The 60,948-nt window shown below is 49.5% G+C and overlaps 1 protein-coding gene across 3 annotated transcripts; it reads left to right on the top strand.

Annotated features, from left to right (window-relative positions):
- The first annotated feature begins 8,640 nt into the window (after positions 1-8,640).
- Positions 8,641-48,404, top strand: IGF2BP1 (insulin like growth factor 2 mRNA binding protein 1). Of its 3 annotated transcripts, none has more exons than XM_032871771.1 (15): positions 8,641-8,870; positions 10,070-10,130; positions 33,410-33,458; positions 33,996-34,047; positions 36,684-36,747; positions 38,547-38,828; positions 39,910-40,044; positions 40,931-41,053; positions 41,804-41,939; positions 43,436-43,558; positions 43,913-44,032; positions 44,791-44,865; positions 46,127-46,258; positions 46,513-46,626; positions 48,111-48,404. In XM_032871771.1, the coding sequence occupies exons 1-15, from the start codon at positions 8,696-8,698 to the stop codon at positions 48,201-48,203; spliced, it is 1,734 nt and encodes a 577-aa protein (XP_032727662.1). In that variant the 5' UTR covers positions 8,641-8,695; the 3' UTR covers positions 48,204-48,404. The 3 variants fall into 3 exon arrangements, with proteins under 3 accessions (XP_032727662.1, XP_032727663.1, XP_032727664.1); XM_032871772.1 differs by having other exon boundaries at positions 8,641-8,876; positions 10,076-10,130; positions 43,916-44,032; XM_032871773.1 differs by lacking the exons at positions 38,547-38,828; positions 39,910-40,044.
- The last annotated feature ends 12,544 nt before the right edge of the window (positions 48,405-60,948 follow it).

Genomic DNA, 60,948 nt, shown 5'->3' with positions numbered 1-60,948 from the left:
TCTCTCTCAGATAAATAAATGTTTAAAAATACATACATAAAATTGTTAATTTTAGCCATTTTTAAGTGTCTTAAGATTCAGTAGCCTAACAGTGTAAATGTTGTGTAACCACCCCAGTACCATCTCCAGAACTTTCCTCATCTCAAGTTGAAACTCCATACACTAACTCCCCACCTCACACATTCCTCCCAAGCCCTGGTAACCATTATTCTACTTTCTGCCTTTATGAATCTGACTATTCTAGGTATCTCATACATATTTATCCTTTGTGCCTGGCTTATTTTACTTAGCCTCATGTTTTCAAGGTTCATCTATATTGTAGCAGGTATCAGAATTTCCTTCATTTTTAAGGCTGAATAAAATGTTCTATATACCCGATTTTAGTTAGAAAAATTACTCAAAAGTGCAACTTCTGAGTCAAACAATATGAATTTTTAAAGGGTTTTGTTGCCTTAAAATTGTTCTCCCACACAGGCATATGGAATGTTTTATTTCACTATATTCTTGCTAGTAATGAGTATTATAAAGGTTTTTTTTTTAAAGTTTTTTTTTGTTAAATAAAGATTTTATTTATTTGTCAGAGAGAGAGGGAGAGAGAGCAAGCACAGGCAGACAGAATGGCAGGCAGAGGCAGAGGGAGAAGCAGGCTCCTCGCCGAGCAAGGAGCCCGATGTGGGACTCGATCCCAGGATGCTCGGATCATGACCTGAGCCGAAGGCAGCTGCTTAACCAACTGAGCCACTCAGGCGTCCCTAGTAATTATAAATTCAATTATATTATATTATAAATTATAAATTATAAATATTATAAATTAAAAACAAAAAGCACTTTGCTATTTTCATGACCTGCTTAAATTTGGCTTTAATTTAGACTGCTATAAAAATTGGTTTGCCTTCTCCTTAGTGTTCACAGCGGTATTGATAGGTTAGGTGTCCAGTAAACATCTCATACGGGAAGCGGCGGTAGCAGACATCCTGGGAATCACTGAGATGGAGGGCTGTCTAGGGGTGACACTCGTGCTTTGGATGACATGCAAAATAATAAATTTTTACATGGTTAATGAGGTGCTGGCTATATTCCCAGAAAGAAGACCCTAAGAGACCTGTTGGCAGGAAACGCTTGTGGACTGTCCCTTGAGATTGTCATCCTGGTTGGATGGCATCAAGGGAGATAAGGATGGCAAAGTGTTGTGCCAACTAACACTCATGGTTGACTGAAGCCTTGAGTTGAGAACTCCAAGGCTACTTAACCAGACGCAAGGTGAAGAGATTGCTCATCCACAGACATCTGGAATAGGACAGTCATGGGTACAAGACTAGGGAGAGACAAGCTGAAAGATATCTTTTGGTTGCTGTTCTTGATGCAGACCTATCAGCCTTCAGAATGATGGAATTTATGTGTATTTAATCTGATGATTGTAGAGTATTATATTTACAAAAATAGAAATGGGGAAAAAAGAAGAAAGAGAAAGAAAAAGAAAGAGAGAGGAAGGAAAGAAGGAAGGAAGGAAGGAAGGAAGGAAGGAAGGAAGGAAGGAAGGAAGGAAGGAGAAAGGAAAAAAGAAAAAGCACCGCAGGCTGAACACAGCATTTTATTTGATCACACTGACCATGTCTTTCCAGATAGTATCAAAAGATACTTACTATATATTTTTGGACACCTGTCAGCACTGTGTTGGGACTCCTTGGGTGATAAACAGGCTGTGCCCTCAAGGATTTGATACACAAAATTCTAATAACACAATCTGTTATAAGCAATGTAAGACACAGAAAAATGATACAAAGAAGTAAAAGTGTCTAGTGAAATGTTCAGACAATAAATGCTGGGAGAACAGGGAGCTTTGTCCTCTGAATGACATGGATGTTCATCTAAAAAATGTAACAAGCTTTTTATTTTGGTGTACAAAATTACTCAAGCATCTCTGTAGCCTTCCACTTCACCAGAAATAACAGTCTGAATGATAGCAAGTTAGTGATAGAGGGACAGGAAAAAGGAAAAGGGAAGGAGTGAAGAAAAGTATAGAAAGTTGGGATAGGTTTATTGATTAAAAAGAGGAAAGACATGGGTTGAGGGGCAGAGGAGCCAAGGAATAATAAAAAGGGGAAGAGAAGTAACAAAGAAAAAAGAAAAATTAAAAAGAGTGTAAAGGTAAAGGGGGAGGAGGAGAGGAATTGACAGTGTCGGGAGCAGGAAGAAAAATGGAGGAACAAAGGGGGGGAGAGAGGGGAGGGGCGGGGAGAGGGGCGGGGAGGAAGAGGAAGATAGGGAAGGACTTCATGACCCTCATTTCAAAGCAGTTTAGCGATAACTCTAATATTTGTTTTCTACACACTTTGTGTAGAAACACATTTTAGAAGTGAAAAGAAAAACATAAAAATATATTCAACAATTTAGCATATAAATGCTTACCAAATATTTTCAGGTTATGTTTAAGAATGGAAGTTAAGTTGTGTTGATAATTCTTAAAAACTTGAGAGTGTTTCTGGGAGAGGTGTGTGGACCAAAACTCTTTCTAGATCCTTAACCCATGAATATCAGAAATCATTTTAAAACTATATCTCAATTTAGTCAACCAACCAAAATAACATACTATTAGGCTGGGTCCCTTTTCTTTGTAAAACTTGTTTGTTTCACAAAGACAGAGGAAGTGTTTTTAATGAGTATTTTGGTAATGAGATATTAGTGAAATAGTATGTGCATACAATTTTTAAACCTAAATATAAAAAATCATAGCAGCATTCTCTCTTAAGCACTTTGAAATATTTAAGAGAGCTCCTTGGGGGGGGGATCCTAACTAGCAACAGGAGTAACAGCAATTAATCTTATCATCAGGAATAAAATTTTAAACAAGCAAACAAAAACAACTTGCTTTCTAGATAGAAACATTCTTTTAGTCTTAAAAAGCATAGATGTTTTGTAGCTAAAACTGAATGAACTCCCTGCAGTTTGCTATTGTAACTGATGCATTTTGAATTAAAATCATTTGCATACTTAGAAGCTATGTGGATGTCAAGTATCAAATTGTCTTATTACTATTTCCACTTTAAATAATATTGAGGTGTGGGTTCTCTCTCTTTTGTTGCTTTTTACAATTTGTTTTATTTTGAAAAATAACATTTCCTTTTCTTGAATTCTACAGTCTTCCCCCAAATTAACCTGGGACTTATTTTGCATTTTGTGCCAAGTAGGGACTACACAAAATTGTTCACTATCTTTTAACCAAATGATTTTAGAGTCAAAAAAATGCAAAAAGACAGTAGTCGTGTAGTGTGAGGAATGTTACTGACCATTTCTTGTACATGTGTCCATAGGGCTACTATGGTGTAGTTTAATTTACTCAAACTGAATTTGGAAACATCCATTTTTTAAAAGTTAACAAAATAAACGATTCCCTTCCTTATCTAAAGGTTTCTACATTGCCAACCTGAGCCAAAACAAAACACTGAGCAGTTTTGTCACACAAGCTGTGTGACCCATAGAAAAACAGATGATTGTTCTTAAAGTTCTTTTTTTCTCTTTGAATCTTTTCTATCTCTGGAATAAACACATTTCTTTTTTAAGGTCTTAAACATGGAACACTTTTCCATAATAATCTGAACAAGGAAATTTTCCTCTTCTGCTTACAATTCCCTTACATTTTATGAGTTATCTTAAACACATAATTATCCTTATTTATTTGACAGGAGAAAATACTTCATGTGCTTTTAAATTGGGACTAATTTACACTTTTTCAAAGTTTATGGGCATTTAAAAGAACCACACCAAGACTTCAAGTTGCTAGAAGAAACAAAATATCCCAAAGGCAGTAACAAGGGAAAAACAAGCAAACAACAGCAAAATAAATAAAACCCAAGCAAACAAAAAACAAATTCCTCCAAGAACTGGGAATTCTCAGTAGTCCTGTCAGTAAATGTGAATTCTTTCTTTTTCTATATTTCATAGAAACTGTAATTCTACTTCAAAACTGAATAGGATTCATTAGAAAATAAAACACAGAAATGTTCTATTTTAATAGATTTCCCTCCTAAGTACTTTCCAATTTTTTGTGTCCTCTCTTTTGTAAAATGTGCTGAACTTTTAAAATAGAAAGTCATGGATAAATGTAAGATTAAACAAGAAGTATATATTCTGGGGATTTATTCAAATGAGCTAATTTAAGAGAAGAAAAAGTTATATATCCCCAAATATCTATTCAGCATTACTTACAAAAGTTTAAAAGAATTTTGATGTAACTTATATATCTAAAAATAACGATTAATGATTAACTCACATGTACTGGACTGAATGTTATATGTTGGTGAAAAATGATAGTTATGAAAAATTTGAGGCAGCAATGGGAACTACTTCTGGTAAACAACAAGTGAAAAATGGAGATATACAAATAAGATGACAAAATCTCGAACTATTATCAATGGACAAATATTGGGAAGAAATATTTAAAAATAAAATTAAAATTGTATGATAAGGGAATTGCTGATTTTCTCATGCCATATTTCCTTTTTGCTAAAAAAAAAAAAAAAAGTTTTCTTGCCTTTGGGGTTTTTTTCTCCTCTCTAAATTTGTATGTCCACACTGAAGGAAAATAGATCAGAATCCCATCTTTAAAATGGAGTCAAGTTTCAGTGTTCCTAGATTCAGAGAATTGAATCCTGTTAACTAAACCAAACACTTCTCCAGGAAAAATGAAGAGGAAGGAGGGAGAGGAAGAGAACAAACAAAACAAAACAACAACAACAAAATCCCACTGATAATAAATAAGTTGAATAAAATAATAAAAATAATGTTGTTAGAGAAAATAATTTATCCTTCAGCTATGTTTTTAATTCTTACAAACTAAGTTTGATACTACACTGATGATTAATCTTTCTCAAAGAAGCTGTGTAGGGGAAAAAAAAAAGGAAAACAAATACAATGTTTATTAGTTGTCTTTAATAACAAAAGAAAGAAAGGACAGAAAGGGGAAATGATAAAATTGTGGCATTCCAAGTTGGCCCATTCCTATCCCTACCCTAGGAATGTGAGTCTTGACAAGAAATAACCCTACTCTCAGGTTAATTTTAGTGCTGGGCTCACTCAGAGGGGAGATGAAGCACCAGTCAGCATCATTCAGTGCCCCCAACCCCAGCCTAAAATAGCCAGATCAGTGAGGCAAAACTGATTTGGGGGCTAAAAAGGTCTGCATCTCACCCCAGCTGTCTCCGCTCTCTTGTGTTCTTGCAGCCTCTGACTATACACAGAAGCCCTGGGTGGGGGCAGGGGGGAGGATTAGAATTCACTGAAACATCTGATTTCTAAAAAGAACTAATCAGTTTCAATTTAGCAATAGTTGGTAAATTTTTATTTTCACAAATGTGTATTTTCTCCCCTGCTGTCATTGTAAAACATGTAAAAGAAACTAATTTCAGCTAACATTTAGACTTCTATTGTATTTTTTAAATGGAAAACAAATCTAAAAGTGAACTGAATTCAATGATTACTTTTACAATTTTTGTTTCCCTTTGAATCTAGGATAGGAAAAGGTGGGCTGCATCTTACAGGAGTTTAGAGGTCTGCATGGAAATCTTTGTGGGGTGTAACTTGCTTTTGTTTTAGGAATAAAGAGATAGAGTAGTGGGCATGCTCCCCAGGGAGAAACCCTGAGAGGTGCTTCTATTAATTCTTAGAGATTTAAATTAAATGAAGGAAACAGCACTTAAAGTTTCTGGGAACTGCAGTGCCCTGCCCAGGACCCTCTTTCTTGTTCCCCAATATAAGAGAAAAGATTTCAGGAGATTGGGGCTCCTTTTTTAGGAAGAGGCCAAGGAATACAACAGCCTTTCTGAGACCATCTTTGAGCCCTTTCAAAAGTCCACACACATCACCAAGAAAAGTCCCCGGGCAACAGACACACATTCTGGCAAGATTTTTTTTTTTTTCTCCCCACCCCCCCCGGACTCTCAATTTTTCTCTGAATTCTCTTTGCCCTACAGTTTGTATTAGCTGGTTTTTCATTTTAAAAACGTTTATTGAATGCCTACTATGTGGCAGACACCGTTTCCAGCTCGTTGGTTTGTGTGAAAATTATGGTCAAAGAGCTGACTAAATATTGAGTCAGAAAGGGTGGGGGGGGAGGGCTGAAGGAGATGTGGGGAGGGGGTAGGGTACAGATGTCGCCCACTTCTTGCCTAGAAAACATTCTTTTTCTACTCAGCTACTAACAGCTCTTGGTATTTTCTGTCGCCCCATGCAAAGAAAAAAAAAATCACAACCCCCAAATCCGACAAACACGTGGCTGGCTAGAACAAAACGCGGATTTGGAGAGTGGGTTTTGAAGGTGGTGGAGATGGAGAAACCGAGTTGGAAGCCCTCCCCCCACGCCCAAGCCCCGTTTCTTTGCAGCGCGCGGGGAAAACCGGGAGGGGGACAAAGGTGCGGCGTGTGGTCTTTTAACTCCCGACTTTTTGAACGGCAATAAAATCGTCTGGCAGATGAGCGGGGCGCCCAAGTCGGGAGTCGCTCACTGACTCTGCAAACAAAAAATAATAACAAGAAAAAAAAAAATTCAAGGCATTCGTATCAGTGCAGCCAACACGTGTTGCGGAGTCGGCCCGGGCCGCAGGCGACTGAGACAATGGGGTCGGGGACGGGGAAAGGGAGAGTGACCCCCTTCCTCACCTGCCCTCGCAGCACGCGTGCCCCCGACAGAATTGTTTCTCCCACCCGCAGAACCCGGTGCAAAACACGAGCTTCCGCCCAGTTCAGGGAGAGTCTGGCATCAACTGGGGGTCCACCCCCTCTTTCCGCGGTCCCCGGGCGAGGGGGGGCTCCGGGGTCCCCGGGCCGCCCTCCCCGCCACCACCCCCCTCCCCGGGCGCTATCCCAGCCCCCTCCGCTGGAAACTCGATGCCCTCGCCCGCCACTCGGCGCGGGATCCCGGTTGCGCGTGGACCGCGCGTCCCGCTCTCCGCCGCCTATCCTGGACTCCGAAACGCGCGGCGAACTGCCCCCTCCCCCACCGCCGAGACGGGGTGCGACCGCCCACGTGTCGCCCCTTGCTCAGTCGGGTCCGTCCCTCGGGCTCCCGGGGCCGGAGGATCCGGAGCGAGTTGGTCAAAGGCGAGGAAAGGGACCAGGGCGGATCCGCTTCCCCCTCCCCAGGAACGGGCGGGGGAGGGGCCGCCGCCCCCTCCTCGAAGCTCCCGCCCCTCGCTTCCCTGAGCGCCGAGCGGAAATTACCCCCTCCCCCCCGCGGGTCTGACCTGGGGACGTGGGCGGGGCTTCAGCACTCAGCCCCCCGCCCCCGGCCCCTCTCCCGCCTTCCCGCCGGGATCCGAACGCCGCACCCCAAAGTTCCGAGACCCGAACCCGGCGCTGGGAAAGCTGCGGTCGCCGGCCTGGGTGGGGCGGCCGGAGGGGACTCCACCTGTCCGCCCCCGCGTCAGGGAGGGAGAAGGGGAGCGTTCGGATCCCCACCCAGTCACTCCCTCCCTGAGACCTCCCCCTTCGGTTCGCTCGGGTCTGCTCACGCTACCACTCCTCTTCCTCCTCTCCACCCCTCCCTTTCTCCTGGGGTCAGCTTGGGCTGGAGCCGGGCGTTCTACCCACCCCCCCAACCCAGGACCCCGAGAAGGTCTCGTTCGGCGGCCGCCGTGGGAATCCCGAAACATGATTTCCTGCGGACCCCTCGTTCCCAGCCGCGGTCCCCCGCGTTCCTAGCTTCCCGGTCCCGCGCTCGCAGGGTCCCCGGGTCTTGGATTGCCTTAGGCGGGGGAGTCTCCTAAGGCTGGGGCCGGAAAGGCCGAGACCCCTCACTTAAAAATCTAGAAGAAAAGCGCCTTTCTTTTAAAATCACCGGCTCGCGCGACCCCCGCCAGAAGACCCCAGAGTCCTCGGCTTCTCTTTGTCTATCTCGGCCGTCCCCCGCCTGTCAGTCGCTAGCAGTTAACCGGGGTAGGGTGGGCAAACTCTCCCCCCCACCCCCCGACACCGCACAAATAAAAAATAACCGTACGTTTTACCCATAAAGAGGTGGGAGATTCTGGGCCCGACCACCCTCCCCCAGCCGGGGCCGGGGTAGGGGGATGGGTGGGGGCGGGGCGCCTCCCTAGGGGCCAGATTCTTGCCAAGGGGGAGGGGGCAAGGAGAGCTTCGGGAACGCACCCCCCCCACCGCCCGGTCCCCCCCGGGGGTGAGTTGAATGTCTTTCCCCCCCCCACACCCCCAGGCTGGAGACTGGTGGGTTGGGCTGGGCCGGGCTGGAGGGCCGATGGGCCCAGAGGCGTCGGGGGTCTTCCCGAGCAGGGTGGGTGGGGGCTTTCACCACGTGGCTTCGCCTTTTTTTTTTTTTTTTTTTTTTCCGCTCCATTTTTTTTCAAGTCGATTTTATTTAGAGGCGGCGCCAGGGCGGCCGCGGAGAAACGTGACACACCAGCCCGCTCGGAGGGGTTTCGGACAGAAGGGAAGGAGCCGCGCCGCGTCGTCCGCCTCCCAGCGCGCCGCGGGCACTTCTCCCGGGCCTCCCCGAACTCTCCCGCGACCTCTGCGCGCCCTCACGCCGCCCTCCCCGCCGCGGGCTCCGGACAACTTCAGGGGTGGGGTGCGAAGAAAGTTTGCGGCTGCTGCCCCCGGCCTCCCGCCTCTCGGCCTAGGAGGCTCGCCGCCCGCGCCCGCCCGCTCGGCCTTGCCAGGGACCGCGTCCCGCCCCGAGACCGCCACCATGAACAAGCTGTACATCGGCAACCTCAACGAGAGCGTGACCCCCGCGGACTTGGAGAAAGTGTTTGCGGAGCACAAGATCTCCTACAGCGGCCAGTTCTTGGTCAAATCCGGCTATGCCTTCGTGGACTGCCCCGACGAGCACTGGGCGATGAAGGCCATCGAAACTTTCTCCGGTAAGAGTGCACCCACCTCCCCGGAAAAGCCACAACGAAATCCCCGAACAACGGAGACCCGCTCCTCTTCTCTCCTTGCCCGCCAACTCGTCGCGCTCCGGCCTGCCGGGCTTTTTGGCCTCGGCATAGACCCTCCGCCCACCTCCTTCGACGCCCCCTCCGTTTCCCCCCACTCGCCCCTCGCGCGGAAATATCCCGGACCCCCTCACCCTTCCTCCCAGCCCCAGAGCAGAAGCTGGAGGCTTTAGTGGCCGCCCCTACCCCCCACCGACGGGGCGGGGGCCCCATTGGCAGTGTGTGTGTGTGTGGGGGGGTCCCCACTCAGGCGGCCCCCAGTCTGGGGCCTTATTTCCACGCCCGCCCCTCCCTATCCGAGGCTGGACCCCCTCTTCCTCGGGCTCCCCCACCCCCAGCGTGAACACCCCCGGCTCCCCTTCCTCCGCCCTAGGCCTTTCCTGGCGGGGAAGAGGTCCCCCCGCTCCGTCCCCGATGTCCCGGGGCTTCGGGCAGGGCTGGAGAGGAAGGGGGTCCCGCCTCCCGCCCAGGGCCTGGGCTTGAGCCATTTTGATTTGAAAGTGGGGCGTGAGCGGGGTGGCGCGGCGGCGGCGGCGGCGCGGGGTCGCCATGCTGCTTCCCGAGACGCCCAGGCTGGGCCGAGAGGCGCGCGCCGCGGCCGCCGGGGACCCTCCCCGCGGGGCCCGGCTCCGCTCCCCCAGGGCCTCTGCTTGCCACGGGCCCCGACAGGTGAGCGCCCCGCCGCCCCGAGCCCTGCTCCGCGGCTCGGCAGAAAACTAAAGTTTCATCTTGCACCCCTCCCCCGCAACACACTTTAGGAGCAGCGGGGAGCCCTTTCTCTCCCGGCCCCAGCTCCCCACCTCTGGGAACCGAGTAGGCAGCCCACACACCAGACGCTCTGGTCGCCCCATTACCATTTCGGGCTCCCGGAGCGATCCACTACCTCACTAGCCTCAGTGAGAGAACGGAACAAAACGAAAATTAACAAAACACAATAACGAATTTATAGATTCCACCATTCCCAGAGCGACCGTTTCGCGTCTGGCCACGGAACCCACTGCCTGGATCCCTAGACAGATCTCCGATCCCAGTAACTCCTGAATTGCCCTCTTCGCCCTTTCCCACCCCACACTCATTCCAGTTCTTACATTGCCTCTTTTTTTCTCTTTTCTTTTAATCTTTAGGGAAAGTCGAATTGCAAGGAAAACGCCTAGAGATTGAACACTCGGTCCCCAAAAAACAAAGGTAGGAAAGGGCTCTTTGAGAAGGGAGGCAACCTGGGGGCGCTTAGAGGCTGTGTGAAGGGGTCCATAGTGTCTCCAGTGGAAGAAACCCATTACTGGCCTTCCCACCCCCAACTCCGGATGTTGGGGGCAGGGAGGGAAGATTGGCTAAGATCTTGTAATGGGTGGTTTACAGCTTGTAAAAAATAAGCCGGGGCTGGGGTGGGCTGAGAGATGGTATTTGGAGAAGGAAAAGGGAAAAATCAATAGAAGAGAAACCTTGTGGAGTTTGTTCAAGGTGTGTGTGGGGCCATTTTTGTGGGGAGGCTAAAATCTTTGAAGAGTTCCAACTCCTGGACGTTTCTGCAACTTCTAGCAGGGCTCCTTTTCTCCCATTCTTTAGCATAATTCTTAAGTGGATGGTGGGGGGTGTCCCCTTCGACTTCCTTGGGGAAGTGGAATGAGTTCCTGCCTCCAAAAGAATACCCTTAGGGTTGTGCTTTATGGATATTTCTGCAACAGGCAAGGGCATTTTTTCCCCCCCAGACCCCTACCTCTGGTCCCTTACATTACAATCTTCCCTTCCCAACTGGATTTTGCAAAGAATATGCTTTGCCTGTGCTATCCCCCCCCCCCCCCAACCCTCACTCCTTCGGTCCATTGTTACAAGGGGACCATCTGGGGTGAGAGCTTTGTGTTCAGGCTGTGAGCTGGGGCTCTTTGGAGGGTCTAGAACTCCCTGGATGAATAGTGAGAGAGAGAGAGAGAGAGTATGTGTGTGTGTGTGCGTGTGTGTGTCCCAATACTTTTCTATTCTTAATTAAGCAAAGTGGGGTACCTCTATCATGTTATCCCCAAATCTGATTCATGGTGGATTTCAGATCTTTCATTGAAGTATAGGGGCAGAGCCTTTCTGCTTTCTCAAATCTGACTTTAACCATATTGACAGTGTAGAATTTTCCCTCCTGTTGCAGCCCCCAGGAACTCTTTGATCTTCTTGTTCCTCCCTCCCCTCCCTAGATGTGTTCTCCCCCCCTCATCTCAACTGGAAACTTGCTGCATTTAGAATAATCCTGGCCTTTTCTGGGTAGGAAGGTGGAGGTGGGTGGCTCTGTATGGTTATTTTATTTTGTTGAGGCTGTGAAGTTTTAACTATAAAGTTTAAGTGAGATAAAAATCTGTTCAGTGGGTTCAGCTTAAGATATTTTAAGTTAACTTAGAACTATTGTATCTATAGATGATCAATATGGCTTGTAACTATGTTTATAGAGCCTGTGATTTAACGTCAAGTACTTCAAATACTCTTATTGGAAAGTCAATTAGAGTTAGGAGTAAAGAGGCAATAAAATCGGAGGGAAGAAAAAAAGTCTTATTTATTATTTGGAAACATTTCCTGGAGATGGGACTCAGCGAAACATACTGACACCAGTAAATTTATTGAGGAGATTGTGGATATTTGAACTGAAAGCTGAGTGTTTGAAACATGTTGCTGAGAAATGTCCAGAATAACTGGAATTCTGACATCTGTGGGATTTTTTTTTTTCCTTTTGCTCTTAAGGATGGTTTAAATTTTAAAGGGAATGAAGTGAAAGCAAGAGAAATAGCAAAATGTGATGAAATGGGATCCAAAACATTTATATTTTAATTTCCATGGTGTTCTGTATTTATGGATCTTTTCCCCTAAGCCATCTGCTTGCTTTCAGGTCATTTTCAGGCTCCTTCTTGTTCCCTCCAAAATGCATTACTTAGGGCACTTTTGAGTTGGGAAGGGGGTGGGATATGTGAGAAGAGGGGGGTACAAAATCTTCCTTTCCACATCCGTATTAAATTCCACCTTTTATGTGCGCTCCCCCTCCCTAAAATTTTTTTGCGCACTGAGTCAGTTGTGTGTGTTTGTGGGGTGGTTAAGAAGGCACTTCATTTTTCTAGACTGAATCAATTTTTGAAGTTTTAGGATTTAAAAAAAGAGTTTGTTTTCATGAAGTAAGTTTGCTCTATCATTTTGTGTTCTTTGAAGGAAGAATTTTGTGGTATGTGTTTTTAGTCTGTCTGAAAACTATTTTTTCACTTGGTCTGTTACTGGCTTTTTCAATCTCATGGATGTATAGAACAGGAACTAGTTAATTAACTATGACTGATATATTTTGAGCAAAATGAACGACTGCATATGTATTTTGTATGTATATACCCTTGTTTTCACTGTTTAAAAAAAATAGAAAAGAAGTAACTTCTTGATACACTCAGTTCCACATGAGTTACGACTTTAAACATTTCTAAGAGATGCATAAAAATCTAACAACCTAAATGTTCCTGTTTTTTGTTTGGTTGTATTTTAGAGGGGGGAGGCAAACAAAAGGTAATATTAACAGCGGTTACCTTAGCATCCTCTCATTTTGAAGTATTCATTTATTTTGTTCTAACTTTGTATCTTTTTGATATAATTTGTACCTTTTTAAGAATCCAAGAGACTGAGCAATATGCATTCAAGCTGAAAACATTAATTTGAAATTTTAAAATGTATGATACTAAATTTCTCCCACCTTCCCAAACCTTCTCTTAGACAGTGTTGGAATTTGGGCCAGTAGTTTTGGCTTTTTATTGAGAACTTGTATATATTCACTGTCAATATTAGGACAATGGAGAAAAGCCAAAGCATTTTTTAAAACAGTTGTGGAAGGGGTTAGTACTTGTGTTTTATTTTGAGAGGCACAAGAGTAGTTAAGGTAAGGGGGGGTGGTCCCATTTTAGACTTGTTTATTTTAAGAATTGACTTGCTTTTTAAAGGAATTAAACTTTTGTTTCATTTGCCACTGTGTGTGTACCTTTTTCTAGAGGAATGTGACCTAAAGATAGCATACCTACTGTCAACTGCTGTCATCAAAGTAAAAGGTGTTGCTGTTAAGAAAAAAATGCAAGAGATGTACTGCATTTCTGTGCATGAAATGTGTTCGGCTTAAAAGACTGATTTTCTTAGGCAGGTTAATGGTTGTTCTTTTCTCTAAGCTGACTTAAAATGAGGTGGACTAAACACTTTACCTTAAGTTTTCCAGGTATTAAAAAAAAAAAAAAGAAATTGGTATCAGAGCCATAGAAGAGTGAGAACTCTCAGAAAGGGCTTAAAGTTTATTCTGATTTTACAGTTTAATTTCCTAAAGTTAACAGCTTTGAAAATCTGTGTGAAGGGATGTCTTGTAAGTGGCAAAAATATTATTTTTAATTTTAAGTGATTTGCTCTTAAGTAACTGGATCACTAAGTGTTTTCAAAATAAGCCAAAAGATTCTGCCTTCGGAAATGGACTTGTCTTTAATGAAAACTGTTCTTAGGGGCTGAAAATGAATGATAAGAAGGGGGTTAAGAAGCAAGGGAATGCCTTAAAAAAACAACAAAGGAAGAAAAAGTACTAGAGTGGGAGAATTTTTAGGCACTTTTTCTTTAGTGGTTGTAGTTGAAAGATACATCTGACCTGTATTCAACCAATAAGCGTAAAGTAGAAATCGTTTGACACTTTGAGTAAAAGTTTTCGTATGAGGGTAGGTTTTTTTTTTTGCCTTTCAATAAATTTAAAAATAGTTGATTCTTCTATTTTTCTGCACTGTTTGGAAGGAAGGTGGAAATCAGTTCACTCATTTTCATTTCCACCTAGAAAGTAGATCTTACAAATTCATAAATTATGTTTTCTTCACTGCTAGAAGATCCCTTAACTTGTTGTCATTTAGTGCACATTTCAAGATGCTTTCCTAAAGGATAGTGGTATTTGACTGTCCATTGGAAGAGTGGTAGGTTTCTAGAACCCTTTATTTTCTAACCCAAAGTAGAAAGATGAAAATTTTACACTAATGCTTTCTCAGATGGAAAACTTTGGGGGAGAGAAGGGGAAGAAATTCATCTATCACTAATTCATTCAAAGTATAATTAACTTCCAAATGTAAAGTTTGAATGGTACAGCTTTTGGTGGAAAAGGAGCAAAACATAATTATGTTTTAGAGATGAAATACATGACATTAGCCATTGGAAGAATCTTGATTCAAGGGTTCTGAAGCTTCTCATCTTTTTAAATTACCTTAATGTATGTCATTTGAATCTATTTTATGGGTTTGGCTGCTTTTAAGGCTTATTTTTTTTAAGGGTTTCGTCTAAACTTCAGTGTGTAATAGCGAGTTGATACCACTGAGATAGGCGAGTAAATATACGACTTAAAAAAATATTTTTTAAGATTTCAGATCTGGTTTAGTTGAGTGAAAAGGGGGAAGACCAGCAAGTGCTGTGTGAGACTTGGGGATGTTTTTGCTGAAGATAGACATTGGTTATCTCTCTGTTGGTGGTGACGGCAGTGGTGGTGGTGTTGTCATTAGAGTAAATGTATGAACCAAAGGCGTTTGAAGAACAGACATTTTGCCAGCTGTTAGGGTTTGAATTCCGTCTTGTTCGCTCCCCATCCTCTTGAAAGATTCTTAAAATGTAGCTTTTAATGCTTTCCAGAAAGTGCAGTTTAGAATTTGGGATGGGAGTGTTAGGGAGAGAAAAAAGGAGGAAAAAAGCAGCAGGGGAGACGGGAGAGATCAGACGAGTTAGTCCTGGGTTGGAAATTCCAGACGGGGGAGAAAAGAGAGAGATGGGGGTTGGGGTTGAATTCCCGCTTCCCTTTTAAAGAGAAGCGGCTGGAGGCGCACTGCGACCCGCGGGAGAGGGGGTCGCAGACAGCAGCTTTGGAAGACTGGGTGGGAGACTGGGCGTAGGGCAAGGCTCCTGCTGCCTGTCGGAGTTGCCCGCCTTGCCTTCCCCTTTTCAAAAAGCAGAGAAAGTCGCGGCGGCCCTGGAGGCTCTTCCTGCAGAGCCCTCGCCCGCCCGGCTGCCCTGCCCCTTCCCGGCCCGCTGTGGCCCCCCGCGGCCCAGCAGTCTCGGCCGGCTCCGCGCGCGCCCCCGGGGTCCCCCGCAGGGCTGCCTTTCTCGGGGTCCCGGAGACCCCCGGCCGCGGCGCGTGGGCAGACAGCCTCGCCCGGGTCCCGGTCCCGAGAGCCCCAGATTCCCGACCTCGCCCAGGGACCCCCAGATTCCCGACCTCGCCCACGTGGAACGTTCCCCGGCTGCGAGCGCAGCCCCCTTGCAGCGCCCCGGCTGCCGAAAGACCTTTGCATTCGAAGGCAAAAGCTAAAGGCCAAGGCGGATTGGAGAGGTTTGGGGGGAAAGGAGAAAAGAGGGCGAGAGGTGGAGAGAAAATGGAGGTGGCATAGTGGTCGCCCTCTCTCTCTCCCCGGATCCGAGGCCCCTTGGCAATGGGGCACAGAGCTGCAAGAGTTAACAGGGTCCAGTAATCTTTAGAGAATGGCCTCTCTCCACGTCCCGAAGGCGGACTGAAACAATAACAGGGGAAATCATAACCAGAGGTTCTGAGGTGGGTTTCATTCGTGTTTTAAAAGAGACACAACAGGTCCTCCGGTGGGCCACTGACTGGGCTTGGAAGACTTCTCTCCGGGTCCCAGCCAGTGTTTGACTCCTTGTGAACATCAGATTGGCACACTAGTTACACCTGTCCCTAGCACATTTCCTCTCCTCACCCACACCTTTTAAGATGCCTGTCAAAACAAAAGAAAGGTCTCAAAAAACAGGCACTGGAGAGAGTGCATGCTTTTTGGTTACTGATAAAAGTTTGATATGGTTAGCAAAAGTTGGGGGGGGGGGCGCGGCTGTGATAAGGTGCCATTGCAGGGAAGGCTCTGTGGGCAGGAAGCTGCTCAGCCCCCAGTGTGCTAACTCCATTCCATAGAAGAGCACAGATGTCCTCTCAAATTTTGTTCAGAGGGGACTGTGGGGTTTCTTTCTTTCTTTTTTTTTTTTTTTTAAGTGAGTGGGAGGGGTCATCCTGGTATGGAACAGGCTGAGCCAGCTTTGTAAGGCTTGTTTGCAGCTAGTAGGTTTGCAATAAATAGTGGAAGAATGAAGGCAGAACAGGCTGACACAAGCTTTTACTCTAATCACAGACCACTGAAATACAATGTATGTGGATTACAGGAGAAAAGTGGGTCCTCATTTTAATACAGTTGGAGAAACCCTGATTGGAAAACACTGAAATGTGACAGTACACAGAACATTCCCTGCGGCTCCCCCCTGCCGCCCAGGAATGCAGTCCTATCACAGAAGTCCAGTCTTCCAGGATTTGATGTTCGGGTTGTACGGCAGGGAGCACAGGTCATGATGAACCACTGGTAAACTGCTTTTGAATGAAAGACGTAGCAAAAACCTGGCTGGTGAGATGGATTTTTGACTGGTAGGTCAAGGTGTTCGGAGGAACTTTTCAGACAGGTGCGATTATCAGACAAGTGGCTTTTGGTGGCTAAAGGCACATGAGAGACCTGTCGGGATGGATGGGTGTGAATTTTGCTCATAGTTTAGGGGAGGGGTGTGAAACCTCTTTTTTGAGATGAGACGGGAGAAGTGGAGGATCTCATTCCCACACCGTGTTCTCATCAGCCCTCTCAATAGTTGTGTAGGAAAAGAGGGTGAGGGAAATTCAGTTTTCATTCATTTTGAGTTAGTTTCAGTTGAAAAATTAGTCCTTCATCCAGATGTTTTGACCACTTGCAGTGGAAAATGTTAAGTCTGAGGGAAATTTGATTGGGTAGTTGAGTTGATTGGATGTAGTTAGAATCTCCCAAGAGGAGAAATCAGGATTCAGGGAAAAACTGTTCCGTGTAAAGGTCGTTTTGTGGGGTCTGGGTTCTTTGGCAGCAGGAGCTGGGTGGACAGGAATCATTCTAAACTTCTGAGGCTCAAGGAGAGAGGAAGCCCCATGCGATCAGGGTCTCCTGACCTACCCTCAGGTGCCGCCTCCTACCCTGTTCAGGACTACGGAGGAAGGGGCTCTCAGGATAGCTCAGTATTTAAAAATAGGAGCTTTGGAGCCAGGCAGTGACTGAACCTGTAGAAGTTAATCTTCCTGAGCCTTGATTTCTGTAACTGTGAACTGGCGTTATTACACATTAACTATTATTATTGCTATTATTTGTTGTAGATACGGACCTCGCTGCCTCCTGTCTTTGGACTGTGGCAGCTTGGGGCATGTATCTAAGGCAGTTGGCAGGCCGTTGATCTGTCTGTGCTTCTGGCATGTGTATGACATGGAACAGTGATGGACAGGCATACTGAAAGGGACTTATGTGTAGGGTCCTCGGGTAACCTGCATGCTCAAAGGAAGAGCCACCTTTTGGGAGAGGGAGATGAAGCTCACCAGGGCAGTGCCCCCAGGCCCCCTGCGCTATGGACCCCATCCCATCAGACAAGAGACTGCAAGCGTGCTGGAGAATGCTACTTCTGTTTCCTCGGGGAGGGGGCCGTATACTCCGTTGTCACTGCCATGAACCCAGGCCAGAGGAGATTTCGTAGCTGAGGGCTACTGCAAAGGTGCATGTAGGGTAGGGACATTGGTGAGAGAGGAACCATCTTAATTCTGCAGATGAGGTAAGTATGATAAAGATTCTGGATGAAGGGGACTCTGAGTCCTTGCGGGTCAGAGGAAGGAAGAAATGAGAGCAGCTTCCCCCACCTGGTGGGAGATGGGCATGTTTGCCTTGATGTTCAGCTCTTGGTAAGCTCACAAAGAAGCCTTTCAGGAGTTGGGGCTCCCTGGATGCCCAGGAAGCGACTGCATACATTGTTCCTTTTCCTGTGCCCTTGTAGAGGGCACAGTCCCAGTGGCGTCACTTTCCCTGGCCCCCTGCACTGGAAAGAGAGCCCATGTGGCAGTCCACTTCTTCTCTTTGGGCCTCTCTGCTGAAAGGGTGTGCATACCCCTACTGGCACAGACCGATTGCCCCCTTCGAAATCTCAGTCTAGGGACTGCGGATTGAACCTTCTCTCCATGGGGTGGGAAGAGAAAGGGCTTCCAATCCGGATGTGGCTTTTGGCCATTTAACAGGCTTGTGACTTTAATCAGTTACTATAAAGGGTTTTACAATTAGTTTATGGGGAATGATGTGTGTTGCCTCTCTTCTGGAGTGGCATCTGGGATTGCTTGGGGCTCCTCAGCTTCTCATGAGGTATTCTGGAGATGAAGAGGACAAAATGAGGGGCGACAGGAACTAACGTGGGGGCTGGTGGGTGGAGTAAACTTGGTGAGGATATCTGTTCCAGGCTAGAAATATTTATTCTCTACTTCCTCCTCCAGGTCTCTAAGTTTCTTGGGAGGAGAAGTCTGACTGTAATAGAGCAGTTGGCTTGGGCAGGATTTGGAGACGACCCTAAATTAAAGAGTAGAGATGCTCCTTTGCAGACCTGGCTGCAGGCAGTGTGCTCTGAGCAGGGAGTAGACAGAGGATGTTGGCTTGGAGGGGGGACAGCAGTGTTCAGAAGATCCTCCCTTGACTCCTTATGTCGAGTGTCCACAGCAGCAACTTTCTGTTGATGTAAAAGAAGGGAAAATCTGGCTCACTGGGGTTATTTTATCTAGAGGGTTTTCCTGCCTGTGGTCATTACCATTTGATTCAAAGCTGCTGCTGCTGGCTTTTTAGAATCGGATAGAGGGATACCTGTCCGGAATAAGCCGGGGGCAGGCAGGTGGGATACGATGGCCTTCACAAACCTCCTAGGTCTCTGTGAGATAATCTTCCTTTCGCTTTCATCCGCTTGTCCCTTGCTGACTACTATCTTGAATGAGTAGTTTGCTAAATTTAAACTTCTAACTAGAGGAAGAGTGGAGCCTGAGCCGAGACAGGCTCTCTTCAAAACATCCCATGGTCAGCAACTTTAACGTGTGTGTGTGTGTGTGTGTGTGTGTGTGTGTGTGTGTGGTGGGGGGGGTTTGCCAGTCAGACATTAGCCATTTTTGCGGAGGGGGAGAGATTTTAAAAATAACATTTACAACCAGTTTCCATGTAAGAAAATATTTAACAAGATGGTACAAATCGCTACAATCACTAGCATTTTGCTGTGAAGTTTGGTATCTCTCCGAGTGTGTCTGCTCACTTAACACACGTGGGCATTCATTCACCCGGTTGAACATGTCCAGAGTCTACGGCCTCTGCCAGGGTCAGAAATACAATGAGGGACAAGGGAAAGACTCGTCTTAGAGTGGAGATGGGAGGAAATACAACTTCTCGGTTCAGTTTCCTCTAGGAACTTTTAGATTTTTCACTTGCTTCTTAGTATTTTAAGAGAATTTTAAGTTAAAAAAAGCTATTTGTTTATCTGTCTGTTTACTTATTTATAAGATTTTTAAATTTTTATATTTTAAAAAAGATTTTTATTTATTACAGAGAGAGATCACAAGTAGGCAGAGAGGCAGGCAGAGAGAGAGAGAGAGAGAGAGGGAAGCAGGCTCCCCGCCGAGCAGGGAGCCTGATGTGGGGCTTGACCCCAGGACCCCAGGATCATGACCTGAGCTGAAGGCAGAGGCTTGACCCACTGAGCCACCCAGGCACCCCTATAAGATTTTATTTTTAAGTAATCGCTACGCCCAACCTGGGGCTCGAACGGAACCCCAAAGTAGAGCTGCGTGCTCTTCCCAGTGAGCCAGCCAGGCACCCCTAAGTTAAAAATTTTAAGGATTTTAAAATTTCAGTTAATCAACGACCTCTTAAATATCTAAATAATTTTACGTGGTGAGGCGTACATACCATGACATTGACTGCTGTAAGCGTGAAGCGCTCTGCTCCATTATGGAGAACATTCATTCTGTCAACCAGCCAGCACCTGCCTTCGTCTCTAGAACTCTCTCATCCTGCGGGACTGGAACTGTACCCAGTAAACTCTCCATCTCAAACCATTGCCAGTTTTGTTTTTTCCTCCATGGTGGTCACCTCTTCATCCTTCCATAAATAGGGGAGTTTTTGCCTGACCCCTCTCTTGCCATTAACACTAATTATTTGCACTGTTGGGTCTTTTTCAGAGTGGGGGAGAGAGACAAGGGTTGAGAGAGGGAGCTGCACCAGAGAGGTGCGAGATAAAAATCTGTGCCTTCGGGCATTTTCACTTTAGATCCAGGAAGAGCTCTGTGGGACAGCAGAGGCCAAGAGACCATGTATTACAATGGGAGGCACACAACCTCAGGGACTAAAATAAGAGGAGGGAGGCTTTGAGGGAGCTGGCTAAGCTGTGTTTTGGAGGATAGGCAGACAAAATAGGGGTGGATTAAGGAGAGCGTGATGGATTGACAGGGAGAGATGTTCATCTAGAAGAGTGGGGTGGCATTGTAGTGAGGCGGTCGGGCAGGTGGGGAGGATACCCCTGTTTATTTCCCTTATAGAGCGTCTTCTTGGCTCCAGAGCTCTGTTGGAGGTGACTCAGGTCTAAAGATGGGCACTTACTGAGCATCTCGTCCCATCTAAGCACTGTTCCCCCAGTCCTCATAGAGAGTCCTGTGCAAGGGACTTCCTTCTGCAGAAGAAGCTGAAACTGAGAGGGTTGAGTGACTTAGCTAGGGTCCGCACGTGATTCGTGATTCGGTGGTGGTGGTGGGATTCAAACCCACGCCTTTCCACTTCTAAGGCTGAGCTCTCTTTGGAGGTGGGAACAGGTGATCCTCTAACATTCAAAGGAATTGAATCTTATCTTGAGCTTTTCTCGGTGGAGAGCGTAAGTAAGGTTAGCAAATAAAAACACGCCCAACATGAATTTCAACCTGTTCTGAGCCGCCTCCTTTCCCAGGTGTTTCATACCTGCTTTAGCATTTTATTTTCCTCACACTGTTGGGATTTTCAGGCAATTTTCAGTGGTTAAAAAAAAACCCAGAAAATTCTCCTCTTGTCTGGGCAGCTAAGGTGGGAAATGGGGACGCTGCTTTTAGAATGAAAAAGACCTACAGAGAGCTGAGTGAAATGGAGAAGGACTTGAGTGGGGTTAAAGTTCGGGTATCAGCCTCAGCTTGCTGTTTCCCTGGATGGGTAAACTATGGGATCCAGGGTCCCTATCTTTTCCTGGGCCTCGTTTCCTCATCTGCAATATCCCCTTCTCCAGACACCCCATGAAATGAGCTAGGTATTTTGAGTTATAAGGGCCTCCTTCCTTTGGCATTCTGGTAGGCACCCGGGCTAGAGCCTTTGGCTGGTATCCCCCCCCACTCTGTTTGGGTCAACCCCATGAAACATGGGAGGCTGGGGGGAGGGGGTGAGATGCTTCTCCCCCCCCCACCTCCCAGCAGGAAGGGACAGAGAATTCACCTATGTTGCAAGCCTACGGAATCATAAAGCATAGCTTAGGTATGTTTTTGAGGATCAAGAACCCAGGTACCTTCTTCCCCCCCAGCCCCCCAAGCAGGAGGAGCAGGCAGGCTTCATGGTATAGCCACGTTTGCTGGCCAGTGTCACCTTGGGTTAGTCACTTAACTTCTCTGAGCCAGTTTTTGTTTTTGTTTTTGTTGTTGTTTGTTTTTGAACTGCAGAATGGAAATAAGTATTCTCATTCTTTGGCGATTCAGAGGCTCAAATCAACCGCTTGTCGCTGTTTTAGGTTCATGGAAGTTGGGGGTGTAAAGAACGACTTTGTAAACTCTAAATTCCGTGCAAAATAAGATTATCATTAACTGATGACACCCCGAGAGGGCAGACAAAGAAGGTCCTTCTCACCCCCAGACAAATGCCCTACTGCGCATGGGGAGTGGAGATGAGTCTTCGATTGTAACTTTTCTGAGGAGGCTCCCAGAGCGCCCCGGGAAGAGGGTCTTTTTTCTTCAGGCCCGGAAGGCCTTCGCAATCCGTGCCCCCAGCCCACTCCCGGGCCTCAGTTCCTGCCTTCTCAGTGGGAGGCCTCCCTGGCCCGGTCCTGCCTCCTCCCCGCAGCCCGGCCGAGGTCTCTAAGGAATGCCGCCTCCCGGGCCATTTTCTCCCCTCCAGCTTCTGCGGCCCCACTTCCAGCCCTCTCCTGGCCCCCTACCCCCAACCGGTTCCCACTTAAATGCTTGCAGGCCTGTTTGCAGGCGGGAAGCCCCCTCCCCCACAGGACCACCTCAGTCACAGCCCTGACCACAGGGAGGTCGGGTCTGGATTTACTAAAGGACCCCGGAGGGGGAGCCTGCCCCTCGCTGGCTGCCTGGCTCGCTCATGGGGTCGGGTTTCGGCCGGTGGCTCTGGAGAGAGAGACAAAGGGCAAAGTCCTGTCCCCACCCCCACCCGGCAGCCCGGGGGCGCTTCTCCCCTCCCCCTCTGGGCCCCGCGGGGGAGCCGAGGGCCCCCTGGGCCGGGCGGGACCGGCTCTCACCGAGCCGGGTACCGAGGGGGTTCTGGCGGCAGAACATTCTAGACTGCGGCGGGCGAGGGGGGTGGGGGGGGCATCGCATGCCCCCTCTCTGAGCTCTGCCAACGCGGCCCACCCAGCGGCTGGGGTGGGAGGCCGAGCGCTCAGCTTTCCCTGGGCGAGGTGAGGGGCTGGGGGAAGGGGCCGCCCGCGTGGGGCGCAGGCCCGGCGACGCCAGCGCGGCCGCTCAGCTGCTCAGGCCTTCTCAATTGCCCGTTCATGAGGGCTCCCCTCCTCCCCCCAGCTGCTGCCAGCCCTCCCCCACCCTCAGCTGCTGCCGCCCTTCCCAGGCACCTCTTTCTCCTCCGTTGCCCTGCCTGCCCCTGCTTTGGCGGCCCCCCGGGGCAGGGCCTGCCACCCTGGGGCTCCTGGCGGGTCTGAGACCTTGCTGGCTGCACCATCTTGGAAGGTGCCTGTGCAACTCCTGGCCGCCATCCCTGGGCTGGGGCGAGAGACCTCCCATAAGGGCATCTGCGCCTGCCTCAAGGCTGGGCACAACTCGGGTTGGGTGTTCACGTCGGAGGAGAGTTGTTCTGATAACTGCCCACCCCGGTAGGAAGAGTTAAACAGCAGCCTCCCAAAGTTTCTGACCCCCAGCAGGTCTGTGCCAGCAGCTCATGGGGAGACCTGCCTTGAGGAGGTTTAACCTCATGCGGGAGGCACACAGCCAGCACTCCTTCCTACTGGTAGGATGATCAGTTATTGTTTTTAATGTACACTGGGGTACGTTGGCGGCCCTTCACAGGGCCCTGCCCATTCCAAGAATTATGCTAAGTCCCATAGGGGCTTTTTCTCTGTGGGGAATGGAGTTGCTGAAGCCTGATTTCTCTTGAGGCTGGTCTAGTTTTCTTATCCTTGCTTCTGAGTGCTCCACCGTAAAATCCTGTCTTGAACTGGGCTCTCCAAGCTTGCCATTCCCTCCTGAGGGAGAGACTCGGCGTTTCTGTTTTTCAGATGTGCCCACGATGCTTTCCACTGAGCACCAGCTCTGCCTTTCAGCCAGGTCTGCGGGTCCCAGAGGGCCAGACCTTTTGGTTCTCAGCCTTTCTGGAGAAACGCTAATATCTCTATTGTTGGGGGAGGGGTGAGAGTTCAGCCAACATCTCTGAAGAGCTTTGGACAGGAATACTCTTTCTAGCCCACTTCTGCCTTTTCCTCTCAGAGTATTTTACCCCCATCCCCCACAAGTGAAGATGCTAGAAAGGCTTCTCACTGCCAGTCTGAGAAGGATGGCGAGTAATGTCTGCAAGGGTTCATTTCTGATCCCACATCGTTGCTGCCTCCACCGGGAAGGCTCTGCTGCTCACGCTGGGTCACCTCTTTATCACTTGTCTCCACAAATTAGGTTTATTCTGAAGGCTTTTCCACATGTCCCCATACTTAGATTCTCCTTCCTCCCACTTCACCCTGCAGAGCCCCCATGGCCAGGTCCCACTCTGAGGAGCCACTCAGGTGAAAGCACAGGTGGAGGGAGAGAGCAAGGTGGAGCGAGGGAGAGACGGTTGGCCCAGGCCAACTTGAGATTTGTCTGGAAAGAGCTGCACTGTCTCAGAGCTTCTGTTTTGGCTTCCTCCCTGGCGCTGCCCAGATGGGCAAGGAAGAAAAAAAAGCGTGGGCTGTCTTGTCAATCCATTCGTTTCCGAGGTGAGTGAACGGAACGAAGTATATACATCGTTGAGGTTTGCTTGCTCACACCCGTGACAGCCTTCCTGCTCCATGTCCCACCTTACCCTCCTTGCCTCTCCCGAAACTTACACGAAATCTTGCAAGAGTTGTTGGTGACTATCCTTTTACGCCGCTAACAGTTCTGACAATCATCCAGCCGTATTATAGTCTAGTTAGCTCTTGTGTGAGTTAAACCCTGTGCCCAAATTAGAGCCGCATGCAGTAAAAGCCAGTTGGCGCGCACTTAGCCGTACAGAATATGGGCATTTTTCCTGCTGCTGACATCGGGGCTCTACAAGCTTCTGCTGTGTTAACGCTTCTTGTCAGAGGGAAAGCAGGCTTTGGTGGAGAGATGAGCATGAGAGCTGGGTTCCGGTTGTACGTTAGCGTCGCCAAGGCTCTTTTCCTCTTTTCGGAGCCCTGTGTTTCTCCAGCCCTCAGACGAAGGTGACTGTTGGGGGACCTCTCAGGCTCGAGGGGCTTACCCCTTGCCAGCCTCAGTGTAGGAATCTGATTTCCTGCAACTGGAACTTGCTGGTGCTGGGTTCGCGTGTGTGGGCGTGCGCATGCGCGCCCGTGCATCCTTAGTCATAGAAGAAGCCGAGCGACTCCCCCTCCCCGCCCCCCAACTGCTTCCCCGATTCTAGGTAGGCTGGGAGTGTATTAAATACGATACAAAGCCTTCCAGAGGTGTGTGTGTCTGGGGGTGGGGTGGTTATATGCTTCATCCCGGAGTCTTTCCTGGAGATTTGATTTTCCTTTCTGCTTGTCCCCTGCATCAGCACAGGAGTCCAAGCACACGTGGGACAGTGCACGGGTGCTTCGTGCATTTAAAAGACCATGTTCACGGGACCACAGATGTTTCGCAGCGGTGTCGCTGCCTTCCAGTCGCCCCTCCTAACACCCTAGCGTTCACCTGGGCGGTGGCGTCTGTGCTGCCTACTCCCGTACCTTGCAGTAGGTTCATGTTTTCCTTTCCAGCCCCTACCCTGCCCGTCAGCCCACCCGACAGCCTGCCTGTCTGGCTGCCCTGCCTCTGGATCAGCCTGGCACAGAGCCCTGGGCATTGGGCCAGCTCCTCCTCCCCTCTCCGGCCCCGCCCCCTTTCTCAGCTCCTGCCATGCCCGGAGCGTGCCAGGTCCGCCCCCTTCGGAGGCTTCCCTGGACAGTTATTTTTTTCATCCTCTCCACCCTATAAGGGATAAGGAGGCAGGGTGGGGGTGGGGGGGGAGGACTGGATTAGTGGTACTCCTAGGGAAAAGGCTGACGTTGATACTTCAGGGCATGTTAGATGCGTGACTTCCAGCTGGAAAAAACTGGGAGAAGGGCCAGGCTCGGGAGGGTGCTTCTCCTGCATCAGCCGCGGGGGACTCTCTTGTTGAAGAGTCAACAGGATCACCCACTTGTAAAGGGATGCAGTGGACAGCCCCCCCCCACCCCCCAGTTAACCTTGTCCAGTCCCTTCTCTCATCTCCAACCAAATGGGGTCCCCTACTGGACTGTCAGCTCCTTGAGAGCAGGAGGCACGCTTGTCTCCATCACTTTATGCTCTCCATTGTAGCACAGTGGGCAGCCCTGTCCTGTAGGAGTACATTGACAGCTACATATGTAAGTTTCTTTTTTTTTTCTTAGATTCTTTTTTTAAATTTTTGAAATTTCCTAATAGTCATGTCAGAAAAGAGGGAAAATAATGTAAAAGATTAATTCTAAAATTAACTTGGAAATTCAGAGTATTGTTTTTTAAAAATTTTTGGAAGATTTTATTTATTTATCTGACACAGAGAGAGAGAGCGAGATCACAAGTAGGCAGAGAGGCAGGCAGAGAGAGAGAGAGAAACAGGCTCCCTGCTGAGCAGACAGCCCGATGCGAGACTCTGTCCCGGGACCCTGAGATCATGACCTGATCTGAAGGCAGAGGCTTAACCCACTGAGCAACCCAGGCACCCTTACTTTTTTTTTTTTTTTAAGATTTATTTATTTGACAGACAGAGATCACAAGTAGGCAGAGAGGCAGGCAGAGAGAGGAGGAGGAAGCAGGCTCCCCACTGAGTGGAGAGCCTGTTGTGGGGCTTGATCCCAGAACCCTGAGATCATGACCTGAACTGAAGGCAGAGGCTTTAACCAACACTGAGCCACCCAGGCACCCCCCCCACTTTTTTAAAAAAGATTTTTATTTTATTTATTTGACAGACGGAGATCGCAAGTAGGCAGAAAGGCAGGCAGAGAGAGAAAGGGAAGTAGGCTCCCCGCCGAGCAGAGAGCCTGATGCCAGGGTTGATCCCAGGACTCTGGGATCATGACCTGAGCTGAAAGCAGAGACTTTAATCCACTGAGCCACTCAAGTGCCCCAATTCAGAGTATTATTAATTCAGCATGTAATCAGTGTAATGATGAGGTTTTATTTTTGGGGGGAGGGGGTACAAAGTCATAAGGAATCCGGTGTGCAGTATTTTATGCTTAGAGTCTATTCCAGTTCAGATGCTAAGTTTTCCTGGGAAGCATTCAACCAGCATTTTATAATTTATTTATTTATAAAGATTTTGTTTCTTTGGGAGAGACAGAGTGTGCAAGTGTGTGCACTGGAGCTGGGGAGGGGGTTGCAGAGGGAGAGGGAGAGAGAATCCCAAGCAGACTGCGCTGAGTGAGCATGGGGCCCAATCCCAAGACCCTGAGACTATGACATGAGCTGAGATGTAGAGTGAGACGCTCTGCTGACCCAGCCAGCAGGGGCCCGCAAACAGCATTTAGATTTCACAAATTTTACAGAAGCCTTGATGCAAGTCACAGTCGTGAGTTTGTGGATGAGAAAGGAAAGTAACCTTTGTGGCTTGCTCTTGCCGGACATGCCAGTAACTGCAGTCTCCGGCCACCTCCCCAGCCAGGCTTGTGTTCTCATTGTCTTGGCTTAGTTTCTTCCTAGCTTTTTGAGGAGCTGTCTGCAGGTTTGAGCCCGGACTGAGGCATCCTTGGGATGAAGTTCCATGTGAAGATGTGTGGGAGGATGTCTTCACTGTGGACATATGGATGGATTCCAAAGTCTCCATGAACTCCTGAGATCTTGACACTGTGTGTGGAACGTTGGCACTTTTCTGGTGTAGAGTGTTCTTAGCTTTTATCACATTCCTGGGGGGGATGGAGTATCGACAAAGGTGTATGTGTGTGAGAGGGTGTTAATTACCTATTTAAGGGGCACCTGGGTGGCTCCATTGGTTAAGCGACTGCCTTTGGCTCAGATCATGGTCCTATGGTCCTGGGATCGAGCCCCGTGTGGTGCTCCCTGTTCAGCGAAGAGCCTGCTTCTCTCTCTCCCTCTTTCTGCTGCTCCCCCTGCTTGTGTACTCTCTCTGTCCAATAAATAAATAAAATCTTAAAAAAAGAAAAAGAAAAAAAAAAAGAACCACTTATTTAAGACCATTAGGCCATAGAAAATTCCTCAGATTTAAGAAAGCCTTTTCCTGTAGGTAGACAGGGTTGATCCCTGCTGGGAACACAAGCCCTTGTAAAACAGACCAGTCCTGGTCCTTGTTTCCTACATGTGAGAAACTGAGGTCCAGAGGGTTGAAGGTTGGTCTTGTCCAAGGCCACACAGCCTGCTAGGCAGAAAATCACAGCCTGGGGGAGGGCTGGAGGTGAAGGATCTCATCTGGAAATCCCAGTTTAATCCTGGTTCTCTGCCGAGATGAAAGTCCAGGTTTGACTCTTGATCAGGGGCCCCAAGCTTGACAAGATTTCCAAAACTTGTTGCTGCTTCCCTCTCACTCCCTCCACTTTCTGCTGGTTTAGGCCACCTGGTTTAAAGGAACTTCTCCTTTTAGAGGGGGGTGAGATCCCTTCCTCTGGGGCTGTGGGGTTGGAAAAAAGGTATAGAACACTCCCTGGGGCAGGTTTCAGCCATTTTCCAGGAGACCTGGAGTCCTTATATATCCTGTGCCTTCTGCCCTGTGGGGAGGCCCCATTCTGAAGGCTGTCGTTTGTGTATCCGCTCCTCTCAGCCCTGGACCCCAGACCCCTGCCCCGTCCAGTCCCCAGCAGGCTCATCACGGAGGCTTGCATTCTTGGTCATACAACCCTAACCGGAAAACCTCGTTAGATCCGTTAATTTATTTGGAACCTGCTATGACTTTAAAACTGGCTAACCTGGAGTAATTTGAAAAAAGTTTTAGGGGCCCCTGGGTGGCTCAGTTGCTTAAGCATCTGACTCTTGGTCTCGGCCCAGGTGTTGATCTCACGGTCCTGGGTTTGAGCCCCACTTAGAACAATTTTAATGATGAAAAAAAAGTATACAGGTGAAGAAGTATAAAGGATAATGTAATAAGTCTCCGATGTACCCATCACCTAGCTTTAGAAATACCAACATATTGAGCCGGTTTATTTTTTCTTCACCCTCTGATTATTTTGCTGCAAATCCTGGGCACCTTATTATTTTTTAGAGATTTAATTAATTAATTTATTTGACAGATCACAAGGAGCCAGAGAGGCCGGCAGAGAGAGAGGAGGAAGCGGGCTCCCCGCTGAGCAGAGCGCCCTGGGCACCTTATTTTATCTGTAGTTGTTTGTCTCTCTTTTTTAAGTTTTTGTTTATTTGTCGGAGAGCGAGAGTGAGAGAGAGAGAGAGAGAGAGCGCGCGAGTGCACACGAGCGTACGCGAGCGTACAAGCAGGTGGAGTGAGGGAGCCTGATGCGGGATTCAATCCCAGGATTCTGGGATCATGGCCTGAGCTGAAGCAGACACTTAACTGACTGAGCCACCCAGGCTCCCTATCTCTCTCTCTCTTTTTTTTTTTTTTTTTTTTTTTTGAAATATAAGAACTTGAGGGGCGCCTGGGTGGCTCAATCAGTTAGGCATCTGACTCTTGATCTCAGCTGAGCTCCTGATCTCAGGGTCGAGGGTTCAAGACCTGTGTTGGGCTCCACACTGGGCATGGAGCCTACTTAAAAAAATAACTTGCAAAATCACGGATTTTAATTAACAGTGTTATCCGTATCTAATCAGTGTTCAATATGCGGTAGAATCACTTCACCCATTTATGGTAGAAGTTAAGAGCTTATGGAATTACAGGTGGGACATTTTGATTTATTGGAGAATAGTACCCGCTTGGCCAGGCCCGCTGTTCACTATGTTGTATGAAAAAATTTTTTTTAAGATCTTACTTATTTATTGATGGAGTGGGGAGGGAGAAGCGGGCTTCCTGGTGATCAGAGGTCATGACCTGCGCCAAAGGCAAATGCTCAATGACTGAGCCACCCAGGCACCCCTGTTGTATGAATTCTGAATATTTTTTTCTTTAAAGATTTTTAAAAATTATTTTATTAGAGTTTATAAGTGAGAGAGCACAAGCAGGGGGAGCAGCAGAGAGAAAAGGGAGAAGCAGACTCCCCACTGAGCAGAGCCCAACTTGGGGGTTCGATCCCAGGATCCTGAGATTGTGACCTGAGCCGAAGGCAACCGCTTGACCGGGTGAGCCACCCAGGCGCCCCAAATTCTGAATATTTTTGGTTGTCCTTTGGCCAGACTTGGCTGAGTTTTGGCAAAGGCTTTTTGTCTCCTTTCTTCCATCAAAATAGCAGCACGAAACAGCACACAGAGTCTGGAATCAGACAAGGTTTGAGTTCCAAGCCTGACTAGGCTTTTAGTAGCTGTGTGCTTGGCAGAAATACTCAATTTCCATTCTCAGGGTCCTGGTCTGTAAAATGGAGCCTCGGACCCCACCCTCACGGGTAATGAGGGTCTTCTAGCAAGTGCTGAATTTCAGCCTCACGACTTTTAAGCATTCCTCAAATGCTGGCCCTTCCCTAACTGACTTGTTTTCCTTCCCAGTCTAAGTCAGTGACACTTCTCTGAAAAGGTGAAAAGGATGAGAATTCCTTCCCAGGGAGAACTCCCAACCACGTCCCTTTCTGGTGTTGTCCCTTTCCGGTGTCCGTTCCTGTGCTTCCGGAAATTCTTGGTTTTGCTCCTTAACTCCTTACGCTGTCGCATGGGTGCTCTCTCCCTCTGTTCTCTGCTGAAATCTTCCCTTGAGAAAGATGGTCTTTCTTGACCATCTTGAGATAGTCTTAAGAAAGACTTGAGAAGGTCTTTGAGACTTGAGGCTTGAGAAAATGGTCACTTGGTCTCTGTGGCCTTCATGGCCCCCCACCCCACCCCTGCACCCTCCTCCCCCAGCATTGGAGAGGTGGGTCCCCTGTGGTTCCTCTGTCCTGGGAGCTGCCCCAGGGCTTGGTAACTTGCCCTTCAGGTCAAGGCAGGCAAAGAGGTCAGAAGCCACAGGGCGTTGGCACCCAGGGAAGGAATTAGGTTGGTGAAACCATTGCCTTCGTTGCCAGGGGCTATCACTCAACAGGTTTATCAGCTCCTGGGTGCTGAGGTGTGCTTCGTGAACCTCTAGGCATTCTCTTGCTTTTTCTGAACGAAGGGTGTTGGGGTTTGGGCCCTCCAGGCTCTGCTCAGAGTAGAGGGCCCTATTACCTGTAGGGCAGAGGTACTACTCAGCCCTAGTGGAGGCTGGTGCATTGGAGTGTGGAGTGGGGCCCTGGGCCGTACGAGGACCCTTTAGTTGTTGGGGGAGGCAGGGGACTGGGACTGGAGGCGCTGGTATTTCCCACTGTTGCCCCAGCAGTGACGTCTAAATATTGTAACGACTGCATTACCATTGCCCAGTGAGAGTGCTCCTGGCCAGCCCTTCCTCCCTGTCTCCCTCCATGCTTGTCTGGATGCCTGTGGGCTCCTGAGGACCTGGCCAGGGATTGTGCGTCCACTCCCACAAAAGGAACCCCCATTCGCGCAGCTTATCTCTGGAAGTCTGCTCACAAAAGCCCTGTCCAATTCCATAGGAGGAAACGATGGTACAAGCCATCAAATGCCATGGCTTCTCTCTGGACCCCCAAGCCCTCCACATACCACTCTGGCCCAGCTTACCCCTGGCCTTCCATAGTTTGTGGGGCAGAGGAGTTCATCGGGGGTCCTGGGAGGGGAGGACTGGGTACAGTTTCCAACATCGCCCCACGTGTTTGGGCCTGAAAGAAATTAGGTAGCACCATCAGTAATAGAAACCAGGCCAAGAGCTTAAAAGACAAAGGGTCTTCCGTGGCTTCTGTAGTGTGTGTGTCAGGGTTGGGGGCTTTCGGGAAGGAGGTTTGGGGGCCTGACGGGGTTCCCAGGATTGGGTGTGTGTGTCCTAGAGGGGTGGGTGAGTCTCCACCTCTTGGGGGTGGGAGAGGGCTGCCGGGAGGTCTTTTCTTTCATTGGTTGTGTGGCCCTGCCCTCCTCCCCCTCCTTCTCCTGGAACATTCCAGACATTCCAAACTGCCATTGCTTTCAGGATATGGATTAAAACCCCAAACCGAGATTTGATTTCCTCACCCCATCCCCTCCCCAACTCTTCCCTACCTTGAAAAGAAAAGTCCCTAAACCTAGGAGTTTGAAGGAGGAGGAGGAGGGGAGGGTATTTCTGACCTTCTACTTGAGATTACACTAAGGGACCATCTTGAAAGAGCCATCGTCACGCTGAGCTCCCGCACTGTGGTGGCTATAGGCCCTTACTGGTCTGAGCTCCCAGGCAGGCAGCCCCTGCCTTTTCATCTGCAAGAGTTTGCTAGAGGGAGGGACTCCTGTCGTGGGGCATCAAGCTAGACCCGTGTCTTCAGTCTTCCAGTGGTGTAACTATCTCTTCTGTAATTCTCCCTACAGTTGGACTTCTTCTGTGAGGGTTTCTGCATTTTCTCTGCCTGTTTGGGCACAAAATGAGTGTTCTATGGGACATCCTCCCTCACAAGGCCATACCTCAGGCCCCCTCTTTTGCCTATTAATGGAATCAAAGAAGGTGGCCTGGTGTGGGATCTGAGGACCCGGAACTGGACAGGAACTGGACATGGGTCTTATCCTGGCTGTCTTGTTCTGCAGTGTAGTCTGATGACTCTAGGTCGGGTTCATGAACCACCCAAGGTAAAGATCCTTAAACATGTAGATTCCCTTCAACACGGATCCTCCTTTTCCCTGCAGTCATTTTGTCCCAGGAAGAGATTTCTCTTGTGTATTTCATCAATAAAGACTTTTCCATGCTCAGAGCTGCACAGCCTAGAAGGGATCTTGGAGACCCTTCAGTTTCCATTTGACCCTTTAAGGTCCCAGGGATGGAGTGAGTGAGTGGACTTAGGTAGGACAGAGTGCAGAGGGAAGCTTTTATGGTGAGAGCTTAGCATCCCTTCGTCCTGTGTTTTCAACACCCGTCTCCTCTAGCTTGGCAGGAGCTGACAAGGGCCCGGTAGGAACGCTGAGGCCTGAAGCTTACTTGGCTTAGTCAGATGAAGACCCAGTCCGGTAGTTTAAGAGCTAGAACTGGATTTTCTGCTTCCCAGGTTCGTTTTCCCTCATGCCATTAGAATTTCATTGGACCATGTCCCTGAACTAAGTTTGTGATCAAGGATATACCGAGACATAAATGACAATTGACCAGTGAAGATCAAGTCAATTGAAATGTTCGTTAAGCCCAGGGATTAGGACATCGATTTGGGTAGTGAGCAGTTAATTGCCCTGGGAATCAACCTTGAACCTGAAAGCCTTCCTGGGGAAGATTACACTTCTAAGAGGTATTTGAAACATGGGAAGGAGACAAGAGAAGGCATCTGGAAGGAGGGAAAGTGGCGGTCCTGATGCCGTGTCGGTGTGTTTCCACCTTAGTATTTCAGGAGCGGCTGTTACTACACCTTAAGTACTTGAAGCCCTTTGCTAAGCTCTGATATTATCTAACATCACCTGAAACCACCCTGTGAAAGGTATTATCCCTGTTTTACAAAGAAAGGAAAGTGAGCCTCATAGAAGTGAAATAATTTTAAGATCAGTGCTCTTAAGTGGAGCAGAGATTTAAATCCATACCTGCATCAGAAACACTGAGCTCTGCTGTACCACCAGTCTGCTGTCAATTATTTGCATGTATGTCTCTCCCAATAAATTGTGAGCACCTTGAGGCCAGGTACCTTGTCTCTTTTGTTTGTCACCGTGTTGCCAGTATCTAGAACAAAATATAGCTTGAACTAGGCACAGTTAAATGGGTATCAGATTAATGAATAACGTCTCTGTAGCAGCTTTGGATTCCTAGTCCCTGAAACGTTGACACCTCCGTAGGAGGTAAGAGGTGAAAATAGGTGGTTAGTGAAGGTAAGAGAGGGAGAGACCTGGGTGGAGGGACAAACAAAGCAGGTTCTGTTTGGGAGGGTTATGGTACCCTGGGAAGTGAGATGCCCTTCTCCCAGATCTTCATTCCCAAAGGTTATCATTGTTGAATTCTCAGACTTTGGTGTTGAACAGGAGGTAGGGAGATAAAGACGCACACAGGGGTTAAACACTGCCAGGTCGTAGGTCCCTAAAGCATCCAGAGCTTCATGACCATTAATCCTGTTCCCTCTGATTTCAGGAGTCGGAAAATTCAGATTCGAAATATCCCACCCCAGCTCCGTTGGGAAGTAAGTGATTGGGGGCAATGCAAGACATGGGGAAGTGGAGACGGGAAAGGAAGTCCAGGCCAGTCTGAGTTGGCAGAGATGACTGGGGAATCCCCCACCCCTGCCCCGCCCTGGTGGTGTGGGGGTCTGCCAGGGATGCTAGTGCTGAGGGAGGTTGGTTGGGTCTCCTCCGCAGCCTGGGACTACCCAGGTTAGCCCTTTGGGCTTGTCCCTGTGATGAAAGGCGTTGGGGAGGTGGGTAGGATGTTCCCTGAGCCCCAGACTTAGACCCCAGAGGCCCAAGTCTCCTTCCAGAAAGGCCCTTGGATGCGTTTTTGTTGTGCTCAAGTGCATTTCTGCACTTGATACCTCGACAAGTTACCAGCAGTATCAGTACCCTACAAAGAGTACGTCCAGCCAGGAATACTACTCAGTCTCCTCCTGAGCCTCTGCCTGTGCCCCCGTGCTCTGGGGTGACGGTGTCCGGTGGCCGGCTTGGTGAACAGTTCCTGGGATGCTCAGAGTAGGCTTCCTCTCCTCTTTCCTCCATGCCCCTAGGTGCTGGACAGCCTGCTTGCTCAGTACGGTACAGTGGAGAACTGCGAGCAAGGTAAGGGTACAGAGGCCATGGGCAGTGGGGAGGTGGGGGATGCATGCTGGAGCAGTTTGGGGGATCTTCTCTGCTTCGTTTTCCATGACCACAACCACCTGGCGTACCAAAAACAGACAGACAGACAGACAGAACATGGCATGAAGGGAGATACACGCATGGGGGAAGTAGGCACGTCAGCCTGGCTTTGGCTGTGCTGCTTCTCTCTGGAGCGGGTTTCCCTGTTTAATGAGCAAAAGTCACCCATTTCCTGCATGGGGTCCCAGGCTCTTAGGGGTCAGTCACTGTTGAAAGAGAGGTCTGAAGAGTTGAGCAGTAGGATGAGCATGGAAATTGGCACTCAGCCCGAGGAAGTCTGCAGCTCCTGCATTTTAAAAGCTTCATGATTCTTAATATTTGGCTGGAATAGTAATTGGTTATCTCTTTGCAGAAGCTCTGATGGTCTGCTACATGTCTGGTCAATTAAAAAACACAAAGATTTTATTACTGGGTGCATGGCGATGGGCAGGGCGCGGTGTTTCAAGAGTGCGTTTAGTATTTCAGAAGAAATACTAAGAAGTCTGGGTCACACACTATTTGCTAAGATTTCTGAGGTTTCTCCATTGCTTCAAGTTATAAATAATTTTAAGAGGAAATGAGCGAAAATAAGGATGATTTTGACTGAATGGATACAAGGTAGAGCTTGGCCGTTCCGAGAAGATACAGTTGGAGTTTGTAGTTCTCCGAGAAACATAAAGAAATCACCCCGTCGAGATTTAAGCGCTTATCTCCATTTTCTGAGGAAAGGCGCAATCTAGAAATCACTGTAGATTAAAATACCAGCCTGCGTTGAGGTAAAGTGCTGAGTCCATCAAGTGTGTTCTCCTGCTCTGATCCGGTAGGGTGCCTTTTTATCATAAATGCCGGGACACAGCTGGACACACGGATAACCATTGCCCCGTACGGCTTGCGCGTTGGACTAATGACTGAGTTACTCCTGGACAAACAGCCAGAATGAGCGCTGGTTGGGGACCTCAGCGTGAGCTGCGCTGGGAGGGAGGTCCCGAGGCCAAGCTAGTGTACATCTGTCCAGGGCTCACTGGGGAGCTCTAACACATCATATCAGGAGGGGAGACCCGCTCCCTGGAGAGAACAGAATGGGAAATGTTTGATTTTGCTGGACAACAGAGAAAGTCTTCTGGTGTCACTTTCTAAGTGAGGTCCTTTCTGTCCGCTCTGTTTATTTATTTTTTAAAAGATTTTATTTATTTATTTGACGGACAGAGATCACAAGTAGGTAGAGAGGCAGGCAGAGAGAGAGGGGGGAAGCAGGCTCCCTGCTGAGCAGAGAGCCCGATGTGGGGCTCCATGTGGAGCTCGATCCCAGGCCCCTGAGACCATGACCTGAGCCGAAGGCAGAGGCTTAACCCACTGAGCCACCCAGGCGCCCCCTGTCCACTCTATTTAAAATGCACCTCTTCCTACCACCTCCTTTAACCTTGATTGACATTTCTCCATGGCGTTCATCAACTTCTGATAAGCTAGAGAATTTGCTTATTGTGCTTTGTGTTGTCTGCCCCCGCTAGAATGTAAGCTCCAGGAAGGCAGGGCCTTTGACCGTTTCATTCATTATGAGGTTTCAGTTTAATGGGCAAGATTGTTCTTGAGGACTCTCCCTCACTCACCGCTGAGCTGGGGGAGCTCTGCGGATGAAGGCCAGAGGGGCTTAGAGTGGTCTGTGCTGAGCATTTGTTATCCTCAGGGTGAGGGGGGCAGAGGCTTGGTTTTTGTCACTGTCCTCCACCCCAGGGCTGAGCTGGCCCAGGGAACCCCGAATCAAAAGACAGACACAAGACAGGTTAATTTTACTAATTTAAAATAAGAAACGCGCCCTCAGACCTCCTGGAATTCTATCGTCCAGCCCAGTCTCTCCCTGTAGGAAAGAGTATATGGCAAATTCAAATGAATGAAGACCAAGAGGTTTCATGGTTAAGAACAGAGGACTTGGATGGGATTCATGGCAGGCACCATGAATTTTTGATGGATAGAATGTGCATTTTCACTGCCAAGAAGTGTGGAAGACCGAGTCAGGAAATTGCCACCCCTCGGTTCCCCAGTAGCTACTCCTCTTAGCCCGTTTAGCTTAGGTTATGATAGCTCACTTGTGGTCCATCTGTCCTTGAGGATGGTCTGCAGCGGAAGTGGGTCTCTTTGCCATATGCTTACAGACCATGTTTGGGATGTTTGCTTCCGTAAATTGCTGATCTTACTGTGTGTGGATTTTTGACAAAGTTTAACTTCCCGAGAATAAACGGGAAATCCCAGACCCGGTGTGTGTGCTCTCCCTGCTGCCTAACTGCTATGCTGACCTCACCGTTCGGTTGCCCAGTGTGGGGTCAGGGGCTGGGAGGTGCTGGCCAGGGGGAAATTTAGAGGAAGACATGGATGGGAAAATGCAAAAAGGTTAATTTGAATTTTCTAGTTCTGGAGAGACTGGCCTCAGGGGTGGGTAGTTTGCCTTGTCATTCAGGTCTTTCCTTCTTTCAACACATTCAACATCTTCTAACCTGGAAGGATGAGCTTTTGACACTTGGGGTTCATTGGTGGCATCTCCAGATTGTGTTGCTCTAACCTTGGCCTCTGTTTTGCTCCCCCAGTGAACACCGAGAGTGAGACGGCGGTGGTGAATGTCACCTATTCCAACCGGGAGCAGACCAGGCAGTGAGTGGGCTGGGAAGCGGGGTGGGGAGGGTCTTCGTGAGGCACTGGAGGCAGGCAACAGTGCCTGCTTGGGTCCTGTTACGGTGACAGCCGGTCGCAGACTTTTTTTTGGTTCAGGGGTCTCAAGGGTTCAGAAACTCCTCAGGATCGATAGCAAATCATGGACAGGAAGGGACCCAGAGAGACCTTCCCAGGAAAGGTGGGAAATCCTCTAGGAGAAAAGGTGGGCTTTCTCTGGGATGTCTAGTTGCCCTGGCAGGGTCCTTTGCCGTGTTGACCGCGCCATCTAGTGTTAGGGAGGAGGAACTGCGAGATTCACAGAAGGGATTTGTTCGTGTTCTGATGTGGCGGGGGCAGACATTTTCTTGCGGATGATGCCGCAAGCCCAGTTTCTGCTCTTGTAGGGTCCTGTTCGCCCAGTCACACGCATGCTTTCTAGCTCCTTAAGCCCTTTGGTTGAGCAGTTATATTCTCACCTGCTGGTACTGACGGACCCTGTACAGTCCGTGCATTTACTCATTCATATCTGACCTGTTACGGGCTTTTTGCCACATTGGGCTTTTGACAGCTTTCTTGTTGCTTCAGCATGCTGCCTCTAGCCTGCTGATGGCACAGGCATCCCACCGCTTCCTCGTCCTATTTTTTTTTTCTTTATTTTGTTTTAAAGTTTATTTTATTTATTTTGTTTTTTATTTTTTGAAGATTTTATTTATTTATTTGACACAAAGAGATCGTAAGTAGGCAGAGAGGGGTGGGGGGGAAGCAGGCTCCCTGCTGAGCAGAGAGCCCGATTCGGGGCTCAATCCCAAGACCCTGAGATCATGACCCGAGCCGAAGGCAGAGGCTTAACCCACTGAGCCACCCAGGTGCCCCTTACAGTTTATTTTTAAGTTATTTCTACACCCAACGTGGTACTCGAACGCAGGGTCCCGAGATCAAGAGTTAGCATATTCTACTGACCGAACCTGTCAGGTGCCCTGCCCGCAATTTTTTTTTTTTTAATTGAACAGACAGAGATTATAAGTAGGCGGCGGTGGGGAGCAGGCTCCCTGCTCCCAGCCTAACTCGGAGCTCGATCCCAGGACCCTGGGATCGTGACCTGAGCTGAAGGCAGAGGCTTAACCCCCTGAGCCACCCAGGCACCCCATGCCCGCACTTTTTTAAGTGGCTCTTGGGCTCAGAATTTTCTGGACGTCCCTGTTGCCCCTTTCTTAGCCTGGCTCTAAAGGTCATGTCAACACCGGCTTACTCCCCACGGCCTCTTGCTGCCTTGTTAACATTTCTGACCTGCATCGGCTGCTGTGGGACGGGAGGAAGCTTGCTTTTTCAGACATTCCAGATAGACTTAAACTCCAGCTTCCAAGCTGTAAGCAGAACATTCTCTCTCCAGCCTTTTCCTCCCACCCCCCCACAACGGTTTCCTCAGATATGGAAGGTGCCAGGCTCAGATTCAGCAGGTGTAAAAACAAGTCCCTTCTTTCATCGTGTGTTTATTATATTTATTTACTTACAGCGAATCACATGTGGTTCTCAGAGTAACCTGTGATACGTAGTTCTGGCTGGAACTAATAAGCCAGTTCGAAATTCATTGAGAATAACTTATTTAGGTTTCCCTTTGATGTTTTCAGCCATTTAGACTGGACAGTTCTCTGAGGTAGAGGTGGGAGTGGTGGGTAGGTGGTCATCTCCGTTGCTTTCAGTGTGTTCCAAGTTGTAACCCGGAGTGCTTCACACACGGAGGGCCTTTGGTGTGATTGGCGTGGACTGGAGGGACCAGTAGATTCTCCCTCTGTCCTCAGAGCCATCATGAAGCTGAATGGCCACCAGCTGGAGAACCACGCCTTGAAGGTCTCCTACATTCCTGACGAGCAGATAGCACAGGGTCCTGAGAACGGGCGTCGAGGCGGCTTTGGCTCTCGCGGTCAGCCCCGCCAGGGCTCCCCTGTGGCAGCGGGGGCCCCAGCCAAGCAGCAGCAAGTGGATATCCCCCTGCGGCTCCTGGTGCCCACCCAGTATGTGGGTGCCATCATCGGCAAGGAGGGGGCCACCATACGAAACATCACAAAACAGACCCAGTCCAAGTGAGTCTTAGCTGCGGGGCCGTGGGAGCTGGGGTGCCTCCTGGTTGCACGCCGGGCATGTCTCAGTATATACCTTTCAGGAAATGTTTCCTGGAATGTGTTCCCTTTTCTCTTCATTGGGGAAGGGGGATGGTCACTGTTCCAATCTCAGCCTCCTGGAAGGGTGGGGGCTGTTGGGGAGGTTGAATGGACCTGGGGCATGCCATTTGCTTGCCAGTGGCTGGGCCGCACCATTATTAGTAGGAGGGATTCTAGAATTTCTTGTAGGAAGTGTCCTCGGGCAGACCGAGTCTGGGTGAGTCAGCCACAGAGTCTGCTGGTGGCCCCTGGGATGGGCAGCCCGGCCAAAGCCAACCCTCAGTGATAGGTCACCATCCTGCTCCATCTCCTGTTCCACCACTGCTACCTCTCTAATCTCTTTTTTAAAATTTGACTTTTTTTTTTTTAAAGATTTTATTTACTTATTTGTCAGAGAGAGAGCACAAGTAGAGAAGCAGGCAGAGGCAGAGAGAGAAGCAGGCTCCCTGCTGAGCAAGGAGCCCGATGTAGGACTCGATCCCAGGACCCTGGGCTCATGACCCGATCTGAAGGCAGCCGCTCAACTGACTGAGCCACCGAGGCATCCCAGACTTTCTTTTTTTTTATTTGAATATAGTTGACCCCTCTTCTCTAATCTTTATAGCTGATCAGGGTACTCTGGAAAAGAACAGTTCACATCATGTCCTTATTCCAAATGCATCCTTAATTATTTACTTCTAATTTGGAACAGTGTGCTTTCCCTTTATAGTTGGTTCACGGGGGCACCCAGTGTTGAAGGGGAAATGCAGCTTCAGAGCTGTGGGCTGCTGATTGCCAGCCCTGTGTTCCCATGCCAGACGCCACTGTCGTCCCCCACCACCTCCTCATTCAGTGGGCCGGCCTGGGTTCCCCTGGACCTTTCTCTGCCCTTCCCACTTCTGCACTTGAACTTGTTCTAAGAGCCGTTTCTGGACTTTGGGTTGAGGAGAGGTGGCCAGGAGGGTGAAGAAGACTCCGGGTTTCACCGGGGACCCCTAACCAGCCTTGACCTTGTGGTCCTCAGGATAGACGTGCACAGGAAGGAGAACGCAGGTGCTGCGGAGAAGGCCATCAGCGTCCACTCGACCCCGGAGGGCTGCTCGTCTGCCTGTAAGATGATCTTGGAGATCATGCACAAGGAAGCCAAGGACACCAAAACGTAAGGCTTTCACTCAGCGTTTCTCAGGAGGAGGGGATGGCCGCCCTCCCCGGCTCTGACATGCTTTATTCGCAAGAATGTGGAGATAGAGAGGAGACAGGACGTAAACTGAAACGTGAGGTCCTTTTTCCCACAAGTTACACCCGTGTACCCTTTTAGCGATTCTGTGCATTTACGGGCGTGTGTGTGTGCGTTGGTCCACGGACGTACGTATGCACAGGTGTGCTGCGTGTTCCAGCACAAATAGGACCATAGTGAACTTGTTCTCTGGTTCGCTTTTTTCCCATTTATGGATCAGCAGTTAATCACCTGCCTCATTTTTTCTAACGCTGCATGGAATTCTGTGGTGTGGCTGTTCTAAAGTAAACAGTTGAACGAGTATTAATATGCACGTGCCCGTGAAACGATCACCCCAGTTAGGATAATGAACACGGCTGTTGCTCTGGTAGCTGTTGCTCCGGTAGCTGTTGCTCCCTGTGCCCCTTGGTGGCTCGTCCGTCCTTCCCCATTTCTCTAGCACTAAGCAACCACCAATTGTTGATTTTCATAATCATTTCAAAAGTAGGGTTGTTTTTTTTTTTCCTAAGATTTTATTTATTTATTTGACAGACAGAGATCACAAGTAGGCAGAGAGGCAGGCAGAGAGAGAGGAAGGGAAGCAGGCTCCCCACTGAGCAGAGAGCCCAATGTGGGGCTCGATCCCAGGACCCTGAGATCAGGACCTGAGCTGAAGGCAGAGGTTTAACCCACTGAGCCACCCAGGCGCCCCTCAAAAGTAGTTTTGTGCCGTGGTTGGTCCTGGAAACCCCACGTCTGCAGTGGCGGGCTGACTGAGTCTCTGCGTGGCCCCCCGTTTAACAGCTCTTGCTTCTCCCTCCTTCCCAAGGGCTGACGAGGTTCCCCTGAAGATCCTGGCCCATAATAACTTTGTGGGGCGTCTCATTGGCAAGGAAGGGCGCAATCTGAAGAAAGTAGAGCAGGACACAGAGACGAAGATCACCATCTCCTCGTAAGGCTCCCAGTTACCTCTCTGTGAGGGGGCTGCCCGGGGGCGGCGGTGTGTCAGTGGTGAGCCTTAATACTGGGGCTGTAAGTTGGATGCAGTTTCTGCCCTAGGGAAGCTTGATCAGTGAAGTGGCAAAGGCTGGTTATCTCTGTGAGGGCTGGGGTTGCTGGAGCACATCCTTCCGTCCTCTGGGCTGCCCATCATGCCTGTCCCCTGCATCTCGGGGAGCCTGCAGCAGGGGTGGGGGTGGGGCAGGGAGGGGGATGGCAGTGTCAGGCGTGTTTGCCAGGCTGCGAGAAGCAGACTGACCGAGGCCCCGGTCTGAGGATTAAGTGTGTGCTCACCTGTGTCGTGGCCCGCCCCTCCTGGTAGAACCGGAGCCAGGCAGACCAGTTATCTCTTCTGTGAGCACTGTGCCTCGGCATTTCATCCCAGACTCGCTCCCTTCTGAAAGCATAGGAGATGGGTCGCCTAGAACCACTGGAGAAACCTCCAGTCCTGAGCGTCCTCTTTGCTTTACCGGTGCTGAAAAGCGGTCTGTGATCGGACTCCTCGCAGATCGAGGGGTTTCAGTCGGGTGTTCTCTCCCTGTACCTGGCTTGCCCCCGCCCTGCCATGGTGACAGACTGAAGGCCAGAGACGGGGAGCTGTTTGCCGACAGGGACGCAGCCTCCAGGAGCTGTATCTGGGGCTGGTGCCCAGCCGGGGCCCTCTCGCTGGTGGGAGGGTGACGCAGCCCTGCTGTCCCGCCAGGTTGCAGGACCTCACCCTCTATAATCCCGAGAGGACCATCACCGTGAAGGGGGCCATTGAGAACTGCTGCAGGGCCGAGCAGGAGATCATGAAGAAGGTTCGGGAGGCCTATGAGAACGACGTGGCCGCCATGAGTGTGAGTGCCTGGTGCTGCTGCTTCCCCTGATGCTCTGGGCCTGTGGCACCAAAGAAGGGGTCCTCCACATGCCTTTGGATTTCTAGCCCTCCAGATCTTTGAGGTTTAATGAATAGAGATTCTTTTTTTTTTTTTTTTTTAAGATTTCATTTATTTATTTTATTTATTTGACAGAGAGAGATGTCATAAGTAGGTGGAGAGGCAGGCAGAGAGAGAGAGAGGAGGAAGCAGGCTCCTCGCTGAGCAGAGAGCCTGATGTGGGGCTTGATCCCAGGACCCCGGGATCATGACCTGAGCCGAAGGCAGAGGCTTTAACCCACTGAGCCACCCAGGCACCCCATGAATAGAGATTCTTGATCTGATTCCTGAGGTGTGGGTCGGGTTTCATCAGGGGCTTTGAGGTCTGTGGTCTTCCTATAAAATTGGTGTTGTGGGTCCTTCAGTGAGGAGAGTGGCCATAATTTTTATCTCATTTGTTTTTTAAGATTTTATTTGTTTATTTCAGAGATAAAAGAGCACGAGAGCCAGGGCAAGCAGGGGGAGAAGCAGAGGGAGAGGGGCAGGGACTAAGAAGATTCTGCATTGGGTGTGGATCCCAGTGTGGGGCTTGATCCCACAACCCTGAGATCATGACCTGAGCCAAAGTCAAGAGTTGGACGCTTAACACCTGAGCCAGCCAGGCACCCCTCATCTGATGTTTTAACTTTTTTTTTTTTAAGGATTTTATTTATTTTTTTGACAGACGCAGTGAGAGAGAGGGAACACAAGCAGGGGAGGTGGGAGAGGGAGAACAGGCCTCCTGCAGAGCAGAGAGCCCGATGTGGGGCTCGATCCCAGAACCCTGGGATCATGACCCAAGCCGAAGGCACCCCTGATTTTTTAAAATTAAGTTTTCATTCATTCGTTCATTTTTAAAGACTTTATTTTTGAGAATGAGGATGAGTGGCGTAGGGAGAGGGAGAAGCATGCTTCCCGCTGAGCAGAGAGCCTGATGTGGGACTTGATCCCAGGATCCCAGAATCATGACCCGAGCCAAAGGCAGACAGTCAACCGACTGGGCCACCCAGGTGTCCCTCAGCTGATTTTTTTAAAAGGAGAGTGAGAATGTGGGGTACAGGAAAACAGGTGAGCCCTGGAGGTCGAATGGAGATCTGTCCTTGCTGTGCCTTCTCATGGAATTTTCCAGTGCAGGCAGGGTTAGTGGAATAAGCCACCGGGGAGATGGGACATCTGAGGATCTGGTTGACCCTTCTGGTTGGTGTTGCTGGTTTTTGATCCAGCGGTCATGTCCCATTGCTCACAGCCCCATGCCGTGTGTGTGTGTGTGTGCGCGCGCGCGCGTGTGTGCGTTCGAGAGCCAGAAGGACAGGAAGGCTTTGTGCAAAAGCGCCCAGTTCTGCTGTGTTTGCACCCCCCCAACCCCAGCACTGCCCTGTGGGTTCATCTGGGCCCTGCAGCACGAGCTGACTTCTTCCCTCCTCACCTTCCTTCCCCAGCTGCAGTCACATCTCATACCCGGCCTGAACCTGGCGGCCGTAGGTCTTTTTCCAGCTTCGTCCAGCGCGGTCCCACCACCTCCCAGCAGTGTCACTGGGGCTGCTCCCTACAGCTCCTTTATGGTAGGTGCAAGATTTTCTGACGGGGGTCCCTGGGCCCTTCCACGGCCTCCCTTAGGGTCGAGTCCCCCGCGGGAGCCTGATGCTTAGGAATTTGCAGTGAGGGAGGAGGGACGGGAGGTCTGGGATGCCCCTCTTGTGCAGTGTTGCCAGCCGTGTGCATGTTGCTGCAGAGGCCGCCTGGTGGCAGCACTGTCCCTCGTCCCTTTTGGCCCCGGGGAGAGCCCCGGCGCAGCGCGGGTCGCCCATATTGGCCGCCCAGTGTCTGGCTCCTTCTCTTCGAGGACGCTCGCCTGGGGGGTGGAAGGGCTCCAGGCCGCGCCCTGCCCCCGGCAGTAACGCGCCCTGCCCCGGCAGCAGGCCCCGGAGCAGGAGACGGTGCAGGTGTTCATCCCAGCGCAGGCGGTGGGGGCCATCATCGGGAAGAAGGGACAGCACATCAAACAGCTCTCGCGCTTCGCCAGCGCCTCCATTAAGGTGACCTGCTCTGCCTCCTTCCAGGTCCTGGGAAGAGGGGAGCCCTCTGCTTCCACCCCGTCCGCCTTTCTTCCTGGATGCCCCATGGGGCTGCTCTTGGGTGGCTTTTTTCTCTGCTAGTCCCCGTCCCCTTTGGGAGGAGAGCTTAGGTTCTGGCACAGACTGAAGTGGGTTCAGCCCCCAACCCCGGAGCCTCAGCCCTTGATCCCTCGTGACTGCCGTCCCAGTCCGAGCGCCACAAAGTGAGGCAGTCGGGGCCCCCCGCGCTCGTCCAGTGCCCGGCGCTCAGTGGTTGCGGCAGGTGCCAGCTGTCTTTTCGCCTTCCTTGGCCGGGGTCGGGTGCAGAGAGAAGAGACACCAACTAAACAGTTAATCTTCACAAGCCTAAATCCAGTAGTGTCGGCGGTCCTAAAGGAGTTGGTCAGACACAGGGATTCTTTTCTGCCGGTGTGGTCCCTGCCCTCCTCACCGTGGACATTTTGTCTGTGCCTCACTCCAAGCAGGACCCCACGGAAGCCTCCCCAGGAAGCTGGGAGGGTGGGCGGTGGGAAGGCCCTGCTTAGGGATGTCCCTGGCACGCACACACACAACATGCACACGTCCTCATCACATTTTTGGTGCAGGGGCAGTGCCCTTGGGGCTCAGGGTCTTTGTTGTTGCTTCTCCTGGCCCTCGGAAGTAGGTGGTGGAATTGGGGTGGTGGTGGGGGGCTCGGTGGAGGTAGGGGGCACCTCTTTGACCAGTTCTTTCCTTTCTAGATTGCTCCTCCTGAAACTCCTGACTCCAAAGTTCGTATGGTCATCATCACTGGACCCCCAGAAGCCCAATTTAAGGTTCTCATCTTTGTTTTTCCAAAGGAAGGAATCGAGGTTGGGTGGGAATGGAAATCTGCAGAACACCTTCGTCTTTTTATTTCATTTTTATTTTTATTTATTTAGTTTTTAAAGATTTTATTTATTTATTTGACGGGTAGAGATCACAAGTAGGCAGAGAGGCAGGTAGAGTGGGGGTCGGGGGGTGGGGAAGCAGGCTCCATGCTGAGGCAGAGAGCCCGATACAAGGCTCTATCCCAGGATCCTGGGATCATGACCTGAGCCGGAGGCAGAGGCTTAACCCACTGAGCCACCCAGGAGCAGTCCCCCCCGCCTTTTTTAAAGATTTTATTTATTTATTTGACGGACAGAGATCACAAGTAGGCAGAGAAGCAGGCTGGGGAATGGGGAGTGGGCTCCCTGCTGAGCAGAGAGCCTGATGCAGGGCTCGATCTCAGGACCCTGAGATCATGACCTGAGCTGAAGGCAGAGGCTTAACCCACTGAGCCACCCAGGCGCCCCTACATAACACTTTCTTTTAAAAAGTTTTTATTTATTTAAGTAACTCCTACACCTAGCGTGGGGCTTGCAGCCACAACCCTGAGATGGAGAGTTGCATGCCTTGCTGACTGAGCCAGCTGGGGGCGCCCGAGGGCGGCATGGCAGTGCCGGCTGGCAATGTGGCATCAGACTCCATTTCTGTTGACTTCTTCGCTCTTTACTTCTGAAGGTGAACAGAAATCTGGGACAGAAGGAAGGCTGAGGGCTTCTTTCTTGTGTCCTGTTTCCCTTCGTAAGGAAGATCTTTGATGCCCAATTCCCTCCTCTCCTTTCTTTCTTTATGTCCGGCTGCATTGCTGGGTCCCTGAACTGGTGGTCACAGAGTCAGAGAGCAACCCGTTGGCTCCTCCTGACCTAGGCAGGGCTAGAGAACAGGGACGCTCCAGAGGCTGTGGGGCCTGTCTAGCAGCCTGTCCTCTGGCCGACTTGATGAGCTGCCTTGTTCACGATCATCCCAGAGCCCGCAGGGGTTTGTAGCTTCTGAAGTGTCCCTGGAAGTATGTGTTTAGTTACTGCACCTGGGCTCTCCAGCATTACAAGGAAGCAGAAGGAACAGGTCGCTGCTCACGGGCCATTTTCGCATCCCCTGGTGTAAATGGTTGAGCTGGGCCTGTGGGGTGAAAGGGGATCGGGTGCACCTTGGGGGCTCCGGTTGGGCGGTTCCTTTGCTTCCCTTCTGTCGTGTGTGGCCTGCTGATGAAAAAGGACCTCCTCCTCTCAGGCTCAGGGAAGAATTTATGGAAAACTCAAGGAGGAGAACTTCTTTGGTCCCAAGGAGGAAGTGAAGCTGGAGACCCACATCCGGGTGCCGGCGTCCGCTGCTGGCAGAGTCATTGGCAAAGGTGGCAAAACGGTGAGCCTGGAGGGCCAGGGATGGACGTGCTGGGTCGTAGTGCTCACACCGCACGCCTCTGCCCTAGCCTCCTACTCCCCTACCCTGTAGGACCTGAGGACCCCCACTTGCTCCTTTACCTAATTCTCCTCCCTGGCCCGGCTCCCAGGTCCTCCAGTTACCTGCTAGGGACATGCCTCCTGCCCCTCCCTCCAGCCCCTTCTGTGCTTTCCGGATAGCACCCTAAGCTGCCCTCTGCCCCCCACCCCACCCAGGTAAATGAGTTGCAGAATTTGACAGCGGCTGAGGTGGTGGTGCCAAGAGACCAGACTCCGGATGAGAATGACCAGGTCATCGTCAAGATCATTGGGCATTTTTATGCCAGCCAGGTACACAGGGCATTCCCCCGCCTCATGCCAGTACAGTCCCTTTGGCTTTCTTACAGTGACTACCTCCATCCCTGCTTCTGGTTCTGCTGTCCCATTCCGGAACTCACCATCCCCACACCACTTCCGTGGGCCAGTCAGCACTGCCCGGCATTGGGACCGACCCCGGAGTCTGGAAAGAGGGTGGATATTAGGTTCAAATGCTCTGAATCTCAAAAAAGCAGAAAAAGGTTGATTGGAAGGTAGTGGGATTGCCCTGAAATCCTCTGGCGGTGGAACGGGAAGGGATATGGGGACTCCTGGACATGAGCCCTTCTGTTGAGAGGATAGGCAGCTTCCTAAGCTAGATGCTGCCTAAGCAGTCCAGGGCAGGACAGGAACCCAGAACCCCAGTTCCTGGCTCTCGGTTCCCAGTGTGGTGTGGCCGTGCAGCATCAGGAGTGGGGGTTTGGAGGCAGAGGGCTTGGAGCTCAGACCCCATGTGGCCTTTCTGCTGTATGGCCTGGGCCGAGAAACTTCCCATGACAGTCCTCAGAGAACAAGAGCCACGATAGTATCCTAGATTTCCGCGTGCGTCTGATACACCGAGCACCGTTCCGTGTGGCTCACATATATGAGCTCACTTAATCCCCGTGACAGCCTCATGGTACAGCGTGGTCGCGTGAAGGATAGATCCAAGGACGCACTGGGCCAGGACGTTCCCAGTGCCGACGTGGGCGGCGGGGGTGCGTGCGTTTTTCATGTGTTAGAATGAGAATCAGAGAAACCTTCTATAAATCATCCGTGTGTGGCCGACTGCATGGGAAGTACGAGAATCCCGAGTCCACAGCCTTTCCCGAACCTCCGCCACCTTTCTCTTGAACCAGGAAACCGAGCTTTCCATTTATGGAAGGAAGCAATTCTGGTCAGTGGTTAGGGGCGCCCCCATTCCAGTTGGCTTCCCTGGCAGAGCTCTGTTCTTAGCAAAGCACCTTTGACAGGGAAAGACTCTAAGAGACAGATCCTTGGGTCTTTTGTCCATTGCTTAGGTTTCACCATTTGATTTGTAAATCCGTATCTGGACATGACTTCATCCCCTTGGCTGGCGATGTTCGCACGTGTAGCGGAGAGTCTGATTTGTGAGGAGGTCTCCTGCATGATGACCCTCCGACCAGACATCCTCCTGGAAACCCCGGGAGTTCTGTTTGGGGTTCAGTAGCGTGTGTGGCAATTATTGTCAGTTTTTCAATTCTGGTGAATGAGTTTGTTTTCCGGCTCCCCCTCCCCCTCCTTCAGGTCCGCACCCCCGCCCCCCCCCCGCCGGAGGTGTTCAGAGCCCCACGGGGAGGCAGAGAAACTTCGGGTCCCGCTCACCCTCACTCTTCCTGTTGCGCTTGTTGCCGGTGTCTAAGTCCTGGTGGCCTCTCACCCCCGGGGTCAGGCTCTCTTATTACCTTTGGGGGATCCTCAAGGGGGTCTTCACTCTGGCCTCTTTGGTTTTCCTGCAGATGGCACAGCGGAAGATACGAGACATCCTGGCCCAAGTTAAACAGCTGCACCAAAAGGGACAGAGTAACCAGGCCCAGGCACGGAGGAAGTGACCAGCCCCTCCCTGTCACATCGACTCAAGGATAACGGGCTGAAGTCGAGAGCGCGTTCTCCCCAGCAGGCCTGAGAATGAGTGGGAATCAGGGACACTTGGGCCGGGATGTAGATCAGGTTTGCCCACTTGCTTGAGAAAAGACGTTCCAGTGAGGAACCCTGATCCCTCGGCCCCACATGCCCAACCAATTGGCCCGACACTGCCCGCCCCTCAGGGTGTCACCATGGCGATTCTAGCTCAGGGTGCTTTTAAACGTGGATTGTTGAAGTAAGTTCTCCAGGTCCCACCGAGAGGGTGGGTCAGACCCCAGTGGGAAGAGAAATAAAATTTCCTTCAGGTTTTTCTATCACTCAGAGGGGTGTTTCAGTCAGCCTCAAAGGATGGTTTGCTTCTTGACCCTAAAATCCTTCCAGCCTTCTCCTACTTGGTCCGTTGATTAAAATACCTCTATTCTCATGCCCTGACATAGCCTGTTCCTGTATAGCCTTTTTCTATAGTCACACGGATTGTTTTATCTGTACTGCTACCAGAAAAAATGGGAACCAGTGCACTGCTTTGCTTACGTTACTGATTCAAAGGAGAAGACACACCAGCATCTGTAGTCTAATTCTGCTCCTTCCCTAACCAACCAATAGGAACAGCAAGGAATAAAGAATGGGGGGGAAATACGATTAAAATATATAGTAATCCACGTTTAAAAGGAGTGCCCTTACGGCTGGTCTAGTCCAGATCACCGGGGTGAAAAATTGGCGTGATTAAAATTTTCTCCACTCGGTCGGGACGTCCCCACCAAGATTCCCTGCCCCATTCGTGTCCTTCTCCCCATCTAGGTGCACACGGGTGGTACTGAATGCTCAGCGGGATGGGGGCTGACCACTGTACTGTCCCTGATTCCCATCATTCTCAGGCAGATTTTATATTTTTTTAAAGTCTATTTTAATGATTGGATATGAGCACTGGGAAGGGGACATGACTCCCCTTGATAAAGTCTCAGTTCCATGGAGGACTTGAGTGGCCCCAAAGGCTGCCACTGTGCCCTCAATCCAGCCCATGTGCTCCTATAAGGGCTGGTTCCCAGAGGTAGGGATTGTGGGGCACTCCCCCTCCACGGCACTGTTCCCTTGGTGGTGGTGGGATGTGGAACCCAACCCTGAGCTCCCAGTAAAGCTAAAGCCCATCATCTGGCATGTATTACGAATATTCAGTACATTGGAGAGTATTTGCTTCTGTTTTTATCCTAGAGGCCTATTTAACCGATGGCTTCTGCCTCTATGAATCATTGGCACAAGAGTTGTGCCTGAGAACAGAATTCAAAATGCCAGCAGCGTTATGCACAAAGGGGTGAATAAGCTTAATTTATTAATTTACCAGGCTCAATAAGATCCCGTTGGAAGTTCAGCGCTTGTGGAAGACGGCAGCCATCAGTTAAATGAGGTTAGGCCTCCCCTCCGAATATACTGATTGTCAGTGCATATTAGCCAGGTGGTGCACTTTAGCTACCTTGGACAATGCTATCAAGTGTGCTGGGAAGGGAGGAAGGCCTCTCTGCATGTGGAAGAGCCCATGCATGGCCTCCCCTCCTTCCAACACTGCAACCACGACAGTAGTAATCACGAGACAACCATGACACGTGGGCGGAGTCAGTCAGGTAATGCTGTGCGCGAAGTAAACTACCTCAAGGTATGAAGTTACCTCAGCAATTACTTTCCTTTTTGTTCCCCCACCTTTTTTTTTTTTAACCTTTTTTTTTCTTTGCGGCTTGCTGATATTTTATATAAAAAAAGAAGAGCAAAGCAAAAGAGAAGCTGATAGTCTTGAATATTTTATTTTTTTAATGAAAAGAAAAAAAAACGAGAAAGTTATGTTTCATAATTTCTTACAACATGAGCCAGTGTAAGCCTTTAGGATCTCTCTATGGAGAACAGGCCCTGTGGAAAGGCAGCGGGGGCTGGCTCTTGGGGAGGAGGCTGGGGCTGAGTGAGCCCAGGGGGAGGCCCTGATCTAGGACTCCCAGATTCCTAAAAACCCACTGTCCTCTCTCCTGGAAACTCCTTGCTTGCCAGGATCCAGAGACCTGGCCGAGCTGTGGGCCTCCAGGGGCCAGACAACAAACCCCAGCAGCCGGCCCCTAGCGTCCGCCCCCCTCTTTCCCTTTTTGGTTAAAGGCCATCCCAGCCAATTTTCCCCACCAGTGGTGCTGTTGAGATATTTTAAAATACTGCCTCCGTTTTATCGAGGAGTGAAATAATAACTAAAAAAATATACCCGTTTAAAAAAAACAAACTCTATTTCTCTGTCTAGAAATATGGGAGCCAAGATTCCGTTGGTAGAAGAGACATAGCTGCTCTCACACCCTCAAGAGAGGTCCACCTGGTCTGTCATTGCCATCTTTTTCTTTTTCCTTCTTTCTTTTTCTATTTTTTCCCCCCATTATTTTCATCTCAGTCCCATCTTGCTGTTCTTTTTGGTCTATGTCAACAGACCAAGGAACAGACCGACTCTCTTGGATGACTGCCCCCCCCCCCCGTCTCCTCTGTCTTTAGATTGATCTGATTGACTTTAATAGTGGACCCAACTAAAGGAATTCTTAATTTAGGGTGGTGGGTTGCCAGGAGGGGTAGGAGGTATGGAAATGTGATTGGGGACAGGTTCTTGCCTCACTCATGTCTTATCCCTTTGTCCCCGTGACATTCTTTTATAACCTCCAGAATGGTCTGTTCCAAAGAGCGGAGGACGCAGGAGAGTATTTAGGGGTAATTTCAGGCCAATGTAACCCGAGCTTCCCACCTGTCCTAACCACCAAAAAAAAAAAAAAAAAGGGTCTCCCAACTTCCATCTCTGGCTCTCTGTGCTTTATCCCAAAATGAAGCAGATAACATTCAGACATCGGCCATTTGGTGATTTAAGGCAAATTTCCAGCAGCAAGCATGCTTTAAGATCTGGTTCAAACTACCAGCAGGAAAAACGAAAACAAAAACCACCCACAGTACCTGAAATGTGATTGTTGCAGTGTTCAGTTTCCTTGGGATCCTGCTCCCTTCACACCGTAAGCCCACATCCTTTTCCTTTGGCTGATTCAGCTCCCAGAAGAGGTCAGGAAGTGTGGCGAGGGACTGTCCAACAGGAGTTGAATTAGGCACAGCTCCACTCATCGCTGACGTTTGCCCAGCAGGAAGGTTGTGAAAGTTACCTACCAGAAGCAGAAGGAGTATGGTTTGGTGGTTAAAGTTTAGGGGAGATAAAGGACCTGTCTTGGTGGGCCTGCCTTTGACCCCTAGGCTAGGTCTTGGGACGGTCCCTTGTCCTCCCCCGCATCACCTCCATTTCCCCATCCTTGGTGAGATAAGTCAACGTGAAAAGCACTTGGGAGATTTGGATGATCTGAGAAAAGCGACTTTTAAAAAACCACTTCTTATACTCGAAGATTATATATATATATATATATATGTATGTGTGTGTGTGTGTGCGCTACATATATATTTTTAAGAAAGGACCATCTCTTGAGGATATATTTTTTAATTCTGTGGAACACACAAAAGAAAAAACCAAAATGGTTTGATTCACTAACTTTGAACCTGCATCTGACAGTTACACCCCGATGGCTTTAATCCCCTCTAGGGTCTGGTTGCCTTTTGTGGTTTGGGTTTTGGACTTGGCTCCTCGGAGGGGCCTGGGTAGGAGAGAGCTGAGCGGAGGGACGGAATTTTCTCCCCTGCTGCCCTCTCCTGCCCACCCCCCCAGGTCCTTGTCAGTCTTTATTCCTTTCCCCGTGAGCTCTCCACTTGGGGGCGGGGGCAGTTGGGAGCTATTTTTAGGTATGCCTCACTCTTGGCAGCAAAGACCCCGTGTAAAACCCAGAGAACACTGGGGGGGGGGGGAACACTCCAGGTGGCTCTGTGTCCGTTTTCCTCTGTGCCAAAGACAGAGGCTGAGAGGCCGCTTTTGAATCAAAGCAGTAGCCATCTTTCGACGTAGACTTGGGCTGTCTGGGAGGGGCTCCTGGAGACAGTGTGAGCTAAAGACGCGTCCCTTCCCTTCCGAGCCTCCTGGAGGACTTGGGGCCAGGACTTGCCAAGGGGTAGGGAGCTGAGAAAGGGGTCCATGGGCTCCTGGTTGCACTTTGGGGTAGGAGGGGAAGTTCGGGGCTCCTCCGTGTGGGACTGCTCTCCGTTCCCTGCCCCCGCTGCAGAGATGGCACGGCGAGTTCCCTTCAGGCCTGGCAGACTGGCATCGAGGAGGGGCCTCAGTTAGCTCTCAAGGGTGCCTTCCCCTCCTCCCACCCCAGACATACCCTCTGCCAAACTGGGAACCAGCAGTGCGCTGTTAACTACCTCACAGAGCCCCGGAGGGACCGTCCGAGCTTCAGGTTCGCAGAGAAGCTGGCACCTCTTGTTCCCCCCCTTTCGTCCCACCTCCCAGCCAGGGGTGGGGGGAGAGCCTAGTGGCTTTGACATTCAAACCATGCAGCTGTTTTGCCTGTTGAAAACTGGTAGAAGGAAGACAGCACAGCCTAAGAAAAAGTAATCGCAGGAAGATGGAAGACAAATCCTCAGTGCCAGGGGACATAAAGCCATTTCCCTTCCGAACACTCGATGACTTAGATGCAGAACATTTCTCTTGTATTCAGACTTAGAGTAACACCAGCTGAAAGCTTCGGTTTCTTTCCTTTGGATACATAAGGCTTCTCTATCGGGGTCCAGGGCAGGGAGGAGGCCTGCTGACCGAAGGTGGAGGTAGAGGGTGAGGGCCAAATCCCAACCTTGACCCTTGGGCCTAGTGCACCTCCTTGGGGCACAGCCTGATGATGGCACCAATTAGTAGGGTGCCTTAGTATGGTTGAATCCGGACTGACAAGACATGAAAGAATTGTGGTGTTTTGTTTTGTTTTGTTTTTTTTTTTTTTTTTTTTTTTTTTCTGAAATGAACTAGCAGGAAGCTCCTCCGGAGCACGAGTTTTGAGTAACCACAGGTGATGGACGCTACGAGTAGAAATGGATTAACTACCTCAATCCTTAACAGTAAGATTGGAACCGAGGGCGGGGACTCGTGCATGGGGGTATGAATCCCAGCCAGGAGAAGTGAGTTGAGGCTTGTGCCACGAAAGGTTTGTTCTGGAGGGACCGGCAGGCTTGCCAGGATTACCCCCGTTCCTGTCGACGGGGCTGGGAGGTCTGGCAATGAGGTGCCCCCCCTTTCTGCCTTACTTGCTCTGTCTTGTTAGACCAGAGAGGCCGGCTGGACGTGATGTAGGGGCTTAGGCCTGGAGCCCATCACTCAGCCCTCCAGTCAGGAGGCCTGGGAAAGCAGAGCTCAGACCTCTTCAGGCTTTTTCTGAGAGGTTCTGCCTCCATTGTACCCCCTTCTCCGTCGTCACGGGGACGGTTGGCTCTGGAAGAGGCGGTGCAGGATCCTTTGTCCTGAGAGAGTCCAAGGTCCCCTGTCCTCTGGTCGCTCAGGCGTCTTTGTAGTTGGGGAGCCCACCGGGCGGTCCCAGCCCCTCCCCACCCTCTAATGGACCTCCTCATAGAAGCCCCATTTCACTTTTGTTTTATCTACCTCTTAGCAAGACAATAGAAATTAGGTAGTGGCAACTCCACTTGCTTAGGTTAGGGGGGGAAAAAGATTTCTTTTTCCAAAGGAAAAAAAAAATATTACCTTAAAAGTACTTTCCAAAAAATTGTAAAAAACCAAAAAAAAAAAAAATTAAAAAATTAAAAAAAAAAAAGAGGGAGACATTTTCCAGTGACCACTGGATTGTTTTAATCCCCCAAACTTTTCTTTTTTTTTCCCCCGTAAATAAGTTTCACTCTGGTGAGTTTCTCCACTTGCTTAAGATAACGTGCTAATCTAACAGGTACAGCTTTCACAGAGCCCCCTGGCTTGCGGTCTCGCCCATTACTCCTCCCCCACCCCTCCCTTGGTGAGTCTACCTGTGCTCACCCCAAGACCCTCCCAGCCAGGTGACTTCAGCCCCCACTCCCCAGCCAAGAATACAGACTTTGTGTGTGTTGGGGTGCTTCTCGACTCACCGTTTCCCCGCTGTGGGGGTTGGGGGGGAGCTTGTAACACTTGTAACGCTTCTGTGTACATTTTATGTAACCCACTGCCGTGTAAAGCTGTTCAAAATGAATTTCAGCAGATGACGAGTTAGCGCAATGAATGAACATCCTCTCCCACCACTTGGAGTCTCCCCTTTCTCCAGCATCTTCGCCCAGGTCCGGGAAACCAGACTAAGTCAGAGGAGCTCCCTCCCCTGAGGCAAAGTGTGTGGGTATCCCGTCCTGAGACGTCACTCACTCGGGAGAGTGGAAGATTTTTTTTATGGCCGTGAATCCCGGTCGGGGCCGGAGGGGGCTCCTGCATGTGACTGCTCGCCTGGTCTGTAATTGCGGCCACTTCGAATATTGTACTTGGCTGGGCACCTGCCAGCCATCACCGCCGGATTCTGGTTGTACCCTTCCCCCGCCCCACCCCTTCCGCGTTCTTTGCTCTGCCCCGGGGTGGTGGGCCGCTGGCTCAGACTTGGCGAATTTGTGCTTTTGCTGGGTGAGTGCTCCAGCTTTCCCCGCGAAGTGTGTTTCAGCTACATACCACTTCATTCTGCTGTTTCAATTCCAAAATAAAAGGAAACTTTTATTGAAAGCTGCGCGCTTGCGCGCGTGTGTCTGTGTGTCTCCCCGGGGGACTTTCGGGGGTCGGGTGGCTGCGGTTTTCAGACCTTCGGCGGCTGACTTCAGTGTGAGGCCTGGTTCGCAGGCATCAGAGTCGCTCAAATACAAGCTAGGCGTTTTTCTTCAATTAGCCAACAGCCAACAGGAGTGGCTTTGAGATGGTCCCTTGCTGTTCAGTTCCTTTGCAGGCTGGAATAAGGCCTCCACTGTGAAAAAATGCTGCGAAATCCCAGTGCAGAGCAGCCACGGTTGGGGACGTGGGGGAGAGTTGTCCTTCCTGACACCTGCCCTGAAAAAAACGAAGCAAATGGCTTCTTCCTACCACTGTGAGCCTTCCCTGCCAGGTCGGTGAGCAGATAACCTCTGGGACGCAGCCTACTCTCCCAGCTTGGCTCTCCCGATTTCTTGGTCCAGCCATTTCCCCTCTGACATGTTTTTCAAAGACCCATGGCGGTCCTGGGCAACACCATGCTTGAAGAAACGTTCTAGGTTATCTGTTGAGTAAATAGATGGGTCTAGCACCCCTTACTGTCTTGGGAAGTCTCGTGTAAACAGGACACGGGAAGAATGGCCCGTCGTCCCATCTGCCCTGGGTCTTGAGCAGATCAGTGAAGCCTGCCTTCGCTTCCACCGGACACAGTGGGGAGTATGTGCTAAGAATAGTTACGCCAGTCTCTCTCTTTCCTCCTTCCACTCTTTAACCTCCTCTCCTGCCACATCTTTTGTCTTTTTCCCTACTTAACCCAACTTTTTAAAAAAGATTTTATTTCTTTACTCGACGGGAGAGAGAGCACAAGTAGGCAGAGGGAGAGGAAGAAGCAGGCTCTCTGCTGAGCAGAGCCCAACAGGGGGCTCCATCCCAGGACTCCGGGATCATGACCTGAGCCGTAGGCAGCCGCTTAACCGACTGAGCCATGCAGGCGCCGCTACTTAGCTCGATCTTGTTTGAGATAGCTTTAATGTGGGTCTGGGGTAAAGCCTTTAGGCTACCTTCAGTGCTGCTGTTACTGCGTCTTCCCAAATAACGGGGTACATGCTGGGACAGGATTTCCCAGTCTTGGTGGAAGCTTTATACAGGAGATGAATATTTATTTGTTCCCTGCCTTGTTTCAAAAGTCATGAAGGGGGTCACCTGGGTGGCTCAGTGGGTTAAAGACTCTGCCTTCGGCTCAGGTCATGATCTCAGGGTCCTGGGATCGAGCCCCGCATCGGGCTCTCTGCTCAGCAGGGAACCTGCTTCCCCCTCTTTCTCTGCCTGCCTCTCTGCCTACTTGTGATCTCTCTCTCTCTGTCAAATAAATTAAAAAAAAAAAAAAGTCGTGAAGGTGGTTTACACGTGGGAATGAAACCCTGTGATATGGTCAGTGTCGAGATAAATTTTGTGCTTCTTACCCACACCGAAGGCATAAAAGACCTTACGTAATGGAATGTTTAACCCTCACAACAACCCTAAAATGAATGTGACTCCCATTTTATAGAGAGTTTAAAGCCACAAAATGTGTGATCCTAGAAGTTGTGCTTTTAGCAATACAGCTAACCAGTTACCATCTCTGCAAGAGAAATCTTCACTGCCGCCTATGAAACAAGATGCAAGCTGTTTCCATGGACAGTTGGCCAGAACACCCTTGTTCTGCTTTTTACCATCCATGTAAGTAATTGACGGTAAATTCACAAGCAGCTCTTGGTATCTTCGCTGGTCAGCTCAGAACTGGCTTTGGCCTTGGCTTGTCATGTGTGGGTGAGCTTAACAAATTTTGGTGCCCCGTGTGGGGACCGTAAAGGTACAGTGCCCTTATCATACACGTGCCCCAGGATCTGGTAGTGCAGCCCTCACCTGAATAGTGGGCCAGAGGCAGGCATCCTACCTATTTGGGAACTGTGAGGGTCATGGGTCAGGTTAGCATATAGAATTTTCTGGAACCTCATAGTTGATGCCGCCTGTTGATAAACGTTTGGAGGTCAAGTGGCTAGAGGTAAGATTGGTGACTTCAGGTGTTAAAAGTGAGTTTGAGGGGCACCTGGGTAGCCCAGTCGGTTTAGGATCTGACTCTTGATTTCACCTCAGGTTGTGATCTCAGGGTTATGGGATCGAACCCTGAGTTGGGATCCGTGCTCAGTGTAGAGTCTGATTGAGATTCTCTCTCTCCCTCTACCCTTCCTCCTGCTCTCTTTCTCTCTCTCTCTCGTTCTCTTTAAATAAATAAATAAATAAAATCTTAAAAAAAGAAGTGAGTTTGAGGCTGCATTGATGGCCATTTAAAACCAAAACTCAGTTTAAAGCTGTGCTTACTGGCGTAAGTTGCTCCCCTTCCGCCCAGCTACTACACAGACCTCCTGTAGTGCCTTTGCTAAAATTCCTTGGTTTGTGTTTCTGTATTAAAAAAAAAAAGAAAAAGAGGGGCGCCTGGGTGGCTCAGTGGGTTAAAGCCTCTGCCTTTGGCTCAGGTCATGATCCCAGGGTCCTGGGATCGAGCCCCACATCGGGCTCTCTGCTCAGCGGTGAGCCTGCTTCCTCCTCTCTCTCTCTCTGCCTGCCTCTCTGCCTACTTGTGATCTCTGTCAAATAAATAAATATCTTAAAAAAAATAAAAATAAAAAATAAAAAAAAAGAAAAAGAAAAAGAAAAGCACCTAATAGAGTTTGGGCAAAAACCTTGCAAGGAAGCCGTGGGCAGGATGGGGGTAGGGGGACTGCCGGTGCAAGAGATAAAGATGAAGTAACTTGGCAAATGAAGGGTCCAGCCCATTTCTTGTAAGAACTATTGTAATTGGCATTGAAATATTTTACATGCTTGAATTGTGAGTGTGTACAAAGTGCTAGAAAATTTCTCTAGGGTCCACAGCTTTCGGTCTGTGATGATACCTTTTTTTAAATCTCTGCGTTGGAAGGTTTTTAATTTTTTTCATTTTACGTTATATATGTTTATCTATAAAAAGCACACGTAATTATGCAATCTTTATTTTTCATCGAGCATTATGTTAATTTCAGGTGTCTCATTCATACAGCAGATCAATACTTGTGCACACACGGCAAAGCAATCTCCACGATACGTCTAGTTACCCTTCCTCACCACACAATTGACCTGAGACCTCTTTCCGCCTGCCCCCAACCTCCTTCCTCTCTGATAAATGCCAGTCTGTTCTGTGTCTGTGCGTTTTGTTTGTTTATTTGCTTTGCTTTTTGGATTCCACATACAAGTGAAATCATACAGTATGTGTCTTTCTCTGTCTGACTTATTTCACTTAGCATAATATCCTCACAGTCTGTCCATGTTGTCACAAAAGGCAAGATCTCGTTCTTTTTTTTTTTTATGGCGGCATAATATTCCATTATATCTAGAGACCACATCTTTATCCATTCCTCCATCAATAAACATGTCGGTTGCTTGCTTCCGTATCTTGCCTAGTGTAAATAAGGTTGCAATGAACATACGGGTGCATGGGTCTTTTTGAGTTAGCATTTTCATTTTCTTTGGGTAAACACCCAGAAGTGGAATTGGAATTGCTGGGTCATATGATAGATCTATTTTTAATTTTTGGAGGAAACTTCACACTGTTTTCCACAGTGACAGCCCCAGTTTACGTTTCCACCAGCAGCGTGTGAGGGTTCCTCTTTCTCCACATCCTCCCCATCACTTGTTTTTTCTTGTCTTTATAATGATGTCTTGTTGTTTGGCAAGTTAAAGATCTCATTCTTAGTGGCCTTGGCTGCCTGCCAGCGGGAGAAACCACAACCAATAAGCCCCGACAAGACCCAGGGCGGGCTTGCCAAGTAGAGTGTCTTGAAACAATGAATTTCTCTGACAGCCAAGGAAAACTGCTGTGTTTTAACAAAGTAAAAAATTCTATGTTCCTAATTCAGAATTTGTAACTCTTTTTTAATAAGATTTTATTTATTTATTTGCTTATTTATTTATTTAACGGCAGGGGGGTGGGGAAGAGAGCATGAGCAGGGGGAGCGGCAGAGATAGAGGGAGCAGAGAGCAGAGAGCCTGATGTAGGACTCGGTCCCACAACCCCGGGATCACGACCTGAGCCGAAGGCAGATGCTTAACCGACTGAACCACCCAGGTGCCCCAAAGCTTGTAACTCTTGACAAGAGTTCATCAGAGCTGGCCCTATTCATCTTGCCGTAAAAGAGGCTACATGAGTTTCCTCTGGCTGCTAAAACAATTGTCCCAAAGCCGGTGGCTTAAAGCAACAGTTCGGAGGGCCAGAAGTCTGAAATCAAGGTGTCAGCAGCTCAGTTCCTTCTAGAGGCTCCTCGACCTACGCTTCTCTTCTAGCTTCTGGTGGCCGACAGCGGTCCTTGGCCTTCCTTAGCTTGCAGACAAGTCACGGCAATCTCTGCCTCCGTGTTCACGTGCTCTTCTCTGTGTCTCTTTCTCCGTTTTGCCGTCTCCACTGAACACCGTTGTTACTGGAACTTCCTCCTCCAGGATGGTCTCATCTTGAGATCCTCTTGGAAAACTGCAAAGACTGCTGATTTCAAATAAGGTCACATTCTAAGGTCCAGGGTAGGCGTATTTTTGGGGGATTGCCATTCAACCCGTACAGAGGCCCTACTATGTGGGGCTTGGCCCACATGCCCCTGACAAGTTGGTCATAATGGATTTTAACACCGCTTCTTCTGGAGGTTGATGAGAACATGGTGCCCTTTTGGAATAAGATCGGTTTGACCCTGTGGCTGCAGATTAGGATGCTGGGATGGTAGTGACCCTGGTTGCTAAAGCATCTGGGGGACAAGTGGTACTCGGCTATTGCCCCAAGACCCCAGTGTTTTGGGTTGGTGGCTAGAGTTACGGAGGAAGGAAAGGATTCTGTAAAGCTAAGAAAAACAGCATGGTGGTTATTCACCCTTTTGTACCACTGGGAGAGCAAAACTTCCCTCCCACTTGTGGCTGTGACTGCAGGAGAAACTCCCTGGGGGTCAAGGACAGTCATTTGCGCAGAGTTGTACTAAGGTCTGCTTTTACAGTGAGTGGGGAAGGAGGAACACTGGGGAGGGTTTTGGGCAAAAACTGAATGTCTTCATCCACCTGGACTGCTGTAACAATATCATAGACTGTGGGGCTCATAAACCACATAGATTTATTATTCACAGTCCTGGAGGCTGGGAAGTCCCAGATCAGGTCACCTGCAGATTTGGTGTCTGGTGAAAGCCAGCTTCCTGGTGCGGGGACACCCGTCTTCCAGATGTCCTCACGTGGTAGGAGGGTGAGGGAGCTCTCTTGGATCTCTTAGAAGGGCGCTGATCTCCAGTGAGTCTTTACTTCAACAGTGAAATAATGGCCTGCCCAAGAGGAGCTCTCTGCTAAGTACCCATGGGCAATGATAAGGGAAGCTATAACTTCCCTTAGAGTCACTGTAACTTCAGCCTGGATTTATAATGGAAACCATAAGTGCCCAGATGATAAGATAGTCATTCAGGGTCAGGGTGACTGGTTTGTTCAATTGGCACCAATTGTCGGGGACCATTAAATCCAGAAATCTTCATCTACTGGACAACCAACTCCCCCAAAATAGAAGCCCAGATACAGGTCGAAGTAAAGACCCTTCAGGCTAAAGAGGAGAAAAAGAAACAAATTGAAGGTCTAGGCTGGAGGGCAACGTGGACCTGACACTTATGCCAAGAAGTTCCCAAAGAGGAGATTGATGGTTTTTCCATGAGAGAAATTCACTATCAGGCCACGAGAAGGCCACAGAATTTAAAGATCTGGGCTGTAGGGGTGCACGGCTGGCTCGGTTGGTAGAGCACGCAACTCTTGTGCTCGGGATTGTGAGTTTGAGCCCCGTGTTGGGTAGAGAGATTATCTAAAAAGACAATCTTAAAGAAATATATGAATGAGAAGAAGATCTGGCCTGTTGCAGGCAAAGACACCTGGCCAACTTTGGCATCAACTGTGGACGAACAGGAGGACCAAGTGGACTAAGAACCACTATGAAGGTCTGTGTTGTTGAGGTTGGAGTTGTTGCAATGCATTCAAACCACCCCTCAGCCCAGACGTTACCCCCTTTAATAACAAAGAGGACTGGACTAGGGTGGGGCCCCAGGGTAGCTCAATCGAGCATC

The sequence above is a fragment of the Lontra canadensis genome, unplaced genomic scaffold, assembly GCF_010015895.1.
Source record: "Lontra canadensis isolate GAN:19392208 unplaced genomic scaffold, GSC_riverotter_1.0 scaffold43, whole genome shotgun sequence".
Taxonomy (NCBI): Eukaryota; Metazoa; Chordata; class Mammalia; order Carnivora; family Mustelidae; genus Lontra; species Lontra canadensis.
Note: the sequence above shows the minus strand (reverse complement) of the source record. Positions and strands in the feature narration are given on the sequence as shown.

Excerpts from the sequence above, each read along its gene's own strand:
- IGF2BP1 (XM_032871771.1), top strand. The coding sequence starts at position 8,696 with ATGAACAAGCTGTACATCGGCAACCTCAACGAGAGCGTGACCCCCGCG. Across the intron at positions 34,048-36,683 it reads AGTGGAGAACTGCGAGCAAG|TGAACACCGAGAGTGAGACG; the intron begins GTAAGGGTACAG and ends TTGCTCCCCCAG. Across the intron at positions 46,627-48,110 it reads GGCATTTTTATGCCAGCCAG|ATGGCACAGCGGAAGATACG; the intron begins GTACACAGGGCA and ends GTTTTCCTGCAG.